Consider the following 72089-nt stretch of genomic DNA (forward strand, 5'->3'; position numbering starts at 1 on the left):
CCCTCAACAGCCACCACTCTACTTTCTGCCTCTATGGGTTTGCCAGTTGTAGGCATTTCATATAAGTAGAACCATACAGTATGCTGCCTTTTTTGATTATCGTCTTTCATTTAGTGTGACGTTGTCAAGGCTCATCCATCGTGTAGCATATATCAATACCCAAATTCCTTTTTGTATTCATATAATATGCCATAGTTATAAATACACCACATTGCTTATCCATCCATCAGTTGATGATGAATAATTCTGCTGTAAATGCTCATGGACAAGTTTTTTTGTGAACACATTTTCACTTCTCTTCAGGATATATCAAAAAATGGAATTGCTGGGATGTATTCTACTTTTAAATTTTTGAGGAATTGCTAATATAGCTTTTAAAGTGACTGAAGCATTGTATATTTCCAGAAATAATGTATGAGGAGTCCAGTTTCTCCACATCCTCAACTACACTTTTTATAACTGGGTTTATAAATTCATATTTATATATCATATATCATATATATTTGTCATCCTAGTTGGTATGAAGTGGTATGTCATTGTGATTTTGATTTCTGTTTCCCTAATGCCTACTGATGTTGAACATCTTTTTATGTGCTTAGTTCCCATTCGTATGTCTGCTTTGGAGAAACACCTATTCAAATTCTTTGCCCATTTTAATTATATTTGTCTTTGTATTGTCATGTTTTAAGTCTTCTTTGTCTATTCTGGATAAAAGTCCCTTATCAGGGAAAATTTTGGAAATATTTTCATCCATCCTGTGTATTGTCTTCTTACTTTCTTCATGAAGTCCTTTGAAGCACAGAAGTTTTTAATTTTACTGAAGTCCAGTTTACTTGATTTTTTCCTTTTGTTGTTTGTGCTTTTGGTGTCATATATTACAAGTATTTGTAATCCAAAATCCTGAAGATTTTCTCATTGTTCATTTTCTAAATGTTTTATAGTTTCAGGTCTGTGATTTATTTTGAGTTAATTTCCATAAATGGTGTTAAGATAAATGTTCAGTTTTCTTTCTTTTCAGATGTATGTACAGGTGTCCCAGCATCATTTTTGTAAAGATTATTTTTCCCCATTGGATTGTCATGGCACCTTTGTCAAAAATTATATGGCTGTGTGTAAGACTTTGTTTATGGTCTCTTAGTTCTTTTCTCTCAATCTATTTTTCTGTCCTTTCTGCAAGTATCACACTGTATGGATCACAGTTTTGTTAGTGAGTTTTGAATTTGGAAACTTCAAAACTTTGTTCTTTTTCAAGATTGTTTTGACTATTTTGGGTATCTTGCATTTCCATATTAGTTTTAGGATCAGCTTGTTCATTTCTGCCAAAAAGCCAGAGCTGCATTGAATGTATAGGTCATTTTGAGGACAATGGCCATCCTAACAATAATAAGGCTTCTGATCCATGAACACAGAAGAGCTTTCCATTTATTTTAGGTCATTTTTAAATTCTATCACTAGTATTTTAGTTTTCAATATACATGTTTCAGATATTTTTCTCAGTATTCCACATATTTTTCTTAATATTACTAATTATTTTATTCTTTTTGATGCTATTGTAAATGAAAAGGTTTCCTTCATTTTATTTTTAGATTATTCACTGCTGTTGAATAGAAATGTAATTAATTTTTATATATTCATTTGTGTCTTACAATTTTGGTCAGACTGGGTTATTAATTCTAAGAGGATTTTTTTTTCTTTTCTCTCTATTTTTACTTTGTGGATTCCTTGTGATTTCAATATATAATATCATGCCATCTGGAATCAAAACAGTTTTATTTCTTTCTTTCTAATCTAGAGGCTTTATTTTCTTTGTCTGATTGATTTGACTAGAACTTCTAGTACAATGTTGATTTTGGGAGGGAATAATTCAGTGCTTCTGCATTATGTATGATCTTTGCTTCAGGTTTTTCATAGATGTTCTCTGTCAAGTTGAGGAAGTTCTCTTCTATTCCTAGTTTTTATCCATTATTCTATTAATATGGTGTATTACATGAATTGACTTTTGTATGTTGTACTGCCTTTGCATACCTGGATACATCCCACTTAATAGTGGTCTATTTTATATGTTACTGTTTTGGATTTGCTTGTATTCTGTTGAGGATTTTTGCATTTATATTCATAAGAGATAGTCTTTAGTTTTCTTGTGATGCCTTTGTCTGGTTTTCGTATCAGTGTGATACTAGTCTCATTGAATGAATTGGGAAGTGTGCCCACCTCTTTATTTTCAGACGAATTTGTGAAGCATTTTTTGTTTGTTTTTGTTTTAGTTTTTTCTTTAAGTACTTGATGGAACTCACCAGTAAAGCCATACGGGCCTAGCATTTCTTTGTGTGAATGTTTTGGATTGCTATTTCAGTCACTACTTACTGTAGGATTATTTGAGTTTTCTATTTCTCCTTGAATTAGCTTCAGTCATTTATGTCCTTCTAGGAATTTATCCATTTCATCTAGATTATCTCATTTATTGGCTATATAATTATCCATGGTATTCCCTTATATTCCTTGTTATTTTTGTAAGGGCAGTAGTGACATCCTTCCTTTCATTTCTCATTTTAGTAATTTGAATCTTCTCTCTTTTTTTTTCAGTATTAGATAAAATTTGTCAATTTTATTGATCTTTTCAAAGAACCAACTATTCCTTTTGTTGATTATTCTCTGTTGTTCATCTATTGTCTATTCCATTTATTTCTGCCTTTAGTATTTTGATTAGAATGTTTAATTCATTTATATTAATGTAATTTCTTATCAGATTGAAGTTACAACTGCTGTCTACTTTCTATATGTCTTTTTTTCCCATTCCTCTATTACTACACATTTTTGTACATAGTAAGCATTTTCAAGTGTGCCATTTTAATTTGTTTATTTTATCTTTTTCTTCTCCTCCTCCTACTCTTCCTCCTCCTCCTTCTCTTCCATTGCCCTGGAGAGTAAAATTAACATCTTGTTTTAAAGCAATCTAGTTCACATGAATACCAACTTAATTTCAACAGTACACAAAAACTTTGCTTTGGTATCAGTCTTTTCCCTCCCCCTCCTCATGCTGTCATTTTCATACAAATTGCACCTTTATACATTTATAAGCTCATCTACACAGTTTCATAAGTATTGTTTTATGCAGTTGTCCTTTACATCAAATAGAACAAAACATTTACATGTAATGCCCGATTTATACTGTTTTATTTTTTTACTCATGTAGTAGTGCTCTTTATTTTTCAGGCGAGTGTCCTTTCATTTACACCTGCTGGACTATCCTTAGTATTTCTTGTAGGGCAGGCCTGCTAGCAATGGATTCTTTCAGATTTTGTTTTTGTAGGAGTGTCTTAATTTCTCCTTTAATTTTTTTAAAGAATCATTTTGCTGGCTATAAAATACTTGGTGACAGTCTTTTCCTTTTATCTCTTTGATGATACCATCCACTGCCTTCTGGTCTCCATGGTTTTTGATGAGAAATCAACTGTCTTACTGAGGAGCCTTTCTATATGTTGAGCCACTTTTCTCTTTCGGCTGTCAAGATACTTTATTCTTGTCTTTTGACACACTGAATCTGATGTGCCTATTTTAGATGTCTCTAAGTTTATACCACATGGAGTTTGTTGAGCTGCTGGGATGTACAAATTAATATTTTCATCAAATTTGGGAAGTTTTCAGCCATTATTTCTTTATATATTCTTTCTGCCCCTTTTTTTCTCTCCCTCCTTCTGGCGCTCCCATTATGTGTGTATTGGTATTGTTGATGGTGTCCCACCTATCTCTGACACAGTGTTCATTTTTTTTTCATTCATTTTTCTTTCTGTTCCACAGACAGGGAAATCTCAGTAGTTTTAATTTAACTGACTTTTTCTTCAACAAGTTCATATCTACAGAGAAACCACTTATTGAAGTTTTTATTTTAGTCATTATATTTGTATCTCTAGAATTTCTAGTTGGTTTTTATTATAAATTTTATTTATTGTTATTCTCTGTACAATGAGATGAGCACATAATTTAATCCTTTAGGCATGGTTTCTGTTAGTTTTTTGAACATATGTGTAATTGCTTATTTATGTCTTTGTCTAGTAAGTCCAGTGTCTGGGCTACCTCAGGGAGTTTCTGTTGACTACTTTTTCCCCGTCTGTTATGACCAAACTTTTCTGTTTCTTTGTACATCTTGTAATTTTCTGTTGAAAGCTGGACATTTAAAATATTACAATGTGGCAGATCTGAAAGCCTGATTTTCCTCATCTCCAGGGTTTATCGTTGCTTTCATTGTCATTGCTGCTGCTGCTATTTATTTAGTTACTTTCCTGAACAAATTCTGTAAAGTCTGTTTTCTTTATCATGCATGACCATGAGATCAGTGTGTGTGAAGAAAGCCTAGTTGTCATCACTGTAGTAATGATTGGACAGTGATTTCTTTCAATGCCTGGAGACAATCGTTTGAGCTGTTGCCAGGTGGCTGTGTGTCCACGTGCTGAGGGATGCCCTCAGCACCGGCATGCAGTCAGCAGCTCTTCCGTATCCTTTAGTTCTTGCTTATGCAGAACCTCAAGTTCAGCCAGAGTTGAAGGCTTCGGATTTTCTCAGATCTTTCCTTGCCATGTGCCACACATGTATATTGCCTTCTACAATTCTCAGAATTTTTTGGAGCTTTTTAACCCTACCTTCACCCCCAGAACGTCTCATTAATCAATTTTGCCTTCTAAGTTTCCTAGTCAGCACGTAGTTAGCCTCTACTGGTCCCACTGCCTCAGGCAGTTGTAATGTTAGATACTCACTGCTGATTGTTTCCCACACACACTCTGGGGACAGGCTGTTTGCACAGCATGAGTTTGTGACAGGTCACATAGTGACAGCTCTCTGGGGGCGGATTTTTTGGGTAACTTTAAATCACTTCTGCCCCTACCTTGATTGTGAGACTATTGCTTATAAAGGCCACCATTTAGGTGAGGATACAGGGATGGGGTAGATCAAGTTACAATGCCTCAAAACTCACTATCTTTATGGAGATTTAGCTGGGTTTTTTTTCTCAAATAAAGACTCCCCGAATTGCTGGAAGTGTTGGTTTAATTTCCAGAGTTCTACAGAGGTTAATTTTGACAAATTTTACAAAGCCATTGTCATTGCTTCATAGAGGAGTAAGTTTTCCAAGATGTTTACTCAGATAGTCTAGAAGTGTATCCCATTTGCATTTGTGTTTAACTGAGTTACTTGCAAGACTAACTAATTCTACAGCTCCAGCCCCATTCACATAAGAGTCCACCTGCATGGATTCTCCTACAGCAGTGTACAACCTGTTGTCAGATTGTTGTTTTTCTTATTAAAGTGTAGGGGTTTTTAAAAATATGCTCATGAATAGCCTTTTGTCATTGTTACACGTTACAAAACTTCCACTAGTCTGTAGCTATTTTTTCCCCTCACTTATCGTTGCTTTAATGAAGTTCTCACTTTTAAGGATTTTCAGTAAAGCAGTTTGTGGATGCTGATCACACGGGTGAGGCATTTAACTACTGTCTAAACCTCAGTCTTTGCTCTGATTCACTGTCTGGAACATCTGAACACATCTACTGAACCCCATATACCAATGGATGCTGACAGACCTAATTAAAAAAATGCTTTTTAAGTAAAGCAAAAAATATTAACTTTGACACTGGAAACGACAAATCTCAAATTTCCTAGCTGATCTTGCTTTCTGTGATCATGAGCTACATCATGTTTTTAGAGCCGACAGGCATATTGAACTACTGATTTTATTTCATCGGATTTTAGAATGCAGAACACATTTCAGGCCCACTTATAGTACCATATGTGTATCTTAAATGATATGTACATATGATGATGTCTTTATTATAAGTACCTTATTTTATTTTAAGTACCTACTGCTGTGCATCTCATTAAGGAAAGCTTGAAACTGCAGTACTGAAATTTTTCATACCACCATCATCCCATAGCATCTCTTTTCAACTTATATGTTGTGTGGCAGAATATTTTTCTGCTCCCTAGAAATGATCAATGTTGAAGGGGAAAAAAAACCCCTCCTCAAATAAATATACTCCAAATCACACACTTATCTGAACGATGGCCACCATTTTAGTCCATAGTCCACACCAATCCATCTAATCATACTGACTCAGAATACTCAACATAGACAATCCACCCCTGAATTCAGGGTCCTCAACACACGTTCTATCCCCTCCCCATTCCTTGTTGACTCTGACCTACTTTTGTCCAACGTGTCCTGCCAGTCTCTTTGCTACTTGACTGCACTTTTTAATTTTTACCTTTGAGTTCCAGGCTGCGCCTAGTGATTTCCAGAGAAACGCCAGACACTTGGCTCATCAGGAGGGGCGGTGAGGATTTCAGAAAGCTGTTAAACTAACTCACTTTCAGATAGTGAGTGGCTGTTGTGCGCATTCCTTCTAGATCTCTGCCATGCCGGCTGCATCCACCCCAGCAAAATAACGTAGCTCCTCCAACCACCTCTGCCTCCATTCATCTGGGTTTCTGCTTTCAGTGACACTCAGATGCTGCTGAAGGGCAATATATATATATATATTTTTTAATTGAAGTATAGTCAGTTACAATGTGTCAATTTCTGATGTACAGCGCAATGTTCCAGTCCTTCATATTCACATATATATGTATGAATTCCTTTTCATATTTTTTTACTAAAGTTTATTACAAGATATTAAATATTGTTCCCTGTGCTATACAGAAGAAATTTAGTTTTTTAGCTATTTTTATATATAGTAGTTAATATATGCAAATCTCAGTCTCTGATGGGCATTTTTAAAGCCACATCTGGAACCCTTGTTGCAGAAGTGTCTGAGAAATATATTTTCGACCTCATAGACTTTTGGTTAGGAAGTTGGAATAAAGGCTGACCTGGCTCACCTAACTTGTCTGCCTTTGTGAGTAAAGAGGTCTGGAGTTTCAAGTCCCAATGAAATGTCCCGGCCCTTCAGTAGCAAACTCTTAAAGCAACCAAAATGCTCCCGTCTACCAGAGCATGACTTGTCCTTAGACACTGCTGGACATAACCACCGATGTTGTCTAAGGCATCGTCTTCATCTGGTGCACACTTTCTTTAGATGTGTAATATCCTGATTAACAGGACAAGCTAGTTTGGATTCCCAAGGCCACAGGCAGCCTTCTGCCTGACTTTGGAGTATATATAGTCCTCTCTCAGATCAGCTAGAGCTGTCTGGTGTGTGCTTTCCCAGAGAATGTGGGTGCAGTGCTCCCCACCAGAGTCCTACCAGTTGTTTTATTGCAGGAAGAGAGAGAGTAAAAGAGACAGAACAGGAAGTTCTTGTCCAGCCTCAAACACAGTCACCCCCGTCCAGGGCTCTTGCTCTGGGACACACAGCAGTGCAGGTCAGCAGCGATGTGGCCCCGGTGTACTCCAAAACATGGTGTGGTTTTACTGGGCTATCTGTGTCTTTCATGGGCCCTGCAAAGTTCTCGGCTTTGTGAAATGGGGAACTAAGGAACTCCCACCCATGGCTGTAACTCCCAGGGTTTGCACCCTTACGGGTTTTGAGGATTTGCTGGCAACTCATTCTTTTTCACTGGGTCATTTCTCGGTTACACCTGCAATCCTGTGACTTCCTTATCAGAACTGCTCCTTACGTTCGGGATTTAGTGAAAGATGCCATTTTAGCCTGTAAGTTCATGTTCAGGGAGGAGGAGGAAGAAGCATAGATCAGAATTGCTGTTTTGCTTTTTTTTATTATTGTTTTCATAAGCCGTCTCCTGTTGTCGAATGGACACTGAGCAAATGAATGACTGTTACACTCCCATTTGAAAGATGAGAAAAACGACACTCAGGGAGAGGAGGCAAACTTCCTGAGTTTCCAAAGACCAAAAGGGATGAGCACAGAATAAGATCCCTGCAAATTTCTTGTCTGTCATTCGCCTTTAGGTCAATGACAGAGTGCCGTGTGTAGTAGTAAAGTTGTAACGTGCTTTTAAAAGGGTGCAGATGTTCTTGTTTTGTTTATAAAATCACAGTGTTTTGTCTGAGACTCTGAAAAAGAGAAATGGGTTAGTAAATGTTGGTTTCTCATCCTTGGTCCTTCCTCCCCTTCACAGATATGGACCCTTCCATCTGTAGCAGGAATAAGACAGCCCCAGCCTTGCCGTCTCATGAGATCAGTACTCATTCATTTCATTCCTGCCCACCAGTAGGTGATAAAGCACAGCGAGATTTTCATGTCCTGCTTCACTGATTCTTGTGAAATTAGGTGTTTGAAAAGGGAAGCTGCTTTTTTTTATATAAAGTGCAGTAATTTTCCTAGCAGAGAAGGAAATTGAGGATTTTCTTCATTGAAAATCAATAGAGATTTCAAGAGCATCTGTATTTCTGATGCATAGATTAAAATGACAAAATCTAGAGGGATTACCGAAACACAAGGAAGATACCAAAAGTGTCTTTAAAGAGCTTTTCTAAGACTGGGCTTTTAAAGAGACTGTTAGTTGACAGAGACCCTCTTCTCATCCATAGTCCCTCTCCTTAGGTTGGAAAGGGCCAGCGCTTCCCATGTGTGCAGTTCTGGTGCTTCAAGTGAGTTGTAGGGTAGGGCGGTGCACGTGGTGCTCCCTTCAGTTTGTCCATCCTAAGTAACCCCTGGCAGTCAGAGGGCGAGTGTTTTGCAACAACGTGAACCATTCACCATGCTCTCCGTGGTGTGTACTCATCTCAGCTCATCCAGGCTCAGGTGATGGCAGAGCAGAGAGTGGTGGCAAGAGGTCAGCCATGAGTAGCAGGAAGCAACTGGAGTCAGCTGGGGCCCAAGTGGCTAGGAGTTCCAGGTTGAATTCCCAGGACTTCCCACAGCTCATTCATTCAGCTAATACTTCTCCAGCACCTGTCATGTGCTGGTGCTTCATTGTGAACAGAACCAAATCCCTGTCCTCATGAAGATGACGTTCTAGTGGACATAAGAAATGATAAACGCAGAAGCAGATCCAGGTCAGGACACATGAGTGCTGTCTACTTTGGAGTGCACAAGGTGAGATCCTTTGGGAAGGAATGTATGATACAGGAAAATGTGGGGGAGAGGATGGCCGTATCCCAGGTCTTATTTGGGTCCCTGAGATGCACCTCGTGATGTGTGGGTCCTTGGTTTGCACAGGAACGAATCCAAGAGAGAGCCACAATTCAGTAAATGTAGATTTATTCAGAGAGATATATACTCCACAGACAGAGTGGGCTGTTTCAGAAGGCAACAGAAAGGCCATGAGGCGTGAGGGTTGGGTGCTCCAGTTTAAAGGAAAAGTAGATACACACTCCACAGACATAGTGTGGGCTGTCTCCCTCAGCAGAGAGAGCAGCCACGAGGTGTGGTTGTCAGTTTTTATGCACTCAGTATCTTCATATGCTAATAAGTGGGAGGAATATTCCAACCGCTTTGGGGAAGGTGTTGCGATTACCAGAAATTGGGCCACCACTCACCCTTTGACCTTTCATGGTCAGCCTTGAACCTGTCCTGGCAACTGTAGGAGTGCCATTTAGCATCCTGCTGTATTTCAGTGAGTGTGTATTGAAGCTCAAGTTCTACTGGGAGTTGACTTTTCCACCGTCTCGGTGCTAATGGCTGTGCCATTCTTTTAATGGCTGTGCCCTGCCCCCTTCCCTCCTGTCTCATGAAGGAGCTCTGGACTGATTGCACAATTGCAGAGCAGGGGACAGAGTGGAAAGAACTTTATAAGTGGAAGGTGGAAGGCAGTGTTGGTAGTAGAATTCTCAAGTCAATTATAAAGTAAGGGTCTTCTGTTTGCTGGGATTACCTGGTGTCACATTAGGGAGCTGTGAGCCTTGGGGACTTCAGTGAGTGGGTGGCTCACTGTATATACTGTGTTGCTTCTTAGGCGGCTCGAGAACAGTTGGCTTATATGTGACCCATTCACTCAAGCAGGGGTCTTTTTGGGGATTTTCTGCACTTGAGGCTAACATGGGTCACATGGGGGGGCAGGACCGGCCAGTCACAGCTTGGTCCACAGTCACCTAGTGCCCTCGTGGCTTTCATCCCATGGATGTGTCACCTCCCTCTCAATGGGGACAAGGTCAAAAGTGGTGGGGCAGCTTCTCAGTGGCGAAGGCATTGCTCTCCAGACCCAACACTCAACAGCATGGACCCCTGGTTTTGGCTACAGTCTTAGCTAGATGAGGCTGTTGAGTAGCTGAGCTCATGAGACGTGGGTGCCATGCTTCCACTCTCACCAAGAGCTCTACTTTTGAAGATTCTGATCAGACAGCCACAAATACTCCCTAGCCCATAAACAAGGAACAGTCCCTTTCACTCGGGGAAGGGCACACAGAAGGAGAACGGATCATCCTGAGAGCAGGAGAGGCCAAATCAGTCCTGCCCTCAGGGGTCTGAGAGACGAGCCAGCTCAGTTCCTCTTACTAGTGGTTTACTTGGAGGATCTGGGGTATTTTGGTGACCTGCAAGTGTCAGGAAATAGTACACGAGGGCTTTGTAGAATTTCTGGTCCGGTGTTAACTCACCCCATTGTAGCTGTCGTGCAAGGAAACAAAACTTGGTGGACAACAGGCCATGGCCTCTGCTCCCTGGTGGAGCCAGGAGATTACAATATTAAGAACGACTGCAGGGGCATCATTTCTATGTTGAGAGGCCAGATGGCCTTACATATCTCTCATGCTGGATGCCTAAGTTGCAAAGGGAAACTGGATTTCATCCAGCTCTCCAGCCAAGGAGGAGACCACAAGTGGCCTCCCCCACCAACTGTGAGCTCTTTGTCTCCACTGACAGCAGCATGTATAGCAAAAAGCTGGGCTGCCACCTGCGTTTCCGTGTAAACATCCGAGTAGCCACAACAATGGCCTCGTGAGCGATGGTGTGCCCAAGGAAGCGCTATGTGGGGCAGAGGGAGGAGTGCCGGGGTCAGACACCGGGAGGGCAGGCAGGCAGTGAGGACATCTGTGCAGCGCAGATGCCATGGAACTGAGCCAAAGGGAGGCTGGTTTTGGAGCAGGGAGCCTGGGCAGTGCCATGTTGTTCGTAAGAAGATCCTGGGCTCTGGATCCAAGAAGTCATTGGCTTGATTCCTGACCTCAACCCTCATCTTGGGCAAATGTTTGAAGCTTTCTGTGCCTCTGTTTCTTGGTGTCCCAGTTGGGGACAATAGTAGCAATTACTTCTGAGAGTCAGGAGCGCCTTTATAGATGTCATTTCATTACGCTCACATCAGCCCACAAGCACGGTGCTTGGTCCCCCGTTTTACACGTGGCAGACGAGTAACTTTTAATCAGTAATCACGCAGCTAATAATGGTCATAATCAGCATTTGAATTTGATCCCTGTGTCCAGATAATTTCTATTCTCACTCAGTATTACTGGAAAACTAGTAAAGTCAGAACAAACACTGCTGGGAAGTGGGTGCTTGAAACATGTTTGTCATCTTTGCCATTGGGGAGTGTTGAGTTCACATTCCTCACAGCACTTCTGAGGCTCCCTGCGTCTCCGGCTGCCCCTGGTGGGGTCTACAGGGCTCTGGGCAGCTTCTCCTTGTTCTCTAACCCCAAGGCTCTCTGCTCTCTGCAGGTTGATTCTCAACCCTGACTGCTCGGTAGAGCTAGTGTCTAAAAACAAAAAAATGTGGGGAGGGTACGGCTCAGTGGTAGAGCACGTGCTTAGCATGCAAGAGGTCCTGGGTTCAATTCCCAGTACCTCCATTAAAATAAATAATGCTCAATACTCCCCACAAAAAGAAAAGAAGTATTTAAAAAATAATAAACAGTACAAAGGCCCCACTCCAGGCTGTGGTGCACTATTTTTTAAAGGCTCCCAAATGCATCCCATATGCAGGAGGGTGAGAGCTATCCCTATACACTTCTTGTGAGCTTGTCCACTCACACCCATTAGCCTCTTGAAACAGTAAAACTACTTGGCTCAGCCTAGAACTTTCTCCCGATTTCTAGAGTTTTATTTACCTACTGCACATCTCTCCTGGAGCCCACAGGAACTCAGCCAGAACTGAATCAGTTGTCTCCTCTCATGACTTGCCCCTCTTCCTGCCCTTCTTTTTTTTTTTAACATTTTTTATTCATTTATAATCATTTTACAATGTTGTGTCAAATTCCAGTGTTCAGCACAATTTTTCAGTCATTCATGGACATATACACACTCATTGGCACAATTTTTCTCTGTGATTTATCATAACATTTTGTGTATATTTCCCTGTGCTATACAGTGTAATGTCGTTTATCTAGTCTACAATTTTGAAATCCCAGTCTATCCCTTTCCACCGTCTAACCCCCTGGTAAACACAAGTCTGTATTCTCTGTCCATGAGTCTATTTCTGTCCTGTATTTATGCTTTGTTTTTGTTTGTTTGTTTGTTTTTGTTTTTTAGATTCCACATAATAGCGATCTCATATGGTATTTTTCTTTCTCTTTCTGGCTTACTTCACTTAGAATGACATTCTCCAGGAGTATCCATGTTGCTGCAAATGATATTATGTTGTCGGTTTTTATGGCTGAGTAGTATTCCATTGTATAAATATACCACATCTTCTTTATCCAGTCACCTGTTGATGGACATTTAGGCTGTTTCCATGTTTTGGCTATTGTAAATAGTGCTGCTATGAACATTGGAGTGCAGGTGTCATCCTGAAGTAGATTTCCTTCTGGATTCAAGCCCAGGAGCGGAATTCCTGGGTCATATGGTAAGTCTATTCCTAGTCTTTTGAGGAATCTCCACACTGTTTTCCACAGTGGCTGCACCAAACTGCATTCCCACCAGCAGTGTAGGAGGGTCCCCCTTTCTCCACAGCCTCTCCAGCATTTGTCATTTGTGGATTTTTGAATGACGGCCATTCTGACTGGTGTGAGGTGATACCTCATTGTAGTTTTGATTTGCATTTCTCTGATGATTAGTGATATTGAGCATTTTTTCATGTGCTTTTTGATCATTTGAATGTCTTCCTTGGAGAATTGCTTGTTTAGGTCTTCTGCCCATTTTTGGATTGGGTTGTTTATTTTTCTCTTATTGAGTTGTATGAGCTGCTTATATATTTTGGAGATCAAGCCTTTGTCGGTTTCACTTGCAAAAATTTTCTCCCATTCCGTAGGTTTTCTTCTTGTTTTATTTCTGGTTTCCTTTGCTCTGAAGAAGCTTGTAAGTTTCATTAGGTCCCATTTGTTTATTCTTGCTTTTATTTCTTCTAGGAGAAAATTTTTGAAATGTATGTCAGATAATGTTTTGCCTATGTTTTCCTCTAGGAGGTTCTTGCCCTTCTTATTTCAGGGAATGGCACTATAATTTAGACACTGCCAAAGCCAGAAAGCTGGCCGGCATCTTTGACCTCTTCCTGCCCTTCCATCACACCTGTGGCCAATCCGTCCACCTGCTGAAATGTTTTCTTCTCTCTCCTCCTGGCAGGGCCTCAGCAGGCCTTCACATGAACCTGCCAATAGTCCTCCCTGCCTCTATCTTGTCTCTTTCTAGATCACTTTGCATGTCTCCTCTACCTTGGTGGCACACAGAGTCCTTTGTGATGTGCCCCTGTGATCTCTCCACCTGGTTGCCTCACCTGCCTCCCACACCCTGTGCTCGCTTCTAGACTATTTGCAGTTCCTGGAAGGGACCTGGATCTCTTTGGCCTCCCTCCTTTGCATGTGCAGCTCCCCAGGGAGAAATGGCCTTAACATTATAAGTTCACCTGATCAATTCTAGGGCATCTCAGAGCTCACCACAGTGGTTCTCTCCTCTGGGAGAGCCTTGGCTACAGTTCCGGCTCCCTGCCCCGAGCACCCTCTGCTGACTGTTATCCAAGCCCTCTTAACACGCCTCCTCAGCCATCATTTCACAATGAGTCCTGTGCACCTAGGAGCTCCCGGAAGCAGGGACTGTGTCTTTTTCCTCTTTATTCTCAGAGCATTGTAGAGACTCAGGTACAATGGTGGAGGACACAGTGGTTATTCTGCAATTTCTCTAGAGTTGGGGCCTAGGGGTAACAGTCTGGTGGGAAGAAGGGCTTAGGGGATTCACCCTGAAGCCACATTTTCAATTAACATTTCATGTTGTTTTTGTCTACTATTTAAAGTTACGAGTCTTAAAACACAATGACGATTTCTAAAAATTACATTACCGATGATTGAGAAAAATGGCAGTTTTCCATATTTAAGAATATTATTTTAAGTTTGTGTGACTGTGGTGGTGGAAAATAGAAATGCAGGGGCTACTAAAGCATTCTCATCCCCTTCCCCACCCTCAGGTCCTTTGGACAGAAGAGACAGAGGGATGTGAGGAGAAGGCTTGGATGGTGAACCGTGCAGTGCTTTTAAATTGTGACAGTTACTTGTGCTTTTTTTTTACTTTTTTTTTAATGGAGGTAATGGGGCTTGAACCCAGGACCTTGTACATGCTTAGCACGTGCTCTATCACTGAGCTATACCCACCCTTCCCCCCGATATTTGTGTTTTTAGTGGGCATAATGTGCTGGTAGCAGGTACTTTAGCATCAGATACAGTCACCTGCCTCTGACCATCACGTTAATACCTTTCCCTTGAGCTAGAGAGCTAGTCTGTTTCCAAACGTTCAATAAATTATCTACATTTTCTTTTTTCTTAAACAAAAGGTATTAACTCATTTTATTCTTTAGTATCGCCTATAAATAAAATGTGATTTTATTAACCATTTACCAAAGTGTTAAGTGTAATAAATATTAAGTACAGATTTCTGAAGCATCAGGCATCACTGAAGATCCACATTCTGCTGTTCTGTCTCTCTGTTAGTCACCTTACTTTTGGAGTTCTGGAAGCGGTGCCAGGCAGAACTTGAGTACAAATGGGAGACGGTTGAGCAGGAAGAACAAGTCTGGCCAGAATAGGAGGCGAGGTGTCCCCACGTGGAGATAGATGAGATTACCCAGGAAAAGCGGGCGCTGTTTAGATGCACTTTATTCTGTTTACTTCTGGACTTGTCAGCCTTGGCTGCGTGTTGGAATCACCAGGGGACCTTAAAAAATGTTGGTGCCTGGGTTCCATCACTGCAAACTCTGATTGTACTTAGTGGCCTGGGGGCGCATTCTGGCATAGGGAAGTTTTTAAAGCTCCTCTGGTTATTCTAATGTGCAGCCAAGTTGAAGGAGCACTGCCTGGAATGGTGGACACAGAAGAGAAGTGAGGTCCTTCCTTCATAATAACAGTAAAAAGGGGGAAAAGAAAAAGACTGGTATAAGTGTTTATGAAAAGAGGCATTGATTTGTATCCTTTCATGACACCAATAAAAAATGCAAAATATAAATTAGCTGCAATGACATAGATGTAGAAGGAAAGACAAATTGGTTTTTATAGTTGACTCCCATTTTTTTAAATGCGCCTTCATTATTGTGGCCTCCTTTTCATCATAGACTAGGTGCCCCTTTGTCTTGAACTAAGTCCCGGTCACTGCTCCCCCTTCCTTCTGGGATGTGCACAAAGCAGCATGGCTCTCATCCTAAAGTCAGAGAAAGGGTAGAAGAAGCAGGGAAACATTTGTTGAGGTGCCATCAGTGTTTGAGCAGTGTTTGAGCTAGTCATTTTACATAACTGGAAATGTAAATTTATTGCTGCCACTCCTGCTGCAAAATTAAAAAAAAAACTGTATATCTTTGTATCAACATTCCAGAGCTATGAAAAGATGATTTTTGAGTCATTTGTATTATTGCTTCTTTCCATCAGCTGAGATAATTTAGAGCTGATGGTGCTTGCAGTCAGCAGCAGCAGGACAGTAGGTTGTGAGAATGAATAACTCTTGGGAAAAAAATGCTTTTACTAGGAGTATCTGAAAATGTCTCCAAATATAGATTTAATAAATTGAATCACAGATCTACAGAATGTTGGCACTGAAAAGATATGGAGGGAGCAGGTCAAACTCCTCTTTTTATAAATGGAAAAAAATGAGGTTCAGCTACCAATAGAAAGTGACATTTGTCTTTTACAATGTAATAAGCTTCTAATAATCCCCATTATGAATAGTTCCCATTGTTTACAACTGAAGATGGGGGTAAAAGCATATGTTGGTGAAAGACTGTACATTCAGAGATGAAAGCTGAATCTTAGACAAAATTAGATGTTCATAATGCTTTTGAGTCCTGAAAAACAAAAACTTATCATATTGGCAGCATACAAAAAATACTGAAGAGAAGTTTTTTGGTCATTTAAACTGCCAAGTTTAAATTTAATTTTGCAAGCTAATAAGTTTAAATTTTCATTGGGACATGCTTGTTGAAAAATTGAAGATGAAGACTCATTTAACTTTATCATTCTTCCTTATTTAAAAAATTGCCTTATTTTTTTTTAGTTTTTTATTTGAAGTATTTTACTTTACTTGAGAAAGCATGCTCCATTGTTTAGAGAGGCCAGCGTTGTGGTAGTGAGATCTTGCGAATGAAGTTGCCTAAATTCATATTTGAACACAGCAGCTTGCTTCCTGAGTGATCTTGGACAACTTAACTTCTCTGTGCCATAGTTTCCTATAAAATAAGAATAAGAGAGTTGCTTCTTCATGACAGTGGTAAGGACGGGTCGAAGTAATGTATAGAATCTACTTGGAAGGCTTCCTGGCACAGAGGAAGGGCCATGTACTTAGTTACAGCTATTATTATACTATATCTGGTTTTATAATCCAGTTAAATCTTGATTCTTGCTGATTTCATCTCTTAAAAAATTCTAAATATAAACTCTAAAATGGAAACTCTTAAACTTCATAGTTGTAGCTAATTAACACATAAATCTCAACCAAGAAACACACAGTGGACACCAGTTAGCTGCAGACAACTGTGATTCTTTCTGTCCTGCACAGACCCTAAGCTGTCACTACCTTCACTTCTGAAATCAAAGGCAAGCTAAGGAATAGAGCTTTAAATCTTGGCCTCATCAGGTGCTCAGACCATGGCAGGGAAACAGTTTACTGTTCACATGTGCATTTTCAAAAAATAGTATTAAAACGAACACTGTACATATTTTGTTGTGTGTTTGACATCGTTAACAGAAAAGAAAAGGAAAAAAAACAGGAAAAAACCCATGCATTTACAAACAAGGAGGCTATGTCTGAAATTTTTTTTTTATATTATGTTTAGGATTTACTGACCAGTTAGGAGAAATATCATTTCATTGGTGTAATCCCTTGATTGACTAAACTTGTTTTTTTAATTAGGAAGAAGAGCGTGTTCCCTTTACCACCTGGGGAAAGTGTATACATATATCCCTTTGTGCAAGTGCTCTTTTTCTGGGTAAGAACCTGCCACAGACTTTTAAAATCTAATGTGAAATGCTGAGAAAACTGAAAGTCAAGCTGGGAACTATGTAGTCTCATAGAGGAAACTTTTTCCAGAGAACATCTGAGCCAATGCAGGGCGCCGCTCTGGAGGTTCCACAGTCTCTTCTGCTCACAGTGCTTCCCCCAATTCTTTTCACCTCATTTGTTCAAATCAGATCAGTGGTTTAGGATTCTCCAGGGTCTGATTAAGAGACCAGATGGAGGCATTAAATTTCTAAAATTTTCCAAGTGTAACAACCTAGGTAAAATGTCTAAGAATAGCCTAACAAAAGGATAGTAGGAACTATCAAAAAATAAAAGTAAAAACTACTGAAAGATATAAAAGGTGCTTTAATCACATGATTCTAGATTAAAAGATCATATCTCCAAAATATCAGAAGTTATAAAATTGATTTGGGTTTATTGTGAATAAAATCATATTAGTAATATAAAAATTAATAAGATAATGAGAGTTTTACTAGTTCAAGAATAGCCAGATTATAAAATAAGGCAGGAAGTCCAGATATGGGCTCTGATATCAATAATAATTTAATATAAGAGATGGAAGGCATTACAAATCAGGGAGATAAATAAAGGTTATTCAGTGAATGAAACACTTGTTAGCTACTTGGGGGAAAAGAAAAGATTGAAATCATACAGTGAACCATATATTGTGATAAATTCCAGAAACATTTAAAAAGTAACACAATTAGAAAAAAAACTACAAATAAATATGGATGAGTATACAACCTCTAGATGGACAGTAAGTATCAGAGGAAATTATACAAAGATTTCCATGCATCAGAGCATCCTAATTTTAAACAAAACACCAGAGAATGTTATTTGCTTACAAATCCGACAAGGGGCTAATTCCTTCAATACATAGAGAGTTCAGATCACTTCAAAGGTAACATCAAATTATCTCAGAAGCGTAGAAGGCAGAGAAGATGAACACACATTCGCAAAAGAAAAAATAGATGTCACACTTCAATGGTAATTCACTCAGTGCACATCAAAATGAAATAGTTTTCCACTTCTCAAGTGACACAACTCTGTTTATGAGGATGAATTGCCAGTGATCACCAATCCCATGCCTAGGTTACTGGATAATTTTTGTGAAGTATGGTTGATTTACAATGCTGTGTTAATTTCTGGTGTACTCCTCAAGCCTTCTTAGAAAGCAGTCTGGCAGTTGATATCAAGAGTCAAAAATATTCATATGTTTTAATCCACTAATTCAGCTTTGAAAAACTTTTAATCAGGAATTATTTCAAAATGGCAGGGAAAAGTCAGTATGGATGCAAGTCACAGACATACTTTTATATGTGTATATATATATATAAAATCTCAGCCAAAATATTCTTCCAACTCTTCACAAAGTAGAATAGTATGCAGTCATGAAAAAGTGTGTCCATGAAAATATTTTATGACATGTCAAAGTGTTGCGCTTATGATAGATTGGAGAATTAAATTAATATATAAAATGATTTGTAATATACAAACAATGCACCATTCTGAAGGAATTATGTCTATAGGTTGAAGCATTATTCTTATTTTATTTTTTATTCATTTTCAGAGTTGGAGTCTTTTGATTGTAGGTGACAAAATCAATCTCCAATGTGTTTAAACAACAACCAAGAAATGGGGATCCATGGGATTTATTGGTTCCTGTAAATGAAAACCTCAGGTCTGAGGTCTGGCTTCAGTCAAGGAGAGATACTCTAGCCCAGATGATGTCAAGGGCTGCTTTTGTCCTGTCTTCATTCTGTGTCCAAAGATGTCTCAGCATGATGCTTCTAGGCACGCAGTATCCCAGATCATCCATCCAAACCAAGACAGGTCTCTTTTGGCAGCTTCCTCTCTTGATAGAAGAAGCTTATGTTTCACATGGGCACCAGCATGTATCTCCTCACATAATAGTGGCTCTTCCTGGGTTATTTGCCAATTCTCCAATCATGTGCAAGGCCAATACAATGAGGGGTATTATTTGTCTTAAACCAACTGAGATCTACTTCTGGTGCTTCAGAAAGAGTGGGTCAATCGAGGTTAAATCACAGGACTAAAAACAAAAGGGAGGTTATTTATCCTAAAGCAAGTTCTGGGTCCTCTTCTAAGATTGGGGACAGATCCAGGACAGCAGTTCTGTCCACTACTGAGTACTTTCAAATTTTCTTTAATGAGCAAATGTTAAATTTATGATCAGAAAAGATGATAAATAAGAAGAAACTTGAGGAAGGAGAACGGAAAGCTTTCCTGTTTCTTAAGAAATAGTGAACCCATTAAGTGCTTGGAAGAAAAATGGAAATGTGTCAAGTTTGTAAAAGTTCTGAAATGAATTAGAATTGATTTTACAGACCATGTAGGAGACAGTGCTATACAGTTAGTGTGTCTTTGGGCTCTTTGAGTATTTCAGTACTTTCACTTAATAGTTGCTTCATTTGGGGCAAATTGCAACATCTCCATGTGGCTCTATTTCCACATCTGTAAAAGAGATATAATATTACCTTCCCCACAGGGTGATTGTGAGGATTTTGAAAAATAGATGTGTGCTGAAGCAATAGTAAGTATTTACGCATTCTTAACTATTATGTTTACTTAATACATAATTAAAAATTACTATGCAGACTTTTAAAAAATGCATACTATTTAAATGGCCTATATGAGCTGTACAAGAGAGGAAGGCTTAATATACCTTCTATAATACATTTTTCTCAGCCTTAACTAATTTTCACATTTAATCACAAACACACCAAAAAGTTATTCCTTTCACAAGCATGAAGACTTAACTGTGAAGAAAAGGATGATGAAAGAGAGTAGAGGAGAAAATAAAATGCTTTCTCTACAAACTGATGGCTTAAAAACTAAGAAAAAACACCTTTTTAAGACTTTGGTCACCATATTCATAGCTTATACTTAGGTAGAGTTTTTCACATGCCTGCGGTTAATGTTCCAATTGTTTTCACAATTAGTAAATAATTGACTCATCACAATAGTCCTATAAATTGCTATTATTATCTCCCCATTATATGGGTGAGGAGATTGAAGCCCCTAGAGGTTAAGAAATTTGCACAAGGCCCCACAGCTAGCATCAGAGCTGGGATCCAGATGCAGGAGTGTGGCTCCAGGAGGGGCTTGTAAACACTCCCTCTGCTCTCCCATGCAGGTGCAAGCCAGCCGCCTGCTATTACTGTAAATAACATGATGTGGTTCACTTAGTCCTGAAATTCACATTCTTTGTAGCTTTCTCTCTGGGGCACCCATCAGGAGCAGCCAGGGACACTGAGTACATGCTTCTGGACTATGACCAAGAAGGTAGATGGAAGGAAAACTGTTTAAAAATGGGATCTTTAATGTTCATTCTTCAGTGGCCAGAAAAAAAACCTGCCTAGTGAGGAACTGAAACCCTATTAGCCACGTGCAAATTTTGCTTCAGACACCCCCGCTGCCCTTGGGTCCACACAGTCAAAACTACTGTGGATTAGGGACATGAATCTTGTGCAAATGCAGGGAGTAGGAATACCTGCCATTTCAAGATCTCAAGGAGTATGAAAAGCATGTGAAGCTTTCATCAGCAGAGACCTGCTGTCACTCCCACTATTTCCCTCAGGGCATGTCCACAGCTTCACTGGTCCTATTCAGAATGAAGACGACAGCTAGCACCTGCTGACCCCTGAATCAGTGATAGGTTCTCCCTTGAAAGGAAGCATATCCCCTTCATGGGTTACAACTAGTTCATAACCTAAGTAATTCTACAGATGTAGAAGGGCTACTTTCATTTGTTCTGCTATCACAGACTTCCCTCCAAAAGATCATGCCACCAGTTACCCCATTTTCACCCATTAAAATATACTTAACAGGCTTCCTTCTTTAGTGCAGTTTTAGGTTTACAGAAAAATTCACAGAAAGTGGAGTTCCCATATATTCCCTATGCCCTGCACACAGCTGCTCCTGCTGCCAGCGTGTTACATTAGTGGATGCACTCATTCTTTTTGACATCTTTCATTCCTCCTCCCCTAAAATTTAACATGACTGATATTCACGTCTCTTATGGCATTTACGTGCGATTTATATCACTTCTCACGTTTATGTGAAGTTTACAACACATGCATGTTTTCTGTTTAAGCTGGGTTGGGGGCAAGTTTTCTGTGTAAAAATACGATCATTAGTGAGTCTCATGCTGCTGGGTTCTTGGGTTGTCAGGTCCTGTTAACCATTGTTTCAGTTATTGGGATCATTGTCTACGGACTTTCAGTGTTCATTGTATTTCCTGCAAAACTTCCCAAGAACCTGAATGGAACAGACCCAATCCAAAAGTACCTGACTGTGCAGGTGGGCCACGCCCATCACTGCTTCCCATATCAGTTTTATCATCATGGTGACCCTGAACGCCATATATGAGAAAGTGGCAATCATGATGACTGACTCTGGTAAGCTCCTCCTGCAGCTGAGATAATTTCTACACCAGTTTTAGAACCAGGTCAAAACAGAGACTATCTTTTAGGCACTTCAATTGCAGTACATTACAGTCTTTAGTTAACTTCAACTGCAAACCTATTTTCTCTAGCCTATATGAGAAGTGAATTAGCTCCATTTTTGCATTAGTAAAAGGGACAAAGGAAGCTTTAGAATGTCCAAGCTCTGTGTAAATATGTCAGTGCTTAATAATAATTTCAATTACATTAGATAATGTACCCTGTTGTTGAAAGTAAATAGTCTCTGTATTGCAAATAAGTGGAAGAGGGTCGTGGTTCCAGTGGCAGATTTGCTTGCGTGTTACGGAGAGGACAAGTAATCACACTGTTATGTGTCTTCCCCCCATGCTGTTCCTGTTAGTGTAACTCCATTCTCATCAGCTGCAGCTTCTATAATAAATGTTTCTTCTCTCTGGCTTGTATCCCACCCAGCGGCTTAGCGGCCTAAGTTAAGTGCTTCCAACACATTGCATGTGGCTGGGTGGTCCTCCCAGTGGTCTGCTCAGTGGTCATCTTCTGAAAATACTAAGACCAATTCAAATTCTGAACTAGGAGGATGACCCGTTTTATGTTCCCCAAATGCTTCTAGCAAGTTGCCCCGTGTTTTGTTTGTCTTCTTCAATAGTCCTACCTTACTGCCTTTCAGGGAGACAAGAGAATATTATCTAGCAGGATGTTTAGAAGTAGCTTTCTTTCAAATTACACCTAACAGAGGACAGTTCTTGCCCATTGGATACTGTTGTGCTTATAAATTTTAAGGAACAGGTGACTTTTTTTTTTTTGCCTTGTGGGATATCACTTTCTTAGTGGGAGAAACTCTTACAACAGTGTGTACAGTTGGAATTAACATAGTGGATATGTTAAGAAATTCAAAACAGCTGGTATGAAAACAGTGTGAATTGTGTGTGTGTATGTGTGTATATATGTATATATATATATATATACACACACACACACATATTAAATGTGTTAACTCATGTGTCCGTGGCTTTGAATAGGGTCTCAAAGCCGTTCACAGTTTTACAGACTTACCTTTTCTTTATTCTAGCTGCAGAGCTCCCAAGGACCAGACTGACTATGAGAACAACCCAGCCATGAAGATGTTCTTGTTCCATTTTGTCAACTACTACTCCACGTGTTTCTACATCACATTCTTTAAGGGCAGATTTGTGACTTATCCATGAGATCTGGTGTATTGGCTGTAAAAATACAGAAATGAAGAGGTGTGAATACAGCTATGTGTTCTGACAATCTAACCTGTTTCAGGTTTTCTCTTAGTTGCCCAATGAAGAGTGTCTTTACTCTCTGCTCCTTAGATTTTTTTAGGCATAAAATAATGACTTTATTTCATGTTAGAACTATCTAAAATTTAAATGAGATTTTCTTTCTAATATTCCAGTGTGACCCATGTGATGTCTCCTTGAACTGATGACACAGCTGACAATAATCATGGGAGGACAGCCCATCTGTAATAACATACAAGAGGTGTTAATTCCGTGAGTACTCAGTCATGTGATCTTGGGTGGGTGAGAATGGCCCACCCACCCACATCATTTTCCTGCATGCCCATCTCTAGAACAGTGGAGACTCTCTGCTTATTAAATCTCTCCAGATAAGATGATCCAGCCAAAAGTATAAACGTACCTGATGTTTAATAACTATGTTTAAATACCTTCCTTTTTATGTTTAACATAAATCCCCAAGTGCTATAGTCTCTGCTTATTAGCCCACCACTGGGGACTGACTGATCAGAGCCCATTGAGAGATGGCCCTTTTTGGGGCCATGAACTTAGTTTTCCCACAATTTCCTGCAAATTTCTCCTCCTTTTATATATGCATTTAAAAATCCATAACAGGAATTTGTTGAGTGCCTAGTATGTGCTAGTCACTGTATTAAATGTTGTACATATATGTATGTGTGTGTGTGTGTGTGTGTGTACAAGTTAATCACCCAAACAATCCTTATTCTTATCTTCCTTTTGCAAATGAAGATCCTGTGGCTTAAAGAGGGTAACTGATATGCCCAAGCTCTCATTGCCAATAAGAGACCACTGTGGGACTCAGATGTAAGACACTATCTCTCTGAATCCATGTTCTTCTAAGAAGAGACTCTCTTAGGGTCCTAAGGCACAGGGTTACATAAAGTTTTAAGAGACACTTGTCTAAAATAATAACAACAGAGGTTTTGACTTACTGTTCTCTTCCTAAAATGAGAAAAGCAGATGTTAGCAAAGGTCACACTGTCCTTTTGATTTTCACATAAGCCCAATCCCACATCAAAGTGGACAGTCCAGTGTTATCTGCAATTTCTGAACATTTCAAGGAGCTTACTCTATTCACTTTCTGTTGCTGTTGTAACAAGTATCCCCAAACGTCATGGTAGTAGGAAGAGAAAAGAAAAAGTCTCTACTAAACAACGCAAATTTAAACTTGTAGTTTTCTTGAATGCAGAAGCCTGCTGAAGTAAAAGTGTTGGCACGGCTCTTTCTGAAGGCCTCAGGGGAACCTGTATCTGACTTTTCTGGATTCCAGAGACCACCTGCGTCTCTTGGCCTGTGACCTCTTTTCTCATTCTCAAGGTCAGCATGGTTGTGTGCCTCTGACTCTGAACCTGTGGTCAGATCTCCTCTCCTCTCTCCCCTCTTCTGCCTCTTTCTTCCTCCTTTAACGACCCTGGTGATTACACTGGGCCCAAATCTATAATCCAGCTGGTCTCTCTTAGAGTCGACTGGTTAGCAACCTTAACCACATCTGCAACCATAGGCCCCCTTTGCCAGGGAATCTGACCTCTTCCTATGTTCTGGGGATAAGGACATAGACATATTGGGGGGGAATATTTTTCTGCCTACCACACTAACCATTTTAAGATAATTTCTGGCTTTGAGTTTCTGTTTTCATGAAACTGTTGAACTCTCTTCTGTCTTGCCTTCCACACCAGCATTCTGCTCCTGGCCAACCTAACTGCAGAGCTCGCCCCTCTCTGTGGTGTCCCCCAAAACCACTTACACAAGCAGGTCTTACTGTTGTTTGGAGAATGGGGGAGAAATTCAAACAACTTGAATTTTGAAATAAAAAACCTCCATCATTTTAAAATCTTCCATGCCACTATAAAAATATTTATTTTTTTAACTTTGCTTTTTAATTTTTAAACTATTTTAAACTTTGTAACTTTTTTAAACTTTATTTTTTCTTATCATCCTTCATTGTAGGCTCCAGAAACCTGCTCTTCTGCCCACCGCATCCAAGTTCCCTTTCATTGTTTCTCCTCCCTTCACTAACCTTCCTTCTCTCTAGCTTATTACCAAGTTTCTGTCCATTCTCTTTATAGGGCAGTTAAATTATTTTTTCTTTCTTTCTTTCTTTCTTTCTTTCTGTTTTTGCAGAGTGAACACCTTTGCGTGTCAGTGTGTCCTTCCACATTTCTTCATAATGGCTTCATCTTTCAGCTTCAGTATGGATTACTGGGGTCTGTCTCGAAACAAAGGCATTTCCCTTGTCCCCCAGCTCACCACGCCCCTCAAAAAAAGATTCTGATCTTCGCTGTGAAATGAATCTTCTTTTTCCCTACTGTGCAGTAGACAATCCGTACCCTGAGCTCACAGTCAGATATTTCCAGAGAAGTAAAAGTAGGTCATGTGCAAATAATACTACTTTTCTCTGTGAAAAGAAATACAGCAGATAGAGGAAATACTTAACTCAGATTACTCAAAAGCATTTCCTAAAGGAAATAAGTAAATTATTTAACAATAAATTTTGTTGAATCTGGTTATCTGTGAGCTATTTTTACCAATCAAGGAGGATATATTTCCTAAACTGGTACTGAGCAATTCATGTGAAATGAAACTTGCTCACATGAACTAGTTTAAAGTAAAGGATGCATTATAGTATATGTGGTCTGTTTATACCTTCGCTTAAATAAGCACATTGTTCTAGGTTCCAGTGAGCTGAACTTTGCCTCCATGTATTTCTACTATGGGCTAAAATATTTAGGGAATTTATTTTGAATTTTGTTTCCCTTTTTTGAAAACCAGGAATTCTGAATTGTAGCCAAGTTCAAGGGTGGCTTGTTTTTTCCTCACTGCCACTTCTCTTTGTATAAGTGCAGTTTCCTTCTTAATTTTTCATATAAAATCCTACCATACCAAAGATCTATCAATTACTCTTGCTGCACCAAAACTATACCCATTCTCAAAAATACATAGGAAGGGAAAAGAAAACTTATCAAAATTAGCTACTATTTTCATGCTATTTGAATATGTCTAAAGGAACATAATGAAATGAATTTCACCATATCTCACCTGCCTCCACCCCCCAATCCCATGTGGGGTTCTTGAGTAGGATTCTGGGAGCAAATGAAGGAAAGTGATGCCGTGATCCAGGCTCCCTCTGGGGTCTTCCCAGCACTTGGATTGGCACTGGTATAAAGTAGGTCTCAGTCCGAGCCAGCTGAGTGAGTGAGTGACTCACAGGCATCGAATGTGTAAAATCAGTGAATTAACAGCATTCTTTGTAGGACTCAGAGAATAAGCTGAGTGCCCTGTGGCCTTCCCAGCCTCACATACTATTTTGATGTTGGGGTCATTTCTGGGAATGTTATTCTGTACTGGACAAAAGGCTAGTACAATTCCAGGGTTAAGCAACTTTCCTAGGGAAATTTTATGATAAAATATTAAGAAAAATAGTTAAATGCCCCAAATGACATAGCATTGTCCTTTGGTGTTTACATAATGTATGGCTGTAATTTTCTTACTTTATATGTTTTCTACATTTTCCACTATGTGTATGCACTACTATATAATAAGAAAAACAAATGTTTAAAAGAGAAAATCTCTCTTCTCCAGATATGATTTGGTTAGAGGATGAGTCAGATACATATAATAAGAGAATCTTATTTACATGTGTCCATAATTCACTCTTTAAATTCAGGAACAGGAAACTCAGGAATGAAATAGATTAAGAGAATCAAAGATACTTGTATTCAAGATTAGCAAGTAGGAGTGTCCTCAACAGAAATGGTGATAATCAATAATGCAGGGATTAAATGTGATAATGAAGGTGCAAAGACAACATGAAGTAGAAAATGCCACGTGGCAAGCACAGAGTAAAGGGCAATTTACTATGATTATGCCAATATGTGTGGTCAATTCCCAAGCAAATGATTGTGTAACCCCTGCTAGATGGAGAAAGCTTCCAGCCTTGGCAGGAGAGGGGGGAGGATCCAGTGTCTGTATTTTCTAAAATGTCTACAGTTGCTTCTCATGTGCAAATTGATATCCCTGCACGAGAACCATAACCCAACAGAAAACCCAAAAGACCGAGGACAATGATGGGTGGACGACAGCCCAAGCTTTTCTGCCACAGATGAGTGGTTCCACTCAGGAAGACTGAGCAAGAGGCTCAGAGTCTTAGCTAAGGACAAGCAAGTCGGGACTTCTAATACGACCTAATGCCATCGACAGGGGAGGGCATTTCAGCACAAGAAGGGAGCGCCAGGTGATTTAACATGGAAGTTTCACCCTGGATCCATACAGTGATGGATTTGGGTCCCGGAGGGTAAAAGCCCTGCTTCCCTGTGGCATGGACCGGATTCCAGAAATGCTGAGACAGGAAGTATGAGGCAGAGAAAAATTCCCCCAGGAGAATCCCGAGTCTGGGTGCCAGGGAGGGTGATGGACGAGCGTAGTCCCAGCGCCACCCGCACCGCAGGGCTCCGAGTGGCTGTGGAGCTGCGCGCCCCCGGCCGGACCTCAGACCTGCCTGCAGCGCTCCGGGCTGTGGCCTGGGGAGCGGCTTCAGCAGGAGGCTGGCCCCGTCATTCTCGTAGGTGCTGCAGTGACCCCCACCCCTGTGGCCACAGTGATCCCAAGCCAAGGGTCTAAGTGACTTCAACCCTATTTACAGGTGGCCACAGCCGGATAGCCAGTGCTGCTCAAAAGGAAGATCCCACATGGGGTTTTGCTGTGTCAGGGGGGTTGCTAATACCTGGCCTGCTTTGAATCGTTTCATCGTGACAGCAGTCTGGGCAGTGGAAGTTTCATCTCTCAATTTTATTTCAACTTTTTTTGTTGAAAGTATAGTTGGTTTACAATATTGTGTTAATTCTTGGTGTACAGCATAGTGGCTCATATATATATATATATTCCTTGTCATATACTTTTCCACTAAAGGCTATTAAAAGTTATTGAGTGTAGTTCCCTGTGCTATACAGAAGGATCTTGTTCTTTGAAACAAAAATTACTAAACAAAGTAACAAAGTAAGCAGACTAAACCTAGCCATGTATATGACACAGCTGAGTTTATCTAAGGATTTAAATGTGGTTTTGATCTCCAGGATCTCTTTATCCAAGTATCATATGTACAGTGCCTGTGGAACACTTCTCAGAAAAATGTTCTAAAATCATAATATATAGAGAATAAAGAAGAAAGATAATTATACTGAAAAGCAGATATCAAAATATAGAAATGGGCATTTGTGATACAGTAATATCTGAAATATTGGAAGAACGTGTTGAATAAGAGGATCCTGTGGTGAGTCTACTAACCGCAACATTCTGCCATAGCAGTGAGTGTAAATCATCTTCTGAGATCTGCAACAATTGCATTTTGAATGTAAATAAAGTTAAATAACAAATAAGCCATGAAGTGTGGATTCAGATTCAGGGGTATCTCGAGTCCATATCCCCAGCATTTCCCAGGGCTCCCTGCTCTTCCCCTAATGTCATTGAAAGAATTGGGGAACGTTTGTGAAGCGAAGGGCATGTTCCATTGCAAAGAAATCTCGTAGCAAACCTGGGAGCATGGCCAGTGAAAGGTTAATGCTGAAATTAGAGGCCGTGGGAAACCAAGCAGAGGCAGCTCTTTACAAGTCACATCATATGCTCTGTGTGTGTCTACGTGTGTATGCATACAGACGTGTGGGCATGTATGATGTATACACCTGCCTTTCGTGTGAAGCCGCCTCACTGTCCAAATTTGAAATACATCCAAACGTGCAGTGCAGTCAGCCGAAACTCAGCCAGATGCTAAGTTGTCTGTTGTTGCTCTGTCTCTTCTGCTGAACTCCACGAGTAAACCACGCGCCAGCTGTTGCTTTCAGGGACAACAGCTCTGTAGGCTACAGGTCCATGCCTTGTTTCACTGCCAACTCTGATTTCCTTTCAGGATAAATTGCCATTTGAAAAGGGGGAAGCATTCAGTTGGCCCACAAGCCTCTGAGTGAGGAAAAAACATAACTTTAGAGACAGCTCTGTGGGACAGCATCCAGAAGGGGACAGAGCATTGGGCTGGGAGTCGAGGCTGTGTTTCTTTCAAGCTCTGCACTGAATTTGAGGTGGCATGTCACTTCTTTGTCCCTTGATTTGTTCAGCTTGTATTAGGGTCTTGGACCTGTTCTATCCAACATTAGAGTATCACATTTTTGCTCGGTGACCCTCCATGGCTCCGCAATTCCTTCAAAGGGAAAAATGCCCACATCCTCACGGCAGCCTCTAAGGCTCCACCCCCAAAACCACCACTTATTTCCTATTCACTGTGGCCCACACCAGTCTCCATGCTGTCTGTCCAGCGTGAGGGACCTCCAGGCCTGTGATCACTGTTTCCTCTGCCCCTCCTCTGCCCACCCCTTTGCTTCAGTCTTTGCCTTATTCAAAGGTCACTGCCCCATCCCCACTCCTCCCTAGCACACATTCTTTGCTCTCCTTTATTTTCCTCCACAGCACTTATCACCAGCTCACAGAACCTGTATTTCTTTCTTTTACTTATTTTCTCTGACGACTTTCAGACTGGAAAGGCCATGGTGGATAATAGGAGAGAAGTGGGGGTAAAAAAGACAAATGAGGGAAGGCATCTTCTAAAAGCTAAAATGAACACCTGAAAAGGAGGTAGGAGATAAAGTAGTAGTAGTCGTTACAATTTTGGTAAACCCAAGGCACGTAGTTAGGACTAGTTTTCACAATATTTGAGGGTAGGGAGGCAGCAATAAAAAGAAATTTATCCTGAAAACAAGAAATTAAATTCTTGGGAAGATGATGTGTTCAGCTTGAGATATCAGTAATACCTTTATGACCTTGGTCTGATAATATCCTGCCTTATAATTTGATCTGTTTGACAGCTGGATCATGAATCTAATGATGCCACAGTTTTGGGAGCAGAACAGACCAACCCACGATGGGAACGGGAAAACCATCTGTATCCCATGGGCAAACTGGGGTTATTTTATGAATACCCTGAAATGAGTAAGTCATCAATGGAGATTTCTGTGCTGTCGGTTATACTAGAGTATGCTTTGGGTCTCAGAAGCATTGGTTACCGAGCCAAACAATGTCCTAGCATACTGAAACGGAGCCCGCTTTTCTCGATTAGATGCAATTATGCAGTCAGGCTTTCAAATAGGGTGCCTGTGTGTATCTTTGTCAATATTTATGTTGCACAAAGCTGAAGATTTACTGCCAAGGAATGAAATGGAATACTCATTCAGATACGTCTCCTCCATTGATTCTCAGATCCTTCTGGTCATGTCGTCTAAGGATGAACTCAGAACCGTTACTAGATGTGACTCAGCTCAGGCTGTAGCCCGTGTGGCACAGCTGTTGGCTGATATCCTTCTAAATAGAGTCATGTGAGCCAGCCAGCCTGTGCAGAAAGCCCGCAAGCACATCCTGCCTCATTGCAGCAAGGTTCACAGGGTCACCCCTTCCACATCTCACACCTGCCTTTGATATTGTTCCTATTTCTTCTGGCTGATGGTTTCTGCCTGATTCCTTGAGTGACATCATGTCACATCACTGGCTTGAATTCAGGATGAATTTGCTGATCTGGAGTATCGGTAGAACACAGATCCCCTCCTTCTCCAATGACTTTGTCCATTTCTGTACATTTGCTTGGGCTCTGTTCCTCTTTGGTTGAACTTGGTTTTGAGCTCTCAGTTGCCTTTAAATTGTTGAATCTCAAAATAGATTTCCATAGGAAACGTTATCTTTTCTATTATGCATGGCGCACTTTTATCTACTAGAAGGCTGATGATGTGCACGTTTTGTATCTGAGCCCTTTCAGCTCACCACTGCCTTGAAGTAGTTTTTTTTTAAGCTTAGGAGACAGGAAAGGATTTTTGTCAGTAGGCTTTGCATTTATGCATGCAGGTTCTTGTTGGCAAAGGCACCCCTTTGTGCTTCCTGTTTATAAGTCTACAGATGGAGTTTTCTTTTTCCTAAATTACATTCTATATATAAAATAATTGCTTTTAACAATATACATTATACATAGAAATGCATCTGGTTCCCTCGGTGAATGAAAGGTCATCTTGTGGCATCTTCAGTCAGCTATGCTTTGTGGCCTGGTGTCTGATTTGAGTTTCATCTTTGCTTTTGTTGTGTTTAGTGACCAGGTTCCATTAAGGGTGCAGCTGCTGTCCCTGGTGTAGTAATTATGTTCGTTTATTCTTCTTATTTTCAAAAGGACTTTAAACCAATGACCTGTTATTCCAAAATGAGTCATAATTGTAAATATGTCTTATTGGGGCTATTATCAGTATTAATAATAGCAACAACATTCTGGGGGCAGCATATCATTAGGTATTTTAACACACACAAAAAAAGCCTTGGAAAAAAGTTATTCTAATTAAGTCAAATAAATGTCATGAAAGGAAAAGTTGTACGCTTTTGGGAGAAATTGATAAGGCTTTTAGAAATTTATAGTCTCATTAAAATATCAATTAAATAATTCAGCCTAACTCTACCCTACATAACAGGATGGAGTAACAGCTATTCTAGAGAGATTGTTCAGATTTATTCGTTTTCCTATTATCTAAATAATCCCTGATGAATTAGAAAATTCAATCCATTTCTGAGAGTAGGCAGTCTGTTATTCTGTATTCAACGCTGGAGTGAAACTTATTTTGTGTTCTTTTCATTCATGGGAGATAGAATTTCCAAGTGCTTTTTGAATTATTTTTGTTCCTCTAAAATAAATTGCCTTTGGTGGTGATCTCCTGACCTCAATTTCCTCCTCCCAGTTTTCCCCATGATCATTAATGACACCCCACCTGCCTTTTTAGTTATGCCTCTTAGCTGCTGAAGGGGAACAGCTACTGACAGATGACCCTGGAGCCCTCCATCTGTGCTTCGTTAGGCCTTGCACCCAGCCACCAACCTTAGTCTCCTTCGCCTGAATTATATTTCTCTGCTTTTCTGCCTGGAAGGACACTTGCCAAGCCTTGGCAGGGACCCCTCCACTATTTAGAGATTATCTGCTCTCCTGTCTAGGCATGAATTGCACTTGATTCTTGTCTTGATGGTGTGTGATCGTGTCCATGTCCATTGTACTCCCCGACTGGACTGATCCTGTCGGAGGCAGTAGTCAGGCTTTTCATCTTCCCGTCCATGTCTGGAGCACCACAGCCTGGACCCTGGTTCTCCTACTTGTTTAAGTGACTTGAGCTTGGAGTTTCAACACACTCAAATAAAACTGTTAGATGAGGTGGCGGTAACATTGCCCCCAATGCCCCCACAAAGTTCTATATGACATATGGTTTTTTCTGAGTGAAATTTCTCTTTTATTTGTTTTCATGAATTCCCCACTGTCCTTTGAGATTATTAGAGTAACCCTGAGTTGTTAACCACAATATCTCTCCCCCCACCAGCGAATGATCCTGCTGCCTGAGAACTCAGACATGGGACATAAGAGAAATTATCTATCAGTCTTAAAATCTGGAAGCCATAAGATACCGTTTTGTACTTAGAGCACCCACAGCACAAACACCAGTCTCTCAAGAATTTGACGCTGCCTTCCCAGAGGGCGGGTGCCATAAGTGGAATGCTGTGAGGGATGAAGTGAGAGCTCTTCATCTCTGGTACTGCCTTTTCCACCCTTGCTTTGTTAACTTGATTTCCCCTTCATATATTATGTTCTCCATTTAATTTACTGCATTTAATATCAGTTGTTCTTCAACATCTCCTTGCACCCGCCCCCTCCATTCCCTCTCTCTCCAGTGCTCTCCCACCCACGCCTATCCTGCGCTCTCCAGGACCAGGCCTGTCTCCCCCACGCCCTCACCACTGTTCTGTCTGCCCACCACCTGCACTCACATTTCCTTAACTCCGCAGAATGAACTTCCCAAAATGGCAGCTGAGTAACTGGGGGCGATTTTAGAACTCTCATCTCTTTACTGATTCATTCATTTATCCAACCAACAAGCATTGAGCACTGCTATGCCAAACACTGTATCACCTGCTGGGGAGACCAAAACAGGTAAGACTTGGTGTCTGCATTCCCCAGGCTAGGCGAGGCATGGCGAGTAGTTGATGGATTGCTAAGCAGGTGAACACAAATTGGACTTCCTAGAGCTGGAAATATTTGAACTGAATCTTGAAAGGTGAAAGGACGTTAGCTCTCTATTTTGTGGTAGAGGGAGTGGACACTTCATGCAGAGAGGTGGAGACATATATGTGTACACAGCATGAAGCGGCTTGGCCAGACTGAAGAACAACAAGTAGGGCTAGAACAAAGGATCCATAGGTGGGAATGTCAGGTGCACAAGGCCTCTGTCACGATGGGCCTTGTGTGCTTAGACTTCAATGTATCCTTAAGGAAGCAGGGATATATTGGATTATTTGTAAGTAAGAGAATTGCATAATGTTTATGTTGCAGAATATCTGGTTATTCTGGCAGCAGAATGGAAGATACTATTTTAGGGGGAGAGGCCCATATTTTGGGGGGAAAGGATATTTCGGGGACCAACGCAGGTAACCCAGACAACAAATGGCACACGCCTGCTGAGAGGCCGTGGGCAGAAAGAGAGAGACATGGGTGGCAGAAGTGGTGACTGCTGCAGTGGGGATTGGAGGGCCGGGGCGGCGGGCCGCAGAGCTGCTGAGGTGACTTTCCAGTGACCCATCCGGAGAGCAGATCTGGAGGGGGAGTGTAAGGAGAGGAGCTGGTTTCGAGGAGATGGTTCTGTGTGTGTCATTTTGAGTGCGAAGTGTCTATGGGACATATAAGGAGTGATGTCCGTTGTTAAGCTGGATTCACCAGTCAGGAGCTCAGAGGAGCTGTGGGTGAGGCCGTGGGGGCGATTCAGTCCTGCCAGGTGGAGGACTGAAGACGAGGCCCTGGGGAAAAGGGCCATGTACATGGCAAATGGGAGAAGAGAGGTCCACCAAGAGAAAGAAGAATAGCAGTGCAGTTGAGAGAAAACGATTTGAGGCAACACAGAGAAGGCTGTAACCTGGCTTAAGAGGAATTTGAACACTGACTAAAGGGAGCGAAGTGAGAAAGGGGGGGTGTGTGGGGCATAAAAGCAAGGGCTAAAGCCCACCTTTAATTGTCTAAACTGAGGAAAAGGCGGAGTTGGACTACACTAATGTAGCCTTTAAAAAACAGATCTGTGTGTATCTGTGTGTGTGCATATGTGCACACACACTTTTCTGCCTGGGCTTTTAAAATTTATTTAAGTAAAACAAAAATTAAGGGGGGAAAATGTTCCACTGAAAGGAAAATATTTGTCCACGGCAAAAGCTACCTGGTAATCAAATAAACAGGAGCTGAGAATGCCCACTGGTTTGAAACACGCAGCCACCGGCAGTGCAACTCCTGTATCAGTGCCGTGGTGGGGCTGTGGGGGATGCAGGGCTCTGAGCCCTGGAGGAGTCATCAGCGCAGGCACTTCTCCAAGAAACTGGACTTTAAAGGGAAGAAGAAAGTATAGAAAGTATCAGAGAGCAATACAGGTCCGTGAGAGAGGGTTGGGAGAGGGTCAGCTTTGTTTTACAGGGGGCGTTTCTGGCCTTGCTGAGTTGCTAGGCCTTTGCTCTTGTTGGTCTTTGTTCCAAAAGCTTTTTAGAAAGTTCTTCTCGCTTGAATATCTGAACAGATTAAATCATGTTGGGTTATTTCTAGTGTTTTATTTTTAATTAAAAATTTTCTGGAATTTATTTTAATGTCAAAATTGAGGACAGTGTACCAGGCCTTCTAATGATTTAGCTAATTACACCAGTACCTGAATCCACTGATTTTAAGTGTCAGTTTTATAATATTTCTAAAATCTCTTAAATATCCACGTCTATTCTTGAAATGTGTTCTATTTCATTCATTCTCTCAGTGCACTATTTCTATACTGTTTCCATGACCATAGATTAATATCTCCTACAGTTGGTCCTATTTTATCCTTTTCCAGAATGTCCCTAATATTACAAATTCAAACATCCCTCCTCATTATTTTATTTGTATATTTGTGTATATTTCTGGAAGAAATTTAGGATCACCTTTCAGAATTTTTTCTTAAATCCATTCAGGATTATTAACTAAATTTGCATTCAGATACTAAATTTATTTTGGAGAAAAAATGTTCAAGTCCCCCAAATTTGAGTCTGCCAACTGAAGAGGATGGTGCATTCTACTGTTCATTCAATTATCATTTTTTTCTCTTTTTAAGTCATTTATCAGAATCATTTTAACATTTTTCATTAATTTATTTCTGAATAGTCTGTGCCTTTGTTGTCATTATAAATGATATCTTTTCTGGGTTTGAAGAGGGATGATTGCTAATGAAGTCTTAATTTCTAGTTTCTCTTGAATAAGAAAGGGATCTGACAGTGTGGGGCCCTCTTTCCAATATGGTGACTGTGAGCAGTGCATTTCATTAAGATGTCCACTTGCCAATTTGCCAGTGGCTGCACCCACTCCACATATTTCTGCTACTTACCTGCCCCCTGTAGGCAGATGTGTTCATGTAGGGTTAGGTGGGTTATGGAAACATATACTGATATCACTGCTGCCACGCTGCTGACCCTGTGGCATCACTAACTCTGGTTCTTTCTCTGTGACCTCCCTGAATATGACAGCTCCTTTTAGGCTGTGGACATGAGGCTTCTTTCCAGCACTGTCAGTTTTTCTGCAACACACCCCTGCCTCTCAGGTCAGAAGCAAATGTCAGCTCCTCCTACTCATCCACCCAATCCACTGTCTTGCCATTCCTGGCCAGAGTGGTCCCTATCCCTTGACTGAGCAGTAACACTGAAGGGACTACAAACTTGCCTCTCATCCACTGTCTTAGTTACATACCTGTGCTAGTTTACTTAAAAGTCTGCCAGTTAGGGTCTAAAAGTCTTTTAGATCTCTGGCCTTATCATTTCTAACTGCTCCCCCACCCCATGGAACAGCTTACCGCAGATCTCTGCTGCCCCATCTGTAGCAATGTCCTGTAAATTACAGACAGAGAGAAAAGAACTTCTAAGCCACCACCATAACTTTGACTTCCTGTGACCACACAGACCATAGAAATATCAAGATAAAAATTCCTGAAGAAGGATATTTTGCTTAGGAAGACACTTTAATTGCATACCTTTCTGTGACTTGTAATAACTTCATAGACTCTCTGAATGTGCTGCACTCACCTTCCCAGACTCAAGGGAGCTTGCTCACTTGCCTATTTTCAGTGCATTTCCTCCAACATTCTCTATGCAGAGCTTTCCCAAAAGTACATTCCTTATTCCTTTTTAAATTCTTATATACAACCACAGTATTCTTTTTCTTAATCCTCAATGACAAATCATCTTCCAAGATTGTATTATCAACACTGAGAGTGAATAATATGCTTCAAGATTCCCAAGTTTATTACCAGCAAATAACTATGATTGGTTGAAGATTTTTAAGTATGTTATTCCTACTAAGGTTATATACGTGAAAGAAACAGTTTGTAATGAGTCTTCTTCCGAGAGATTTTATATTTGCCTTTTGTTTGGATTCTTTCACTGTTGAATAATATTATTACCATGAATGTCTTTTCTCTTTGGGATTTAGTTCACCATTTGCCCCTCTCTCTTTACAGGAGTAGAGGAATTGTTGTTGTCCTTCCATCCATCCACCACTCCATGTTGTGTGTCCATTCCTTTAACAGGTATTCAGTTTGGGTTCACCACCTTATCTGTGGCCTCTTTCCAGTGGCCCCTCCGTTGGCTCTGGAGAACAATATATTGCAAATCAGAGTGGGTATGTGGAAACTTGACTATCCAGTATAGACGCATGGTGCCAGAAAAAGCCCAGGACATTGCAGCGTGGCAGCCCACCATGCAAGGAACAGCAATTCTGGCTGTGGTGGACCAATGTGAGTAAAAAGGCTTCATGGGCTGAAGACTTTGAAAAGTCCAAACATGCATTGGCATTGCTTCCTAAGGAATCCAATGTTGGGTATTGTTTAATATGAGAGGGAGATGCTAACACTATCATTGCTATAAACAACATATTTGTTGTAACTGTAATTGTTATTATTTTAATATATTTTCTTTATAATTTTTATTTGTGACTTACAAGAGCTCTTACAGAGGCAGTTGTTAAGAAGCGTGGCCATTATACTGTTGCTGAAGTGTTAATTCAGTAGAAGCATGGTAATAGTATTAATAAGTACTCACTTCATTTGATCCTCACATGGCTCTAAAGGTTACCCAGCAGTGCTTGTATAATGGAGATAGAAATCCATCCATTTAAGTGTTTGCAGAAACTAAAATAAGAGCAGTCATTCCACCGTATTTTACCATATATTCCAGACTATCATTTTAAAGTAGGAACTACCTGATGAGGCCATAAAAACCCTTTGTGAATCCCCAATCATTCATTACATTCCTGGACCCTGGGGCAGAGGTTCTTCTAGAAGGTGGTCCCATCTCTCCTCCCCACCCCACTCTTGGGCTTTGCTACCCACTGTTGGTCATTAGCTAAGCATCCTCATGTCCTGCATGTGTCTGAGCTGTGAGGGAACAGACCTCAGCTCTTTACAAACTGTAGTGACTTTGACCAGTCTGAACAGTCTTTCTCCTTCCCTGCCCACTCCCACACAGGGCAACAGGGGGCTCACAACCACAGCGATTCCCATGCCAGCCCATTAGGGAGCCTTCTTCCCTAGAAATGTTCTTACAACCAGGGCTGTTTCCTCCCTTACTTCACTGACAGTTTCACTCCCAGCTTACAGTCCCCAACAAAATTCTATCCCAGTTTGAATTCCTTAATCAAGTCATATTTATGCTAAGTCCATGGCACTTTCCCATGAACACTCATAGAAACAGAACAGGGCCTGGCAGTGGCTGTGGGCCAGGTTCCTGAGTGAGGGGACTTGCTGGGCCCTTCAGGTTCTGTAGTCTGGCCCAAGCTTAGCTCCCGGCATGGCATCTTCCCATCTGCATGATTTCGGGCAAGGTTTCAACACTTTAGAGCTTCATTTTATCTCTGCTTCATATTTTAAGACAGTTATGTACCAAAAAGTGTGCTTAGGGAATTCAGTGAGTCAATGAATGGATGTCACATAAGATGGTCCTCAGGGAAGGTTAGTTATTTTCATTATGCACCATCGATAAAATTGGCTGCACAGACTTGGCCAGGTATCACAGCTACAGGCACAAGAATTTGACAGTGTGTCACTGTGGATCATAGTCACTATTTTACACAGTAAAACAGCTACCTGAGACCACCCAGCTGTCAGCCCACCCGACTCCCCACCCCACGATCCCTGAATTTATCTGATTTGCTTGCTACCCCTACTTTTTGGAGAAAGTTGGCAAATCACACACAGTCAATGACTGCTAGGTTATGTCCATTCCCATTCACTCAATTTGCCCCATTTTCAGTATCCACTGTGCTGCAAAACATAGACTAATATTCAGAATATGACAGCAAGGCCTTTCCCATTCCACAGTCAGAGAAGCATAAATCTGTCATGTTTAATATGGCATATGACACTAAGCAAGGCAGGAAAACAGGCTCCTGTGCTTTAAGAACATTTTTAATAATGACGTTTGAAACTAAAAGTGTTTTTGTTTGACCTTCAGCAAAGCAGAAAATTCAATTGACTCCTATTACCCATTCCTCAGATGTCCTGATTTGATTGTATTAGGCACTTTTTCCTCATCTCCCCAGCATGACTTTGCTCCATCAGCACAGATGGAGTGTCTCCAAGGCTGCTCCGTGTGCATGGGCGTGTGTGTGCACACATGTGCCCCCACTGGTTGGTGCCACTGATTCATATCCAGGGGTTGTTCTGTCTTATAACTCAGGCATTGCTTTATTATATCCTAGAAAACTGCTTTTAGATCTTTGATTGAACTATAGACCATCCTCTTGCCCACATTAGGAAGTGACGTCTTCCAAGACACAGGTCCTCTGTGCTTGTATTTATGTATAAATAAGAATTAAATATGCATGTCATCCCCTCATTTATTTAATTTGTGCCTTCCCAATTGAATGTGCACAGTAAGGGCTAACTCCATAACAGGAGAACTTTTAGGAAGAAAGAAGAAGGAATTAGCCACAAGGGAGAAGAGAGGACATCAAGCAGGCGTTTGGTATAAAATCATTTACTCTAAAGCTGCTCTGGCTCAATAAATAAGTGGAATTGACATTGTTGTATCATGCCAGAGCATCTGCTGTTGAAGACCGATTTTAATTTACTTTGATATAACTGGAAAATTGTGTTGGAACAACATGGGAAATGAAGCACACTGCATCAATCTGTACTCCTGAAGTGTGTCTCACAGCTACTTAGTTTTGAGGAAAAGTATCTTGTCTGGAGACAATAGAATTATTTTCATTGTTGGAATTTTTCTGGCTTCCAGAAGCACATCTGCAGGTGATTCTGTAAAAGTCTAGATTTGACTTAAATAGCAGGAAATTTTAGCCTATTGAAATCAGGAGAAGTGAAATATTTTTGCCTACCACCACCACCACCACCAGGCAAGCACGTGTACACCCAGAGAGATTTCACATCAGACGGAATGACAAAGCTGGTTCTGTTACCGAGGCCAAACTTTTTCTGCTCGCTACACAACAGTGATACAAAAATAAATCAGGAGACAAGGTTTTGGAGCAAGGTATAGTAACTTTATTCAGAAAGCTGGCAGACCAAGAAGATGGGGGACTAATGTCCTGGAGAATCATCTTGCCCAAGTCAGAATTCAGGCCCCTTTTAAGCTAAAAAGGGGAGGGAGTGTGGTTGGCTGTGCAAACTTCTTGCTGCAGGCATTCTTTGTTCTTGCAGTCATCCATGTGGGTCAGGCTGTGGTGTCCCTTTTAACCTCCAACAAAACAAAGGTTATTCTCTATTTTGCAACTTGCCATCCTTGCATAAGTGCAGAAGTGCTAACATCATTAAAGGTCAGAGCCCCGAGAATAGGCTTTCCTGTAGGTTTTAGGCTAAAGGCAACGTTGTTTTACAAAAGGTGCAGAGCCAGCAAGTTTAAGCCTGGAAAACAGGGCACAGTGCTTCAAACTAAAGGAACAGATCCAATGTGGTGTCAGATTTGTTCTCTATTACAGTTCGATTTAGGGGAAATTTTGCAGTAGAAAGTCCCCTCAGTTTTTTTTCTTGCTTTACCTGACATCTTGTTTGTTGGCTTGTGGTCTCATGGTGTCTAAACCGTATGTTCAGATGAATAATATTAAAATCATATGGTGCAGAAAACATATCTGTTCCGCTTCAAAAAATGACTAAAACATTTAGCTTTGTTTATTCCCATAGAATTTGGATTGAATCAATTCTCGACTTTCTTCTTCCTTCAAACCAGTATTTTATTGGAGGGTTTAAAGCCCAAATTAAAGAATTTTGCAGGGAAATATACACAAAATGTTATGATAACTCACAGAGAAAAAAATGTGATAATGAGTGTGTATATGTCCATGAATGACTGAAAAATTGTGCTGAACACTGGAATTAGACACAACATTGTAAAATGATTATAAATCAATAAAAAATGTTTAACAAAAGAATTTTGGAGAAGACTCATGTAATTCATAACAGCTTTACATCCGAATTTAAGGCTGACCCATATTTATACTTTTAATCAAGGAACACAATAAACTTTCTTAGTGGATCATTTATGGCGTTTTTAACTTTGTCCATGTAATCGTTTGGAAGTTAAGAGGCCTAGACAGCTGATCTAACAAAACAGGAATCATTGCTTGACTCTGTGAATGAAAGAATCCCAGTATAGTTTCCTGCAAGTATATTTTATTAAAAATAACAAGGAATTCTTGCTCTCTAATAAAGCAACAGACAGAAGAACATTCTGAGTGTTTAAAATAAATCAGACTATGGGTTAACTTATCTAAACAAGTCAAGATAGTTTAGGGAAAAAAGTATGAACTTGAAGGAAAATACATATTGTGTAATTAATATCCTATTTTTAAGAAGCAAATGATAAAAAAAACCCAAAATTTAATCATTTATTTAAAAAGTAGTTATATAAAGCCAACTTGTTTTCATAAGTTACATAAATAAGAGGGCTATCAAAATCTACATTATTAAAGATTAAATTATACCAAATAGATCACCAAGGTTGATTGATTTTCATGATATAAATAATTTTTGAAAATATAACTTACATATAACATATCCAAGCAGCCCTTCAGTTATCCACAGTACCCTAGTCTACAGTTGTTCTTACTCTACTTAAAACAATTAATAGGCAAGGTTCAGGCCCTTTCATTTGAACTGCCGCTGGAATTCTGGATATTCCCTTAGTTTAAAGACCAAAAGCAAAGTAACAATTCTAGTTTAAAGCAGTTGCTAAAAGACTATAAAACATTCACTATCTATATCCAGTTACAGGAAAGAATTAAGTTTTCTGAACCATAAAAAAAGAAATCTGCTGAAAATGAAATTCTGTCATGTATGCTGACCATAACTATACAGGCTCTTAAATAATGCTCCCTTTACTGTTTTAATACCAACATAGGTCATTATAATCGCTTTCAAATTCCAATTATGCTAGATGAATGAACGCCTCTCCACATGCTCAATTCTGACAGCTGAGTGTGTGTGAAAGCCGTCAATCACCTAGCTAGTTGGGAACACACAGTTTCTTTTCAGTGGGAAAACACACGACATAAATATATATGGGGAGGTACTAGCTCCAACTCGGTTTAACAGAGAAAAGTGCATGAACTTGAAACTGACACTAAGAAGCATACTGAGAAATCACATTAAGTGTTTCTATGGCTCCTCAATCCCTTTATGCTACATTAATGAACGCGTCTCCACATGCTCAATTCTGAGAGTTGAATGTGCGTGTAATCAGTCAATGACCTATCTTGTTGTGAACACACAGTTTCTATAGAGTGTGGAACTAAAGTACATATATATATATGGATAGGTAGTAGCTCCAACATGGTTTTACACTGAAAACTGCATGAACTTTAAACCGGCACTAGAAAACATATGTACAAATCGCAGTAAGTGTTTCTAAAGTTACAAAATCCATTTTTGCTACATGAACGAAAGCCTCTACACATGTTCAATTCTGAGAGTTGAATGTGTGTGAAAGCCATCAAACAACTAGCTTGTTGGGAAAACACAGTTTCTTTTCTATTGGAAACTACACAATATCTATATGGTGAGATACTAGCAACAACCTGGTTTTACAGAGGAAATTGCATGAAATTCAAACCGGACTTTGGAAAAATAATGAGAAACCAGACTAAGTGTTTCTACTGCAACCCATTGCCCTCATCCTAGATGAATGAACGCCTCTCTCCATGCTCAGTTCTGAGAGATGAATGTGTTCAAAAGCCTTCTATCGGTTAGCTTGTAGGGAACACACAGATTCTTTTGAGTGGGGAAAAACAATACATACATATATATGGGAGGTAATATTTCCAAGTCGACTTTACAGTGAAAAGTGCATGAAATTCAAACCAGCACTAGGAACGAAACAGAGAAACCAGAGTAAGTGTTTCTAATGCAACCCATTCCCTTTATGGTAGATGAATGAACGTATCTTAAAATGCTCTATTCTGAGACTTAAGTGTGCGTGAAAGCCGTCAATCACCTAGCTTTTTGGGAACACACAGTTTCTTTTGAGTTGGGAATAACACTATATAAATATATATGGGGAGGTACTAGCTCCAACTCTGTTTCACAGTGAAAAATGCATGAAATTCAAACTGGCACGAGGAAATATACTGAGAAACCATAGTAAGTGTTTCTACGGCAAATCATTCCCTTCATCCTAGATGAACGAACGTCTCTCCACAGGCTCAGTTCTGAGGGTTGAATGTGTGCAAAATCATCTATCACTAGTCTTGTGGGGAACAGACAGTTTCTTTTGACTGGGGAACTACACTACATACATATATATGGGGAGGTACTAGCTCCAAGTCGATTTTACAGTGAAAACTGCATGAAATTCAAACCGGCACAAGGAAATATACTGAGAAATCAGAGTAAGTGTTTCTTATGCTACCCATTCCCTTTATGCTAGATGAACGAACCAGACTCCACATGCTCAATTCTGAGAGTTAAGTGTGTGTGAAAGCCGACAGTCAACTAGCTTGTTGGAAACAAACATATTCTTTTGAGTGGAAAACTACAATACATTCATATATATGGAGAGGTACTAGGTCCAACTGTTTCACCGTGAAACCTGCAGCAAATTTACCGACACTAGGAAACATACTAAGAAACAAGAGTAATTATTTCTAGGGCAAACCATTCCCTTTATACTAGACGAATGAAAGCCTGTCCACATGCTCTGTTCTGAGTTTAATGCTAGAGAATACCATCTATCACTTAGCTTGTAGGGAACACAGTTTCTTTTGAGTGCCGAACTAACTACATACATATATATGGGGAGGTACTAGCCCGAAGTCAATTTTACAATGAAAACTGAATGAACTTCAAACTGGCACTAGGAAACATAACTGAAAATCCAGATAAGTGTTTCAACTGCAACCCATTCCCTTCATCCTAGATGAACTAACGCTTCACCCCATGCTCAGTTCTGAGAGCTAACTCTGTGTGAAAGCCATCTATCACTTAGCTTGTAGGGAACACACAGTTACTTTTGATTGGAGAAATACACTACATACGTATAAATGAGGAGGTACTAGTTCCAAGTCGATTCAAAAGTGAAAAATGCATGAAGTTCAGACCGGCACTAGTTAATATACTGAGAAACCAGAGTAAGTGTTTCTATTGCTAACTATTCCCTTTATGCTATATGAATGAATGTCTCTACACATGCTCAATTCTGAGAGTTAAATGAGTATAAAACCCGTTAGTAAGCTAACTTTTTGGGAACACACAAATTCTTTTCAGAGGGAAACAACACTAAATACCTATATATGGGGAGGTACTAGTTCCAAATCGGTTTTACAGTTAAAACTGCATGAACTTCAAACCCAAAATAGGAAACATACTGAGAAAACAGAGAAAATGTTTCTACTGCAAATCATTCCCTTTAAGCTAGTTGAAAGAATGCCTCTCCACATGCTCAGTTCTGAGTGTTGAATATGTTCGAATGTAAACTATAACTTAGCTTGTAGGGAAAACATAGTTTCCTTTGAGTGGGGAAATACACTACATATATCTATATTGGAAGGTAATAGCTCCAAGTCGTTTTTACACTGAAAACTGCATGAATTTCAAACCGCCACTAGGAAACATACTGAGAAATCAGAGTAGTTATTTCAAGTGTTACCTCTTCTCTTTATGCTAGATGAAAGAACGTATCTTAACATGCTCAATTCTGAGAGTAAGTGAGTGTGAAAGCCATCAAACACCTAGCTTGTTAGGGAAACACAATCTTTTTCATGGGGAAAATACATGACATGATTTTATATGGGGAGGTACTAGCCTCAACACGGTTTTACGGTGAGAACTGCATGAACTTCAAACCGGCACGAGGAAACAGACTGAGAAACCCGTGTAAGTGTTTCAACAGCAAACAATTCCCTTTATCCTAATTGAACGAAAGCCTCTACACATGCTCAGTTATGAGGGATGAATGTGTGCATATGTAAAACATAGCTTAGCTTGTAGGGAAAACATAGTTTCTAAAGAGTGCAGAACAACACTACATATATATATATGTATTGGGGTAATACCTCCAACTCGGGTTTACACTGAAAAATACATGAACTTTAAACGGACACTAAGAAACATCCTGACAAACCAGGGAAGTTCTTTCTACTGCAAACCATTATCTTTTGGCTAAAAGAACGAACGTCTCTTCACATGCTCAATTCTGAGAATTAATTGTGTGTGAAAGCCGTCAATCATCTTAGCAACTTGGGAACACACACATTCTATCCAGTGGGAAACTACTCTCTTTCTATATATATATATATATAGGGAGGTACAAGCTCCAACTCGTGTCTAAAGTGAAAAGTGTATAAACTTCAAAACGGCAATAGGAAACATACTGAGAAACCAGAGTAAATGTTTCAACTGCAACACATTCCCTTCATGTTAGATGAAAAAACGTCACAACTCAAGCTCAATTCTGAGATTTAAGAGTGTGTGAAAGCCGTCAACCAACTATCTTGTTTGGAACACACACTTCATTTACACTGGAAAACTACACCATATAAATATATATGGGGAGGTAATATTTCCAACTCGGTTTTACAGTGAAAACTGCATGAAATTCAAACCGTCACTAGGAAACATACTGAGAAACCAAGTTAGCGTTTCTACTACAAACCATTCCCTTTAGGTTAGATGAACTAAACTCTCTCCACATGCTAAATTCTGAGATTTAGGTCAGTGTAAAAGTCATCAATTACCTAGCTTTTTGGGAAAACAAAGTTTTATTGAGTGGGAAACTACACTGTATATATATATATATATATGGGATCATACTAGCTCCAACTCGGTTTTACAGTGAAAAATGCATCAATTTGAAACCAGAATTAGGAAACATACTCAGACCCCAAAGTAAGTGTATATACAGCAATCCATTCTGTTTAGTGTAGATGAACGAATCCCTCCTCATGTAGTCAGTTTCAAAAATTGAATGTGTGTGTAAGCCGAAAATCAAAAATCTTATCGGGATCACATAGTTTGTTTACAGTGAGGAACACACTACATAAATATACATTGGCAGGTACGTTTTCCAACTAGGTTTTACAGTGAAAACATCATGAAGTTCAAACCGAAAATATTAAAAATACAGCGAAACCAGAGTATGAGTTTCTAGTGGCACCTACTCTATTTATGCTATATGAACAAATGTCTCTCCACTTGCTAAGTACTGAGAGTTCAGACGGTGTGGAAGCCATCAAAAAAATAGCATGAAGGGAACACAGACTTTCATTCAGTGGGAAAACAATCTACATACATAAATAGGGGGGTAATAGCTCAACTTGGTTTTACAGTGAAAATTGCATGAACTTCAAGTTGACACTAAATAACATACTGAGAAAACAGAGTAAATGAATCTACTGCAACACATTCACTTTCGGTTAGATGAATGGACGACTGTTCACATACTGAACTCTGACAATAAAGTTTCTGTGAAATCCGTGATCACCTAGCTTGTTGGGAACACATAGTTGTTTCTACTGGAAAAAAACTATATACATATATATGGGGAGGTAATAGCTCGAACTCGATTTAACACTGAAAACTGCAGGAACGTCTAAGCAGCTCTAGGAAACATAATGAGAAACAAGAGTAAGTGTTATAACTGACACACATTCACTTAATGATACATAGACGAACGACACTACACATGCTCAAATATGACAGAGAAGTGTGTGTGAAAACCAACAATCACCAAGCATTTTGGGAACACAAAGATTCTTTTCATTTGGAAACCACACTACAAACATATATGTGGGGAGGTATAAGCTACAAAAATGTTTATAATCAAAATCGCAGGAAATTAAAATCGGAAATAGGAAACAGACTGAGAAACCAGGTTGAGGTTTCTAACAGAAACGAGTTTCAATTGTGCTAGATGAAAAAAAGTCTCTCCAAATGTGAAGCTTCAAACTGAAAAGAAAGATTGCGTTCCCAAAAAGTTAGTTGAAGGAAGCTTTCACACACACTTATATCTCAGAACTGAGCATGTGGAGAGACGTTCGCTCTCAAAGAACAAGGAAATGGGTTAGGAGAAACACTTACTCTGGTTTCTTAGTCTGTTTCCTAGTGCCAGTTAGAAATACCTGAACATTTCACAGTAAACCAGAGTTGGAACATGTACTTCCCCATAAATAGATATGCAGTGGAGTTTGCAACTGAACATGAATATTGCGTTCCCAACAAGCTAGGTGAAGGACCGCATACACACATTATCTCTCAGAAATGGGCACGTGGATAGACGTTAATTCATCAAGCACCAAGGGAAAGGGTTGCAGGAGAGACACATACTCAGGTTTCTCAGTCAGTTTTCTACTGCCGTTTATAAGTTCCTGCAATATACAGTGTAAAAAAGGGTTAGAGATTGTACCTAGCAATAAATAAGTATGCAGTGGGGTTTGATAGTGAAAAGAAACCCTGTGTTTCCAACAAGCTGGATGAAGGAGGAGTTTCACATACACTTATCTCTCAGAATTGAGTATGTGGAGAGATGTTCGTTCATCTAGCACAAGGGAACGGGTTACAGGAGAAATAATTACTCAGGTTTCCCAGTATGTTTCCAGTGCCAATTTGAACTTGCTGGAGATTTCACTGTAAAATACAGTTAGAGCTTGAACCTCCCGATATATAAGTATGCATTGGAGTATGCATCTAAAAAGAAACTTTGTGATCCAAACAAGCAAGATGAAGGACGGCTTTCACACACACTTATCACTCAGAACTGACCGCGAGGAGAGACGTTCATTCATCCAGCACAAAGGGAACGGATTGCAGGAGAAACACTTACTCTGGTTTCTCAGTCTGATTCCTAGTGCCGGTTTGAAGTGCCTGCGGTTTGCACAGTAAAACCGAGTTGGAGCTTATACCTCCCCATATATATTTCTGGAGTGGAGTTTGCCACTGACAAGAAACTTTGTGCTCCCTTCAAGCTAGGTGAAGGACGGCTTTCACACACACTTATCTCTCGGAATTGAGCATGTGGAGAGACGTTCGTTCGGCCAGCACAATGAGAACGGGTTGCAAGAGAAACCTTTTCTCTAGTTTCTCAGTCTGTTTCCTGGTGCCGGTTTGAAGTGCCTGCCGTTGTCACTGTAAAACCGAGTTGGAGCTTGTACCTCACCATATATATGTTTGGAATGGGGTTGGCAACTGAAAAGAAACTTTGTGTTCCCTTCAAGCTAGGTGAAGGTCGGCTTCACACACACTTATCTCTCAGAAATGAGCATGTGGAGAGACGTTCGTTCATCCAGCACAAAGGGAACGAGATGCAGGAGAAACAATTACTCTGGTTTCTCAGTCTGTTTCCTAGTGCCCGTTTGAAGTGCCTGCTTTTTTCACTGTAAAACTGAGTTGGAGCTTTTACCTCCCCATATATATGTATGAAGTGGAGCTTGCAACTGAAAAGAAACTTTGTGTTCCCTTCAAGCTAGGTGAAGGACGGTTTCACACACACTTATCTCTCAGAATTGAGCATGTGGAAAGACGTTCGTTCATCCAGCACAAAGTGAACGGGTTGGAGGAGAAACACTTACTCTGGTTCTCAGTCTGTTTCCTAGTGCCTGTTTGAAGTGCCTGCCGTTTTCACTGAAAAAACGGGATGGAGCTTGTACCTCCACTATATAATTATGGAGTGGGTTTGCAACTGAAAATAAACTTTGTGTTCCCTTCAAGCTAGTTGAAGGATGGCTTCACACACAATTATCTCTCAGAACCTAGCATGTGAAGTGACGTTTGTTCATCCAGCACAAAGGGAACGGGTTGCAGGAGAAACAATTACTCTGGTTTCTCAGTCTGTTTCCTAGTGCCGGTTTGAAGTGCCTGCTGTTTTCACTGTAAACCCGAGTTGGAGCTTGTACCTCTCCATATATATATATGGAGAGGAGTTTGCAACTGGAAAGAAACTTTGTGTTCCCTTCCAGCTAGGGGAAGAACGGCTTTCACACATACTTATCTTACAGAACTGAGCAAGTGGAAAGAAGTTCGTTCAACCAGCCCAAAAGGAACGGGTTGCAGGAGAAAAATTTACTCTGGTTTCTCAGTCTAATTCCTAGTGCCGGTTTGAAGTTCCAGCGGTTTGCACTGTAAAACCGAGTTGGAGCTTATCCCTAACCATATATATTTCTGGAGTTGAGTTTGCAACTGCAACGGGTTCCCTTTGTGCTGGATGAACGAACGTCTCTCCACGTGCTCAGTTCTGAGAGATAAGTGTGTGTGAAAGCCGTCCTTCACCTAGCTTGAAGGGAACACAAAGTTTCTTTTCATTTGCCAACTCCACTCCATACATATATATGGGGAGGTACAAGCTCCAACTCGGTTTTACAGTGAAAACGGCAGGCACTTCAAACCGGCACTAGGAAACCGACTGAGAATCCAGAGTAAGGGTTTCTCCTGCAACCCGTTCCCTTTGTGCTGGATGAACGAACGTCACTCCACATGCTCAGTTCTGAGAGATAAGTGTGTGTGAAAGCCGTCCATCACCTAGCTTGAAGGGAACACAAAGTTTCTTTTCAGTTGCCAACTCCACTCCATACAAATATATGGGGATGTACAAGCCCCAACTCGGTTTTACAGTGAAAACGGCAAGCACTTCAAACCGGCACTAGGAAAAAGACTGAGAAACCAGAGTAAGCGTTTCCCCTGCAAACCGTTCCCTTTGTGCTGGATGAACGAACGTCTCTCCACATGCTCAGTTCTGAGAGATAAGTGTGTGTGAAAGCCGTCCTTCACCTAGCTTGAAGGGAACACAAAGTTTCTTTTCAGTTGCCAACTCCACTCCATACATATATATGGGGAGGTACAAGCTGCAACTCGGTTTTACAGTGAAAACGGCAGGCACTTCAAACCGGCCCTAGGAAACCGACTGAGAAACCAGAGTAAGGGTTTCTCCTGCAACCCGTTCCCTTTGTGCTGGATGAACGACCGTCTCTCCACATGCTCAGTTCTGAGAGATAAGTGTGTGTGAAAGCCGTCCTTCACCTAGCTTGAAGGGAACACAAAGTTTCTTTTCAGTTGCCAACTCCACTCCATACATATATATGGGGAGGTACAAGCTCCAACTCGGTTTTACAGTGAAAACGGCAGGCACATCAAACCGGCACTAGGAAACCGACTGAGAAACCAGAGTAAGGGTTTCTCCTGCAACCCGTTCCCTTTGTGCTGGATGAACGAACGTCTCTCCACATGCTCAGTTCTGAGAGATAAGTGTGTGTGAAAGCCGTCCTTCACCTAGCTTGAAGGGAACACAAAGTTTCTTTTCAGTTGCCAACTCCACTCCATACATATATATGGGGAGGTACAAGCTCCAACTCGGTTTTACAGTGAAAACGGCAGGCACTTCAAACCGGCACTAGGAAACCGACTGAGAATCCAGAGTAAGGGTTTCTCCTGCAACCCGTTCCCTTTGTGCTGGATGAACGAACGTCTCTCCACATGCTCAGTTCTGAGAGATAAGTGTGTGTGAAAGCCGTCCTTCACCTAGCTTGAAGGGAACACAAAGTTTCTTTTCAGTGGCCAACTCCACTCCATACATATATATGGGGAGGTACAAGCTCCAACTCGGTTTTACAGTGAAAACGGCAGGCACTTCAAACCGGCACTAGGAAACCGACTGAGAATCCAGAGTAAGGGTTTCTCCTGCAACCCGTTTCCTTTGTGCTGGATGAACGAACGTCTCTCCACATGCTCAGCTCTGAGAGATAAGTGTGTGTGAAAGCCGTCCTTCACCTAGCTTGAAGGGAACACAAAGTTTCTTTTCAGTTGCCAACTCCACTCCATACATATATATGGGGAGGTACAAGCTCCAACTCGGTTTTACAGTGAAAACGGCAGGCACTTCAAACCGGCACTAGGAAACAGACTGAGAAACCAGAGTAAGGGTTTCACCTGCAACCCGTTCCCTTTGTGCTGGATGAACGAACGTCTCTCCACATGCTCAGTTCTGAGAGATAAGTGTGTGTGAAAGCCGTCCTTCACCTAGCTTGAAGGGAACACAAAGTTTCTTTTCAGTTGCCAACTGCACTCCATAAATATATATGGCGAGGTACAAGCTCCAACTCGGTTTTACAGTGAAAACGGCAGGCACTTCAAACCGGCACTAGGAAACCGACTGAGAAACCAGATTAAGGGTTTCTCCTGCAACCCGTTCCCTTTGTGCTGGATGAACGAACGTCTCTCCACATGCTCAGTTCTGAGAGATAAGTGTGTGTGAAAGCCGTCCTTCACCTAGCTTGAAGGGAACACAAAGTTTCTTTTCAGTTGCCAACTCCACTCCATACATATATATGGGGAGGTACAAGCTCCAACTCGGCTTTACAGTGAAAACGGCAGGCACTTCAAACCGGCACTAGGAAACAGACTGAGAAACCAGAGTAAGGGTTTCTCCTGCAACCCGTTCCCTTTGTGCTGGATGAACGAACGTCTCTCCACATGCTCAGTTCTGAGAGATAAGTGTGTGTGAAAGCCGTCCTTCACCTAGCTTGAAGGGAACACAAAGTTTCTTTTCAGTTGCCAACTCCACTCCATACATATATATGGGGAGGTACAAGCTCCAACTCGGTTTTACAGTGAAAACGGCAGGCACTTCAAACCGGCAATAGGAAACAGACTGAGAAACCAGAGTAAGGGTTTCTCCTGCAAACCGTTCCCTTTGTGCTGGATGAACGAACGTCTCTCCACATGCTCAGTTCTGAGAGATAAGTGTGTGTGAAAGCCGTCCTTCACCTAGCTTGAAGGGAACACAAAGTTTCTTTTCAGTTGCCACCTCCAAACCATACATATATATGGGGAGGTACAAGCTCCAACTCGGTTTTACAGTGAAAACGGCAGGCACTTCAAACCGGCACTAGGAAACCGACTGAGAAACCAGAGTAAGGGTTTCTCCTGCAACCCGTTCCCTTTGTGCTGGATGAAGGAACGTCTCTCCACATGCTCAGTTCTGAGAGATAAATGTGTGTGAAAGCCGTCCTTCACCTAGCTTGAAGGGAACACAAAGTTTCTTTTCAGTTGCCAACTCTACTCCATACATATATATGGGGAGGTACAAGCTCCAACTCGGTTTTACAGTGAAAACGGCAGGCACTTCAAACCGGCACTAGGAAACAGACTGAGAAACCAGAGTAAGGGTTTCTCCTGCAAACCGTTCCCTTTGTGCTGGATGAACGAACGTCTCTCCACATGCTCAGTTCTGAGAGATAAGTGTGTGTGAAAGCCGTCCTTCACCTAGCTTGAAGGGAACACAAAGTTTCTTTTCAGTTGCCAACTGCACTCCATAAATATATATGGCGAGGTACAAGCTCCAACTCGGTTTTACAGGGAAAACGGCAGGCAATTCAAACCGGCACTTGGAAACCGACTGAGAAACCAGAGTAAGGGTTTCTCCTGCAACCCGTTCCCTTTGTGCTGGATGAACGAACGTCTCTCCACATGCTCAGTTCTGAGAGATAAGTGTGTGTGAAAGCCGTCCTTCACCTAGCTTGAAGGGAACACAAAGTTTCTTTTCAGTTGCCAATTCCACTCCATAGATATATATGGGGAGGTACAAGCTCCAACTCGGTTTTACAGTGAAAACGGCAGGCACTTCAAACCGGCACTAGGAAACAGACTGAGAAACCAGAGTAAGGGTTTCTCCTGCAACCCGTTCCCTTTGTGCTGGATGAACGAACGTCTCTCCACATGCTCAGTTCTGAGAGATAAGTGTGTGTGAAAGCCGTCCTTCACCTAGCTTGAAGGGAACACAAAGTTTCTTTTCAGTTGCCAACTGCACTCCATAAATATATATGGCGAGGTACAAGCTCCAACTCGGTTTTACAGTGAAAACGGCAGGCACTTCAAACCGGCACTAGGAAACCGACTGAGAAACCAGATTAAGGGTTTCTCCTGCAACCCTTTCCCTTTGTGCTGGATGAACGAACGTCTCTCCACATGCTCAGTTCTGAGAGATAAGTGTGTGTGAAAGCCGTCCTTCACCTAGCTTGAAGGGAACACAAAGTTTCTTTTCAGTTGCCAACTCCACTCCATACATATATATGGGGAGGTACAAGCTCCAACTCGGCTTTACAGTGAAAACGGCAGGCACTTCAAACCGGCACTAGGAAACAGACTGAGAAACCAGAGTAAGGGTTTCTCCTGCAACCCGTTCCCTTTGTGCTGGATGAACGAACGTCTCTCCACATGCTCAGTTCTGAGAGATAAGTGTGTGTGAAAGCCGTCCTTCACCTAGCTTGAAGGGAACACAAAGTTTCTTTTCAGTTGCCAACTCCACTCCATACATATATATGGGGAGGTACAAGCTCCAACTCGGTTTTACAGTGAAAACGGCAGGCACTTCAAACCGGCAATAGGAAACAGACTGAGAAACCAGAGTAAGGGTTTCTCCTGCAAACCGTTCCCTTTGTGCTGGATGAACGAACGTCTCTCCACATGCTCAGTTCTGAGAGATAAGTGTGTGTGAAAGCCGTCCTTCACCTAGCTTGAAGGGAACACAAAGTTTCTTTTCAGTTGCCACCTCCAAACCATACATATATATGGGGAGGTACAAGCTCCAACTCGGTTTTACAGTGAAAACGGCAGGCACTTCAAACCGGCACAAGGAAACCGACTGAGAAACCAGAGTAAGGGTTTCTCCTGCAACCCGTTCCCTTTGTGCTGGATGAAGGAACGTCTCTCCACATGCTCAGTTCTGAGAGATAAATGTGTGTGAAAGCCGTCCTTCACCTAGCTTGAAGGGAACACAAAGTTTCTTTTCAGTTGCCAACTCTACTCCATACATATATATGGGGAGGTACAAGCTCCAACTCGGCTTTACAGTGAAAACGGCAGGCACTTCAAACCGGCACTAGGAAACAGACTGAGAAACCAGAGTAAGGGTTTCTCCTGCAAACCGTTCCCTTTGTGCTGGATGAACGAACGTCTCTCCACATGCTCAGTTCTGAGAGATAAGTGTGTGTGAAAGCCGTCCTTCACCTAGCTTGAAGGGAACACAAAGTTTCTTTTCAGTTGCCAACTGCACTCCATAAATATATATGGCGAGGTACAAGCTCCAACTCGGTTTTACAGGGAAAACGGTAGGCACTTCAAACCGGCACTTGGAAACCGACTGAGAAACCAGAGTAAGGGTTTCTCCTGCAACCCGTTCCCTTTGTGCTGGATGAACGAACGTCTCTCCACATGCTCAGTTCTGAGAGATAAGTGTGTGTGAAAGCCGTCCTTCACCTAGCTTGAAGGGAACACAAAGTTTCTTTTCAGTTGCCAATTCCACTCCATACATATATATGGGGAGGTACAAGCTCCAACTCGGTTTTACAGTGAAAACGGCAGGCACTTCAAACCGGCACTAGGAAACAGACTGAGAAACCAGAGTAAGGGTTTCTCCTGCAACCCGTTCCCTTTGTGCTGGATGAACGAACGTCTCTCCACATGCTCAGTTCTGAGAGATAAGTGTGTGTGAAAGCCGTCCTTCACCTAGCTTGAAGGGAACACAAAGTTTCTTTTCAGTTGCCAACTCCACTCCATACATATATATGGGGTGTACAAGCTCCAACTCGGCTTTACAGTGAAAACGGCAGGCACTTCAAACCGGCACTAGGAAACAGACTGAGAAACCAGAGTAAGGGTTTCTCCTGCAACCCGTTCCCTTTGTGCTGGATGAACGAACGTCTCTCCACATGCTCAGTTCTGAGAGAAAAGTGTGTGTGAAAGCCGTCCTTCACCTAGCTTGAAGGGAACACAAAGTTTCTTTTCAGTTGCCAACTCCACTCCATACATATATATGGGGAGGTACAAGCTCCAACTCGGTTTTACAGTGAAAACGGCAGGCACTTCAAACCGGCACTAGGAAACCGACTGAGAAACCAGAGTAAGGGTTTCTCCTGCAACCCGTTCCCTTTGTGCTGGATGAACGAACGTCTCTCCACATGCTCAGTTCTGAGAGATAAGTGTGTGTGAAAGCCTTCCTTCAACTACCTTGAAGGGAACACAAAGTTTCTTTTCAGTTGCCAACTCCACTCCATACATATATATGGGGAGGTACAAGCTCCAACTCGGTTTTACAGTGAAAACGGCAGGCACTTCAAACCGGCACTAGGAAACAGACTGAGAAACCAGAGTAAGGGTTTCTCCTGCAACCCGTTCCCTTTGTGCTGGATGAACGAACGTCTCTCCACATGCTCAGTTCTGAGAGATAAGTGTGTGTGAAAGCCGTCCTTCACCTAGCTTGAAGGGAACACAAAGTTTCTTTTCAGTTGCCAACTCCACTCCATACATATATATGGGGAGGTACAAGCTCCAACTCGGTTTTACAGTGAAAACGGCAGGCACTTCAAACCGGCACTAGGAAACAGACTGAGAAACCAGAGTAAGGGTTTCTCCTGCAAACCGTTCCCTTTGTGCTGGATGAACGAACGTCTCTCCACTTGCTCAGTTCTGAGAGATAAGTGTGTGTGAAAGCCGTCCTTCACCTAGCTTGAAGGGAACACAAAGTTCCTTTTCAGTTGTCAACTCCACTCCATAAATATATATGGGGAGGTACAAGCTCCAACTCGGTTTTACAGTGAAAACGGCAGGCACTTCAAACCGGCACTATGAAACAGACTGAGAAACCAGAGTAAGGGTTTCTCCTGCAACCCGTTCCCTTTGTGCTGGATGAACGATCGTCTCTCCACATGCTCAGTTCTGAGAGATAAGTGTGTGTGAAAGCCGTCCTTCACCTAGCTTGAAGGGAACACAAAGTTTCTTTTCAGTTGCCAACTCCACTCCATACATATATATGGGGAGGTACAAGCTCCAACTCGGTATTACAGTGAAAACGGCAGGCACTTCAAACCGGCACTAGGAAACCGATTGAGAAACCACAGTAAGGGTTTCTCCTGCAACCCGTTCCCTTTGTGCTGGATGAACGAACGTCTCTCCACATGCTCAGTTCTGAGAGATAAGTGTGTGTGAAAGCCGTCCTTCACCTAGCTTGAAGGGAACACAAAGTTTCTTTTCAGTTGCAAACTCCACTCCATACATATATATGGGGAGGTACAAGCTCCAACTCGGTTTTACAGTGAAAACGGCAGGCACTTCAAACCAGCACTAGGAAACAGACTGAGAAACCAGAGTAAGGGTTTCTCCTGCAACCCGTTCCCTTTGTGCTGGATGAACGAACGTCTCTCCACATGCTCAGTTCTGAGAGATAAGTGTGTGTGAAAGCCGTCCTTCACCTAGCTTGAAGGGAACACAAAGTTTCTTTTCAGTTGCCAACTCCACTCCATACATATATATGGGGAGGTACAAGCTCCAACTCGGATTTACAGTGAAAACGGCAGGCACTTCAAACCGGCACTAGGAAACAGACTGAGAAACCAGAGTAAGGGTTTCTCCTGCAACCCGTTCCCTTTGTGCTGGATGAACGAACGTCTCTCCACATGCTCAGTTCTGAGAGATAAGTGTGTGTGAAAGCCGTCCTTCACCTAGCTTGAAGGGAACACAAAGTTTCTTTTCAGTTGCCAACTCCACTCCATACATATATATGGGGAGGTACAAGCTCCAACTCGGTTTTACAGTGAAAACGGCAGGCACTTCAAACCGGCACTAGGAAACCGACTGAGAAACCAGAGTAAGGGTTTCTCCTGCAAACCGTTTCCTTTGTGCTGGATGAACGAAAGTCTCTCCACATGCTCAGTTCTGAGAGATAAGTGTGTGTGAAAGTCGTCCTTCACCTAGCTTGAAGGAACACAAAGTTTCTTTTCAGTTGCCAACTCCACTCCATACATATATATGGGGAGGTACAAGCTCCAACTCGGTTTTACAGTGAAAACGGCAGGCACTTCAAACCGGCACTAGGAAACCGACTGAGAAACCAGAGTAAGGGTTTCTCCTGCAACCCGTTCCCTTTGTGCTGGATGAACGAACGTCTCTCCACATGCTCAGTTCTGAGAGATAAGTGTGTGTGAAAGCCGTCCTTCACCTAGCTTGAAGGGAACACAAAGTTTCTTTTCAGTTGCCAACTCCACTCCATACATATATATGGGGAGGTACAAGCTCCAACTCGGTTTTACAGTGAAAACGGCAGGCACTTCAAACCGGCACTAGGAAACCGACTGAGAAACCAGAGTAAGGGTTTCTCCTGCAACCCGTTCCCTTTGTGCTGGATGAACGAACGTCTCTCCACATGCTCAGTTCTGAGAGATAAGTGTGTGTGAAAGCCGTCCTTCACCAAGCTTGAAGGGAACACAAAGTTTCTTTTCAGTTGCCAACTCCACTCCATACATATATATGGGGAGGTACAAGCTCCAACTCGGTTTTACAGTGAAAACGGCAGGCACTTCAAACCGGCACTAGGAAACAGACTGAGAAACCAGAGTAAGGGTTTCTCCTGCAACCCGTTCCCTTTGTGCTGGATGAACGAACGTCTCTCCACATGCTCAGTTCTGAGAGATAAGTGTGTGTGAAAGCCGTCCTTCACCTACCTTGAAGGGAACACAAAGTTTCTTTTCAGTTGCCAACTCCACTCAATACATATATATGGGGAGGTACAAGCTCCAACTCGGTTTTACAGTGAAAACGGCAGGCACATCAAACCGGCACTAGGAAACAGACTGAGAAACCAGAGTAAGGGTTTCCCCTGCAAACCATTCCCTTTGTGCTGGATGAACGAACGTCTCTCCACATGCTCAGTTCTGAGAGAAAAGTGTGTGTGAATGCCGTCCTTCACCTAGCTTGAAGGGAACACAAAGTTTCATTTCAGTTGCCATCTCCACTCCATACATATATATGGGGAGGTACAAGCTCCAACTCGGTTTTACAGTGAAAACGGCAGGCACTTCAAACCGGCACTAGGAAACAGACTGAGAAACCAGAGTAAGGGTTTCTCCTGCAACCCGTTCCCTTTGTGCTGGATGAACGAACGTCTCTCCACATGCTCAGTTCTGAGAGATAATTGTGTGTGAAAGCTGTCCTTCACCTAGCTTCAAGGGAACACAAAGTTTCTTTTCAGTTGCCAACTCCACTCCATACATATATATGGGGAGGTACAAGCTCCAACTCGGTTTTACAGTGAAAACGGCAGGCACTTCAAATCGGCACTAGGAAACGGACTGAGAATCCAGAGTAAGGGTTTCTCCTGCAACCCGTTCCCTTTGTGCTGGATGAACGAACGTCTCTCCACATGCTCAGTTCTGAGAGATAAGTGTGTGTGAAAGCCGTCCTTCACCTAGCTTGAAGGGAACACAAAGTTTCTTTTCAGTTGACAACTCCACTCCATACATATATATGGGGAGGTACAAGCTCCAACTCGGTTTTACAGTGAAAACGGCAGGCACTTCAAACCGGCACTAGGAAACAGACTGAGAAACCAGAGTAAGGGTTTCTCCTGCAACCCGTTCCCTTTGTGCTGGATGAGCGAACGTCTCTCCACATGCTCAGTTCTGAGAGATAAGTGTGTGTGAAAGCCGTCCTTCACCTAGCTTGAAGGGAACACAAAGTTTCTTTTCAGTTGCCACCTCCAAACCATACATATATATGGGGAGGTACAAGCTCCAACTCGGTTTTACAGTGAAAACGGCAGGCACTTCAAACCGGCACAAGGAAACCGACTGAGAAACCAGAGTAAGGGTTTCTCCTGCAACCCGTTCCCTTTGTGCTGGATGAAGGAACGTCTCTCCACATGCTCAGTTCTGAGAGATAAATGTGTGTGAAAGCCGTCCTTCACCTAGCTTGAAGGGAACACAAAGTTTCTTTTCAGTTGCCAACTCTACTCCATACATATATATGGGGAGGTACAAGCTCCAACTCGGCTTTACAGTGAAAACGGCAGGCACTTCAAACCGGCACTAGGAAACAGACTGAGAAACCAGAGTAAGGGTTTCTCCTGCAAACCGTTCCCTTTGTGCTGGATGAACGAACGTCTCTCCACATGCTCAGTTCTGAGAGATAAGTGTGTGTGAAAGCCGTCCTTCACCTAGCTTGAAGGGAACACAAAGTTTCTTTTCAGTTGCCAACTGCACTCCATAAATATATATGGCGAGGTACAAGCTCCAACTCGGTTTTACAGGGAAAACGGTAGGCACTTCAAACCGGCACTTGGAAACCGACTGAGAAACCAGAGTAAGGGTTTCTCCTGCAACCCGTTCCCTTTGTGCTGGATGAACGAACGTCTCTCCACATGCTCAGTTCTGAGAGATAAGTGTGTGTGAAAGCCGTCCTTCACCTAGCTTGAAGGGAACACAAAGTTTCTTTTCAGTTGCCAATTCCACTCCATACATATATATGGGGAGGTACAAGCTCCAACTCGGTTTTACAGTGAAAACGGCAGGCACTTCAAACCGGCACTAGGAAACAGACTGAGAAACCAGAGTAAGGGTTTCTCCTGCAACCCGTTCCCTTTGTGCTGGATGAACGAACGTCTCTCCACATGCTCAGTTCTGAGAGATAAGTGTGTGTGAAAGCCGTCCTTCACCTAGCTTGAAGGGAACACAAAGTTTCTTTTCAGTTGCCAACTCCACTCCATACATATATATGGGGTGTACAAGCTCCAACTCGGCTTTACAGTGAAAACGGCAGGCACTTCAAACCGGCACTAGGAAACAGACTGAGAAACCAGAGTAAGGGTTTCTCCTGCAACCCGTTCCCTTTGTGCTGGATGAACGAACGTCTCTCCACATGCTCAGTTCTGAGAGAAAAGTGTGTGTGAAAGCCGTCCTTCACCTAGCTTGAAGGGAACACAAAGTTTCTTTTCAGTTGCCAACTCCACTCCATACATATATATGGGGAGGTACAAGCTCCAACTCGGTTTTACAGTGAAAACGGCAGGCACTTCAAACCGGCACTAGGAAACCGACTGAGAAACCAGAGTAAGGGTTTCTCCTGCAACCCGTTCCCTTTGTGCTGGATGAACGAACGTCTCTCCACATGCTCAGTTCTGAGAGATAAGTGTGTGTGAAAGCCTTCCTTCAACTACCTTGAAGGGAACACAAAGTTTCTTTTCAGTTGCCAACTCCACTCCATACATATATATGGGGAGGTACAAGCTCCAACTCGGTTTTACAGTGAAAACGGCAGGCACTTCAAACCGGCACTAGGAAACAGACTGAGAAACCAGAGTAAGGGTTTCTCCTGCAACCCGTTCCCTTTGTGCTGGATGAACGAACGTCTCTCCACATGCTCAGTTCTGAGAGATAAGTGTGTGTGAAAGCCGTCCTTCACCTAGCTTGAAGGGAACACAAAGTTTCTTTTCAGTTGCCAACTCCACTCCATACATATATATGGGGAGGTACAAGCTCCAACTCGGTTTTACAGTGAAAACGGCAGGCACTTCAAACCGGCACTAGGAAACAGACTGAGAAACCAGAGTAAGGGTTTCTCCTGCAAACCGTTCCCTTTGTGCTGGATGAACGAACGTCTCTCCACTTGCTCAGTTCTGAGAGATAAGTGTGTGTGAAAGCCGTCCTTCACCTAGCTTGAAGGGAACACAAAGTTCCTTTTCAGTTGTCAACTCCACTCCATAAATATATATGGGGAGGTACAAGCTCCAACTCGGTTTTACAGTGAAAACGGCAGGCACTTCAAACCGGCACTATGAAACAGACTGAGAAACCAGAGTAAGGGTTTCTCCTGCAACCCGTTCCCTTTGTGCTGGATGAACGATCGTCTCTCCACATGCTCAGTTCTGAGAGATAAGTGTGTGTGAAAGCCGTCCTTCACCTAGCTTGAAGGGAACACAAAGTTTCTTTTCAGTTGCCAACTCCACTCCATACATATATATGGGGAGGTACAAGCTCCAACTCGGTATTACAGTGAAAACGGCAGGCACTTCAAACCGGCACTAGGAAACCGATTGAGAAACCACAGTAAGGGTTTCTCCTGCAACCCGTTCCCTTTGTGCTGGATGAACGAACGTCTCTCCACATGCTCAGTTCTGAGAGATAAGTGTGTGTGAAAGCCGTCCTTCACCTAGCTTGAAGGGAACACAAAGTTTCTTTTCAGTTGCAAACTCCACTCCATACATATATATGGGGAGGTACAAGCTCCAACTCGGTTTTACAGTGAAAACGGCAGGCACTTCAAACCAGCACTAGGAAACAGACTGAGAAACCAGAGTAAGGGTTTCTCCTGCAACCCGTTCCCTTTGTGCTGGATGAACGAACGTCTCTCCACATGCTCAGTTCTGAGAGATAAGTGTGTGTGAAAGCCGTCCTTCACCTAGCTTGAAGGGAACACAAAGTTTCTTTTCAGTTGCCAACTCCACTCCATACATATATATGGGGAGGTACAAGCTCCAACTCGGATTTACAGTGAAAACGGCAGGCACTTCAAACCGGCACTAGGAAACAGACTGAGAAACCAGAGTAAGGGTTTCTCCTGCAACCCGTTCCCTTTGTGCTGGATGAACGAACGTCTCTCCACATGCTCAGTTCTGAGAGATAAGTGTGTGTGAAAGCCGTCCTTCACCTAGCTTGAAGGGAACACAAAGTTTCTTTTCAGTTGCCAACTCCACTCCATACATATATATGGGGAGGTACAAGCTCCAACTCGGTTTTACAGTGAAAACGGCAGGCACTTCAAACCGGCACTAGGAAACCGACTGAGAAACCAGAGTAAGGGTTTCTCCTGCAAACCGTTTCCTTTGTGCTGGATGAACGAAAGTCTCTCCACATGCTCAGTTCTGAGAGATAAGTGTGTGTGAAAGTCGTCCTTCACCTAGCTTGAAGGAACACAAAGTTTCTTTTCAGTTGCCAACTCCACTCCATACATATATATGGGGAGGTACAAGCTCCAACTCGGTTTTACAGTGAAAACGGCAGGCACTTCAAACCGGCACTAGGAAACCGACTGAGAAACCAGAGTAAGGGTTTCTCCTGCAACCCGTTCCCTTTGTGCTGGATGAACGAACGTCTCTCCACATGCTCAGTTCTGAGAGATAAGTGTGTGTGAAAGCCGTCCTTCACCTAGCTTGAAGGGAACACAAAGTTTCTTTTCAGTTGCCAACTCCACTCCATACATATATATGGGGAGGTACAAGCTCCAACTCGGTTTTACAGTGAAAACGGCAGGCACTTCAAACCGGCACTAGGAAACCGACTGAGAAACCAGAGTAAGGGTTTCTCCTGCAACCCGTTCCCTTTGTGCTGGATGAACGAACGTCTCTCCACATGCTCAGTTCTGAGAGATAAGTGTGTGTGAAAGCCGTCCTTCACCAAGCTTGAAGGGAACACAAAGTTTCTTTTCAGTTGCCAACTCCACTCCATACATATATATGGGGAGGTACAAGCTCCAACTCGGTTTTACAGTGAAAACGGCAGGCACTTCAAACCGGCACTAGGAAACAGACTGAGAAACCAGAGTAAGGGTTTCTCCTGCAACCCGTTCCCTTTGTGCTGGATGAACGAACGTCTCTCCACATGCTCAGTTCTGAGAGATAAGTGTGTGTGAAAGCCGTCCTTCACCTACCTTGAAGGGAACACAAAGTTTCTTTTCAGTTGCCAACTCCACTCAATACATATATATGGGGAGGTACAAGCTCCAACTCGGTTTTACAGTGAAAACGGCAGGCACATCAAACCGGCACTAGGAAACAGACTGAGAAACCAGAGTAAGGGTTTCCCCTGCAAACCATTCCCTTTGTGCTGGATGAACGAACGTCTCTCCACATGCTCAGTTCTGAGAGAAAAGTGTGTGTGAATGCCGTCCTTCACCTAGCTTGAAGGGAACACAAAGTTTCATTTCAGTTGCCATCTCCACTCCATACATATATATGGGGAGGTACAAGCTCCAACTCGGTTTTACAGTGAAAACGGCAGGCACTTCAAACCGGCACTAGGAAACAGACTGAGAAACCAGAGTAAGGGTTTCTCCTGCAACCCGTTCCCTTTGTGCTGGATGAACGAACGTCTCTCCACATGCTCAGTTCTGAGAGATAATTGTGTGTGAAAGCTGTCCTTCACCTAGCTTCAAGGGAACACAAAGTTTCTTTTCAGTTGCCAACTCCACTCCATACATATATATGGGGAGGTACAAGCTCCAACTCGGTTTTACAGTGAAAACGGCAGGCACTTCAAATCGGCACTAGGAAACGGACTGAGAATCCAGAGTAAGGGTTTCTCCTGCAACCCGTTCCCTTTGTGCTGGATGAACGAACGTCTCTCCACATGCTCAGTTCTGAGAGATAAGTGTGTGTGAAAGCCGTCCTTCACCTAGCTTGAAGGGAACACAAAGTTTCTTTTCAGTTGACAACTCCACTCCATACATATATATGGGGAGGTACAAGCTCCAACTCGGTTTTACAGTGAAAACGGCAGGCACTTCAAACCGGCACTAGGAAACAGACTGAGAAACCAGAGTAAGGGTTTCTCCTGCAACCCGTTCCCTTTGTGCTGGATGAGCGAACGTCTCTCCACATGCTCAGTTCTGAGAGATAAGTGTGTGTGAAAGCCGTCCTTCACCTAGCTTGAAGGGAACACAAAGTTTCTTTTCAGTTGTCAACTCCACTCCATACATATATATGGGGAGGTACAAGCTCCAACTCGGTTTTACAGTGAAAACGGCAGGGACTTCAAACCGGCACTAGGAAACCGACTGAGAAACCAGAGTAAGGGTTTCTCCTGCAACCCGTTCCCTTTGTGCTGGATGAACGAACGTCTCTCCACATGCTCAGTTCTGAGAGATAAGTGTGTGTGAAAGCCGTCCTTCACCTAGCTTGAAGGGAACACAAAGTTTCTTTTCAGTTGCCAACTCCACTCCATACATATATATGGGGAGGTACAAGCTCAAACTCGGTTTTACAGTGAAAACGGCAGGCACTTCAAACCGGCACTAGGAAAGAGACTGAGAAACCAGAGTAAGGGTTTCACTTGCAACACGTTCCCTTTGTGCTGGATGAACGAACGTCTCTCCACATGCTCAGATCTGAGAAATAAGTGTGTGTGAAAGCCGTCCTTCACCTAGCTTGAAGGGAACACAAAGTTTCTTTTCAGTTGCCAACTCCACTCCATACATTTATATGGGGAGGTACAAGCTCCAACTCGGTTTTACAGTGAAAACGGCAGGCACTTCAAACCGGCACTAGGAAACCGACTGAGAAACCAGAGTAAGGGTTTCTCCTGCAACCCGTTCCCTTTGTGCTGGATGAACGAACGTCTCCCCACATGCTCAGTTCTGAGAGATAATTATGTGTGAAATCCGTCCTTCACCTAGCTTGAAGGGAAAACAAAGTTTCTTTTCACTTGCAAACTCCACTCCATACATATATATGGGGAGGTACAAGCTCCAACTCGTTTTTACAGTGAAAACAGCAGGCACTTCAAACCGGCACTAGGAAACAGACTGAGAAACCAGAGTAAGGGTTTCTCCTGCAACCTGTTCCCTTTGTGCTGGATGAACGAACGTCTCTCCACATGCTCAGTTCTGAGAGATATGTGTGTGTGAATGCCGTCCTTCACCTAGCTTGAAGGGAACACAAAGTTTCTTTTCAGTTGCCAACTCCACTCCATACATATATATGGGGAGGTACAAGCTCCAACTCGGTTTTACAGTGAAAACGGCAGGCACTTCAAACCGGCACTAGGAAACCGACTGAGAATCCAGAGTAAGTGTTTCCCCTGCAAAACGTTCCCTTTGTGCTGGATGAACGAACGTCTCTCCACATGCTCAGTTCTGAGAGATAAGTGTGTGTGAAAGCCGTCCTTCACCTAGCTTGAAGGGAACACAAAGTTTCTTTTCAGTTGCCAACCCCACTCCATACATATATATGGGGAGGTACAAGCTCCAACTCGGTTTTACAGTGAAAACGGCAGGCACTTCAAACCGGCACTAGGAAACCGACTGAGAAACCAGAGTAACGGTTTCCCTGCAACGCGTTCCCTTTGTGCTGGATGAACGAACGTCTCTCCACATGCTCAGTTCTGAGAGATAAGTGTGTGTGAAAGCTGTCCTTCACCTAGCTTGAAGGGAACACAAAGTTTCTTTTCCGTTGCCAAATCCACTCCATACATATATAAGGGGAGGTACAAGCTCCAACTCGGTTTTACAGTGAAAACGGCAGGCACTTCAAACCGGCACTAGGAAACGGACTGAGAAACCAGAGTAAGGGTTTCTCCTGCAACCCGTTCCCTTTGTGCTGGATGAACGAACGTCTCTCCACATGCTCAGTTCTGAGAGATAAGTGTGTGTGAAATCCGTCCTTCACCTAGCTTGAAGGGAACACAAAGTTTCTTTTCAGTTGCCAACTCCACTCCATACATATATATGATGAGGTACAAGCTCCAACTCGGTTTTACAGTGAAAACGGCAGGCACTTCAAACCGGCACTAGGAAACCGACTGAGAAACCAGAGTAAGGGTTTCTCCTGCAACCCGTTCCCTTTGTGCTGTATGAACGAACGTCTCTCCACATGCTCAGTTCTGAGAGATAAGTGTGTGTGAAAGCCGTCCTTCACCTAGCTTGAAGGGAACACAAAGTTTCTTTTCAGTTGCCAACTCCACTCCATACATATATATGGGGAGGTACAAGCTCCAACTCGGTTTTACAGTGAAAACGGCAGGCACTTCAAACCGGCACTAGGAAACAGACTGAGAAACCAGAGTAAGGGTTTCTCCTGCAACCCGTTCCCTTTGTGCTGGATGAACGAACGTCTCTCTACTTGCTCAGTTCTGAGAGATAAGTGTGTGTGAAAGCCGTCCTTCACCTAGTTTGAAGGGAACACAAAGTTTCTTTTCAGTTGCCAACTCAACTCCATACATATATATGGGGAGGTACAAGCTCCAACTCGGTTTTACAGTGAAAACGGCAGGCACTTCAAACCGGCACTAGGAAACCGACTGAGAAACCAGAGTAAGGGTTTCTCCTGCAACCCGTTCCCTTTCTGCTGGATGAACGAACGTCTCCCCACATGCTCAGTTCTGAGAGATAATTGTGTGTGAAATCCGTACTTCACCTAGCTTGAAGGGAACACAAAGTTTCTTTTCAGTTGCAAACTCCACTCCATACATATATATGGGGAGGTACAAGCTCCAACTCGGTTTTACAGTGAAAACAGCAGGCACTTCAAACCGGCACTAGGAAACAGACTGAGAAACCAGAGTAAGGGTTTCTCCTGCAACCCGTTCCCTTTGTGCTGGATGAACGAACGTCTCTCCACATGCTCAGTTCTAAGAGATAAGTGTGTGTGAAAGCCGTCCTTCACCTAGCTTGAAGGGAACACAAAGTTTCTTTTCAGTTGCCAACTCCACTCCATACATATATATGGGGAGGTACAAGCTCCAACTCGGTTTTACAGTGAAAACGGCAGGCACTTCAAACCGGCACTAGGAAACAGACTGAGAAACCAGAGTAAGGGTTTCTCCTGCAACCCGTTCCCTTTGTGCTGGATGAACGAACGTCTCTCCACATGCTCAGTTCTGAGAGATAAGTGTGTGTGAAAGCCGTCCTTCACCTAGCTTGAAGGGAACACAAAGTTTCTTTTCAGTTGCCAACTCCACTCCATACATATATATGGGGAGGTACAAGCTCCAACTCGGTTTTACAGTGAAAACGGCAGGCACTTCAAACCGGCACTAGGAAACCGACTGAGAAACCAGAGTAAGGGTTTCTCCTGCAACCCGTTCCCTTTGTGCTGGATGAACGAACGTCTCCCCACATGCTCAGTTCTGAGAGATAATTGTGTGCGAAATCCGTCCTTCACCTAGCTTGAAGGGAACACAAAGTTTCTTTTCAGTTGCAAACTCCACTCCATACATATATATGGGGAGGTACAAGCTCCAACTCGGTTTTACAGTGAAAACAGCAGGCACTTCAAACCGGCACTAGGAAACAGACTGAGAAACCAGAGTAAGGGTTTCTCCTGCAACCCGTTCCCTTTGTGCTGTATGAACGAACGTCTCTCCACATGCTCAGTTCTGAGAGATAAGTGTGTGTGAAAGCCGTCCTTCACCTAGCTTGAAGGGAACACAAAGTTTCTTTTCAGTTGCCAACTCCACTCCATACATATATATGGGGAGGTACAAGCTCCAACTCGGTTTTACAGTGAAAACGGCAGGCACTTCAAACCGGCACTAGGAAACAGACTGAGAAACCAGAGTAAGGGTTTCTCCTGCAACCCGTTCCCTTTGTGCTGGATGAACGAACGTCTCTCCACATGCTCAGTTCTGAGAGATAAGTGTGTGTGAAAGCCTTACTTCACCTAGCTTGAAGGGAACACAAAGTTTCTTTTCAGTTGCCAACTCCACTCCATACATATATATGGGGAGGTACAAGCTCCAACTCGGTTTTACAGTGAAAACGGCAGGCACTTCAAACCGGCACTAGGAAACCGACTGAGAAACCAGAGTAAGGGTTTCTCCTGCAACCCGTTCCCCTTGTGCTGGATGAACGAACGTCTCTCCACATGCTCAGTTCTGAGAGATAAGTGTGTGTGAAAGCCGTCCTTCACCTAGCTTGAAGGGAACACAAAGTTTCTTTACAGTTGCCAACTCCACTCCATAAATATATATGGGGAGGTACAAGCTCCAACTCGGTTTTACAGTGAAAACGGCAGGCACTTCAAACCGGCACTAGGAAACCGACTGAGAAACCAGAGTAAGGGTTTCTCCTGCAACCCGTTCCCTTTGTGCTGGATGAACGAACGTCTCTCCACAGGCTCAGTTCTGAGAGATAAGTGTGTGTGAAAGCCATCCTTCACCTAGCTTGAAGGGAACACAAAGTTTCTTTTCAGTTGCCAACTCCAATCCATACATATATATGGGGAGGTACAAGCTCCAACTCGGTTTTACAGTGAAAACGGCAGGCACTTCAAACCGGCACTAGGAAAACGACTGAGAAACCAGAGTAAGGGTTTCTCCTGCAACCCGTTCCCTTTGTGCTGGATGAACGAACGTCTCTCCACATGCTCAGTTCTGAGAGATAAGTGTGTGTGAAAGCCGTCCTTCACCTACCTTGAAGGGAACACAAAGTTTCTTTTCAGTTGCCAACTCCACTCCATACATATATATGGGGAGGTACAAGCTCCAACTCGGTTTTACAGTGAAAACGGCAGGCACTTCAAACCGGCACTAGGAAACAGACTGAGAAACCAGAGTAAGGGTTTCTCCTGCAACCCGTTCCCTTTGTGCTGGATGAACGAACGTCTCTCCACATGCTCAGTTCTGAGAGATAAGTGTGTGTGAAAGCCGTCCTTCACCTAGCTTGAAGGGAACAAAAAGTTTCTTTTCAGTTGCCAACTCCACTCCATACATATATATGGGGAGGTACAAGCTCCAACTCGGTTTTACAGTGAAAACGGCAGGCACGTCAAACCGGCACTAGGAAATCGACTGAGAAACCAGAGTAAGGGTTTCTCCTGCAACCCGTTCCCTTTGTGCTGGATGAACGAAAGTCTCTCCACATGCTCAGTTCTGAGAGATAAGTGTGTGTGAAAGCCGTCCTTCACCTAGCTTGAAGGGAACACAAAGTTTCTTTTCAGTTGCCAACTCCACTCCATACATATATATGGGGAGGTACAAGCTCCAACTCGGTTTTACAGTGAAAACGGCAGGCACTTGAAACCGGCACTAGGAAACCGACTGAGAAACCAGAGTAAGGGTTTCTCCTGCAACCCGTTCCCTTTGTGCTGTATGAACGAACGTCTCTCCACATGCTCAGTTCTGAGAGATAAGTGTGTGTGAAAGCCGTCCTTCACCTAGCTTGAAGGGAACACAAAGTTTCTTTTCAGTTGCCAAATCCACTCCATACATATATATGGGGAGGTACAAGCTCCAACTCGGTTTTACAGTGAAAACGGCAGGCACTTCAAACCGGCACTAGGGAACCGACTGAGAAACCAGAGTAAGGGTTTCTCCTTCAACCCGTTCCCTTTGTGCTGGATGAACGAACGTCTCTCCACATGCTCAGTTCTGAGAGATAAGTGTGTGTGAAAGCCGTCCTTCACCTAGCTTGAAGGGAACACAAAGTTTCTTTTCAGTTGCCAACTCCACTCCATACATATATATGGGGAGGTACAAGCTCCAACTCGGTTTTACAGTGAAAACGGCAGGCACTTCAAACCGGCACTAGGAAACCGAATGAGAAACCAGAGTAAGGGTTTCTCCTGCAACCCGTTCCCTTTGTGCTGGATGAACGAACGTCTCTCCACATGCTCAGTTCTGAGAGATAAGTGTGTGTGAAAGCCGTCCTTCACCTAGCTTGAAGGGAACACAAAGTTTCTTTTCAGTTGCCAACTCCACTCCATACATATATATGGGGAGGTACAAGCTCCAACTCGGTTTTACAGTGAAAACGGCAGGCACTTCAAACCGGCACTAGGAAACCGACTGAGAATCCAGAGTAAGGGTTTCTCCTGCAACCCGTTCCCTTTGTGCTGGATGAACGAACGTCTCTCCACATGCTCAGTTCTGAGAGAAAAGTGTGTGTGAATGCCGTCCTTCACCTAGCTTGAAGGGAACACAAAGTTTCTTTTCAGTTGCCAAATCCACTCCATACATATATATGGGGAGGTACAAGCTCCAACTCGGTTTTACAGTGAAAACGGCAGGCACTTCAAACCGGCACTAGGGAACCGACTGAGAAACCAGAGTAAGGGTTTCTCCTTCAACCCGTTCCCTTTGTGCTGGATGAACGAACGTCTCTCCACATGCTCAGTTCTGAGAGATAAGTGTGTGTGAAAGCCGTCCTTCACCTAGCTTGAAGGGAACACAAAGTTTCTTTTCAGTTGCCAACTCCACTCCATACATATATATGGGGAGGTACAAGCTCCAACTCGGTTTTACAGTGAAAACGGCAGGCACTTCAAACCGGCACTAGGAAACCGAATGAGAAACCAGAGTAAGGGTTTCTCCTGCAACCCGTTCCCTTTGTGCTGGATGAACGAACGTCTCTCCACATGCTCAGTTCTGAGAGATAAGTGTGTGTGAAAGCCGTCCTTCACCTAGCTTGAAGGGAACACAAAGTTTCTTTTCAGTTGCCAACTCCACTCCATACATATATATGGGGAGGTACAAGCTCCAACTCGGTTTTACAGTGAAAACGGCAGGCACTTCAAACCGGCACTAGGAAACCGACTGAGAATCCAGAGTAAGGGTTTCTCCTGCAACCCGTTCCCTTTGTGCTGGATGAACGAACGTCTCTCCACATGCTCAGTTCTGAGAGAAAAGTGTGTGTGAATGCCGTCCTTCACCTAGCTTGAAGGGAACACAAAGTTTCTTTTCAGTTGCCAACTCCACTCCATACATATATATGGGGAGGTACAAGCTCCAACTCGGTTTTACAGTGAAAACGGCAGGCACTTCAAACCGGCACTAGGGAACCGACTGAGAAACCAGAGTAAGGGTTTCTCCTGCAACCCGTTCCCTTTGTGCTGGATGAACGAACGTCTCTCCACATGCTCAGTTCTGAGAGATAAGTGTGTGTGAAAGCCTTACTTCACCTAGCTTGAAGGGAACACAAAGTTTCTTTTCAGTTGCCAACTCCACTCCATACATATATATGGGGAGGTACAAGCTCCAACTCGGTTTTACAGTGAAAACGGCAGGCACTTCAAACCGGCACTAGGAAACCGACTGAGAAACCAGAGTAAGGGTTTCTCCTGCAACCCGTTCCCCTTGTGCTGGATGAACGAACGTCTCTCCACATGCTCAGTTCTGAGAGATAAGTGTGTGTGAAAGCCGTCCTTCACCTAGCTTGAAGGGAACACAAAGTTTCTTTACAGTTGCCAACTCCACTCCATAAATATATATGGGGAGGTACAAGCTCCAACTCGGTTTTACAGTGAAAACGGCAGGCACTTCAAACCGGCACTAGGAAACCGACTGAGAAACCAGAGTAAGGGTTTCTCCTGCAACCCGTTCCCTTTGTGCTGGATGAACGAACGTCTCTCCACAGGCTCAGTTCTGAGAGATAAGTGTGTGTGAAAGCCATCCTTCACCTAGCTTGAAGGGAACACAAAGTTTCTTTTCAGTTGCCAACTCCAATCCATACATATATATGGGGAGGTACAAGCTCCAACTCGGTTTTACAGTGAAAACGGCAGGCACTTCAAACCGGCACTAGGAAACAGACTGAGAAACCAGAGTAAGGGTTTCTCCTGCAACCCGTTCCCTTTGTGCTGGATGAACGAACGTCTCTCCACATGCTCAGTTCTGAGAGATAAGTGTGTGTGAAAGCCGTCCTTCACCTAGCTTGAAGGGAACAAAAAGTTTCTTTTCAGTTGCCAACTCCACTCCATACATATATATGGGGAGGTACAAGCTCCAACTCGGTTTTACAGTGAAAACGGCAGGCACGTCAAACCGGCACTAGGAAATCGACTGAGAAACCAGAGTAAGGGTTTCTCCTGCAACCCGTTCCCTTTGTGCTGGATGAACGAAAGTCTCTCCACATGCTCAGTTCTGAGAGATAAGTGTGTGTGAAAGCCGTCCTTCACCTAGCTTGAAGGGAACACAAAGTTTCTTTTCAGTTGCCAAATCCACTCCATACATATATATGGGGAGGTACAAGCTCCAACTCGGTTTTACAGTGAAAACGGCAGGCACTTCAAACCGGCACTAGGGAACCGACTGAGAAACCAGAGTAAGGGTTTCTCCTTCAACCCGTTCCCTTTGTGCTGGATGAACGAACGTCTCTCCACATGCTCAGTTCTGAGAGATAAGTGTGTGTGAAAGCCGTCCTTCACCTAGCTTGAAGGGAACACAAAGTTTCTTTTCAGTTGCCAACTCCACTCCATACATATATATGGGGAGGTACAAGCTCCAACTCGGTTTTACAGTGAAAACGGCAGGCACTTCAAACCGGCACTAGGAAACCGAATGAGAAACCAGAGTAAGGGTTTCTCCTGCAACCCGTTCCCTTTGTGCTGGATGAACGAACGTCTCTCCACATGCTCAGTTCTGAGAGATAAGTGTGTGTGAAAGCCGTCCTTCACCTAGCTTGAAGGGAACACAAAGTTTCTTTTCAGTTGCCAACTCCACTCCATACATATATATGGGGAGGTACAAGCTCCAACTCGGTTTTACAGTGAAAACGGCAGGCACTTCAAACCGGCACTAGGAAACCGACTGAGAAACCAGAGTAAGGGTTTCTCCTGCAACCCGTTCCCTTTGTGCTGGATGAACGAACGTCTCTCCACATGCTCAGTTCTGAGAGAAAAGTGTGTGTGAATGCCGTCCTTCACCTAGCTTGAAGGGAACACAAAGTTTCTTTTCAGTTGCCAAATCCACTCCATACATATATATGGGGAGGTACAAGCTCCAACTCGGTTTTACAGTGAAAACGGCAGGCACTTCAAACCGGCACTAGGGAACCGACTGAGAAACCAGAGTAAGGGTTTCTCCTTCAACCCGTTCCCTTTGTGCTGGATGAACGAACGTCTCTCCACATGCTCAGTTCTGAGAGATAAGTGTGTGTGAAAGCCGTCCTTCACCTAGCTTGAAGGGAACACAAAGTTTCTTTTCAGTTGCCAACTCCACTCCATACATATATATGGGGAGGTACAAGCTCCAACTCGGTTTTACAGTGAAAACGGCAGGCACTTCAAACCGGCACTAGGAAACCGAATGAGAAACCAGAGTAAGGGTTT

At 42.4% G+C, this 72089-nt stretch overlaps 1 long non-coding RNA gene across 1 annotated transcript; it reads left to right on the forward strand.

The window, feature by feature from the left end:
- Nucleotides 1–22842: 22842 nt before the first annotated feature.
- Nucleotides 22843–36853, forward strand: LOC140694861 (uncharacterized). The gene is made up of 4 exons (XR_012070506.1): nt 22843–22937; nt 23114–23210; nt 29825–29948; nt 36605–36853. It is a non-coding gene; the product is annotated as an uncharacterized lncRNA (long non-coding RNA).
- The last annotated feature ends 35236 nt before the right edge of the window (nt 36854–72089 follow it).

Source organism: Vicugna pacos, unplaced genomic scaffold (assembly GCF_048564905.1).
Source record: "Vicugna pacos unplaced genomic scaffold, VicPac4 scaffold_106, whole genome shotgun sequence".
Lineage (NCBI taxonomy): Eukaryota > Metazoa > Chordata > Mammalia > Artiodactyla > Camelidae > Vicugna > Vicugna pacos.